This window comes from Amborella trichopoda, chromosome 11, assembly GCF_054954075.1.
Source record: "Amborella trichopoda isolate Santa Cruz 75 chromosome 11, AtrichopodaSantaCruz75HAP2 v2.0, whole genome shotgun sequence".
Classification (NCBI taxonomy): Eukaryota; Viridiplantae; Streptophyta; class Magnoliopsida; order Amborellales; family Amborellaceae; genus Amborella; species Amborella trichopoda.
The window spans coordinates 21,255,437-21,327,525 of NC_142346.1; positions in this window are offsets into that span (position 1 = coordinate 21,255,437).

Consider the following 72,089-nt stretch of genomic DNA (forward strand, 5'->3'; position numbering starts at 1 on the left):
CATCATTTTGTTCTTCATTTCCAAATATTTCCTCAATTTATTTTTCAAACGAAAAATACCTCAGTTTATTGTTAATTACCAAAACGTAGCTCAATTTATTTTTTACCAAAAAATACCGTCACATTATATTTCCTCTCGTCATTTTATTTTTTATTACCAAAATGGACCTGGATTTATTCTTTTTTACAAAAAATACATAAAATTAATTTTCTTTGCCCCATTTTATTTTTTCTTACCAAAAACTATATCAAATTATTTTTCTTTACCTCATTCTTTTTTTTCGGTCGCCAAAAAGTACCTTAGTTTATTTTAATTACTAAAGAGTACCTCAATTTATTTTTTTACCGAAAAACACCTCAGTTTATTTTAATTACCGAAGAGTACCTCAAATTACTTTTTTAACCAAAGAAATACCTCATAGTATTTTTCTTTACCATATTTAGTTATTATTTTTACCGAAAAGTAGCTCAATTTAGTTTTAAAATTAAAAATATCTCGGTTTATTTTATTTCCAAAATTTACCTCAATTTATTATTTGACCAAGAAAATATCTCAAATTAATTTTCCTTACCCCATTTTATTTTTTATTACCAAAAGGCATTTGAATTTTGTTTTTAACAAAAAATACATCAAAATAATTTTTTTTTTACCTAGTTTTATTTTTTATTACCAAAAATACCTCAACTGATTTGTTTACCAAACAAAAAACCTCAGTTTATTTTAATTACCAAAAAGTTACTAAATTTAGTTTTTTACCAAAAAAATACCTCATTATATTTTTATTTTCTTGATGTTTATTTTTATCTCCCAAAATTACTTCATTTTTTTTTATACCAAATGAAACCTCAAATTATTTTTCTTTATTTCATTATATTCTTTATTACCAAATAATTCCTTAATTTATTTGTAAACGAAAAATACCTCAGTTTATTCTGATTTTCCAAACGTACCTCAATTTATTTATTTTAGTAAATAACACCTCAAAAAAAATAACCTCAACTTATTTTTTTACCAAATAATAGCACAAATTATTTTTCTTTACCTCATTTCATGTTTTATGTTAAAAAGGTACCTCAATCTATTATTCAAACGAAAAATACCTCAGTTTATTTTTTGTTACAAAAAATTATCTCAATTTAGTTTTTATCAAAAAATACTGCAAATTATTTTTTCTTACCTCATTTTATTTTTTACTACAAAAAAGTGCACACCAATTTATTTTTTTCACAAAATAGACATCAAATTATTTTTATTTTTCTCTACCTCATTTTATTTTCTTTTACAAAAAAAAGTACCCCAGTTTGTTTTTATATAAAAAATGCCTAAGTTTTTTTTTTATTCCAAAGGGTACCTCAATTTATTTTTTTTATAAAAATTCCTAGAATTATTTTTCTTTACTTTATTTTGTTTTTTTTACGACAAAGCATCTCTATTTATTCTTTTAACAAAAATTACCTTAAATTAGTTTCCTTTAACTAGATTTATTTTTTATTAGCAAAAAGTTCCTCGATTTATTTTTTTCATAAAAAATACCTCCATATATTTTTTTTTACCTAATATTATTTTTAATTTCCCAAAAGTACCTCAAATTATTATTTTTACCTCATTTTATTCTTTATTTTCAAATAATTCCTCAATTATTTGACTAGGCGGGGAGAGAAGAATTTAACTAGGCGGGGAGATCAGCACAATGACTAAGCTGGTAAGTGATTGGTCTAAGATGGCAATAAAACGAGCTCGGTAACTCAAACTGGCTCAACTAGACGTCAATACCGATAGTGACTAGCTAGACGCAATGGTTAGTCTGTCGTGGTAATAAAGCGGGCACAGTAATTCTGTTACAACAACATTACGGCTAGACGACAAGGCTACCATAAGAGGCTAATCTCAGCCCCTCTTAGTCAAATGAAATGATAACAGAAAGGTATGAAAATAATAAAGAGAGAATAAAAAGTAAGAGGAGAAGGGAAAGAAAGAAGGAGAAGAGTGTGAGAGAAGAGAGAAGGAAGAAGAGAGGAGGGAGAAGGACACAGTCGGTGTCAGGCATCACCAGCTGTGTTGGAAGAAGAAGAGAAAGAAGACATAGTCGGCACTAGGCATCGTCGGCTGTGTTAGAAGAAGAAGAGAGAGAGGACACAGTCGACGCTAAGTATCGTCGACTGTGTTAGAGAGAGAGGGGGGCAAGAAGGACACAGTCGGCACTAAGCATCGCCGACTGTGTTTTTTTTAAGAAGAGAGGAGAGAGAAAGACACAATTGGCGCTAGGCATTACCGGTTGTGTTTTAAGAAGAGCGGAGAGAGAAAGACATAGTCGGCGCTAGGCACCGCTATGTTTTAAGAAGAGCGGAGAGAGAAAGATGCAGCCAGCATTAGGCATTACCGGCTGTGTTTTAAGAAAAGTAGAGAGAGAAAGATACCATCGATGTTAGGCATTGCCGGCTGTGTTTTAAAAAGAGTGGAGAGAGAAAGAAATAGTCGGTGCTACGCATTGCCATCTATGTTTTAAGAAAAAGAATAGAAAGGAGATAGGGATAAGAAGAAGAGAGAGAAAGAGAGATAGAGACGAGAAGAAGAGAAAGAGAAAGAGAGATAGAGATAAGAAGTAGAGAGAGAATAAGAGATAGAGACGAGAAGAAGAGAGAAAGAGAGATAGAGATGAGAAGAAGAGAGAAAGAGAGATAGAGATGAGAAGAAGAGAGAGAAAGAGAGATAGAGATGATAAGAAGAGAGAGAAATAAAGAGATAGAGATGAGAAGAGAGAGATATAGATATCAAGATGAGAAGAAGAGAAGAAGAGAAAGGAAGAGAGATAAAGATGAGAAGAAGAGAGAGAAAGAGAGATATAGATTAGAAGAAGAGAGAGAAATAGAGAGATAGAGATGAGAAGAAGAGAGAAATAAAGAGAAAGAGGGGAGGAGAGAGAAAGTTACCTTATCAAAAGGTACCGACCCTTTTCTTTTCTCTCCTCTCTCTCTCTCTCTCTCTCTCTCTAAGACGCACCCACGAGCTTAAGCAAAAATGAAGTTTTTATTGAATCTTTAAGAATGAACCCAAGGGGATTTTACAATTTGGCTTTACATGCTTATATAGAATTGGGCCCAAACATGGGTGGACACTCAAAAACTACCTAGAATTGAAGATAATTACAATTTAATTGGATTAAAAGAAATTCAAAAAATGGTTGCAAATTGACTATTATGCCCCTGCCTAACAATGTGTGGAATTCTAGAACAGTCCCTGCTGCTGCCCAAGAACTTGCGTGATCTTCCATGACTAATATGGGGTTCTTTTGATGTCTGTTTGATCGAAAGATGATTGTTTTCTTGTGGGGCTCGGCATGGAGATCGATTTGATACCAACTTCGAGTCATGAATCATGTTTTTAAGCCATGGTCATGAAACTTGAAATTTGCTTGAATCATGAAAACTTTGATCAATTGTGTCCTCGTTTCTTAATGTTTTTCTTCAGTTTCTTTGTTGAATCACACTTAGCATTCCATCACAATCACATTGCAACAAACGTAGCTCGATTTTGTATTCGGATGAAGTTTTTGTCATCTTGAGTTTTTTGCTGAAATCTTGAAATCTAGAGGTCGAAATTTATAGCAGTGTCAACGCTTCTGTATGTGAAATCCAACCATTCATCGTACATGGGGGTTCAGACCAGAGATAGCCACGGACCTTATGCACATAATGCAATTGGTTTCGTGCCGATCGGGCATGCGAGCGCCATGATTTGGCCGCTCGAGTGAGGCATGCTGTTGCTGAATTTTCTGTAATTTTCTTCACAAATCAACAACTTCTCTCTAGTTTTTCTCCCTACTCGGGAATCATCACTACGCGTACCACATATCAAAACGATCATCTTGATGAGACGAACATGCTTACAAAATTTGAGAGCGATCCAACTTGGAATGAGTGAGATAAAAGCCCCAAAAGTCACTACCCATGACTATAAAAACAACCACCTTTAATGGTGTTTTGGTGCAGGGTGGCCACAGGGGAATAGTGTGCGGCCTACCCCTTTTGGTATTTTATCGCTAACTTTGTCTTAGAGTGCCTGATTAAGTTGAAACTTGACCATAGGGGTTTTTGAACATGCCGAATTCAATGGCGGGTCTGACAGCTATTTGACGCACCAAAAATATAGTTCTAGTTATGGGGTCCACTTCAAGGTGCTAGAGGCCGATTTGGCCAAAATTGTTTCTTCGTGTTCATTACCTTAAATATGTCTGACGGCAATGAAACTTGGCAGGTGGCCTTTTGAAGTGCTGATGAAGATCTTGACCAATTCTGGGGCCATTCTGAGACTATCAAAATTTCCACTATTTTGTAGGCTTTATTAACATCCTTTCGCTTTCTACCACATTGGGGACCAATGTGCTGAAAAATGCATTCAAAGAGCTTGCCACGCCGAGTGTTGCTCTTAAAGAGAAGCAAGAAGGACAACATTCAGAAAATTTCCTTCGGCTTTATTACTTTTTTCTTCCTAGCCACAGGATCACGTGAACGTCGAGGAGATTCACGCAATGGTGTTACTAGGATGCTCAGACATAGGGATCCATTGTTCGTGATCCCGTCCGTGGAGACTTTAGGGGGAGAAGAGAGTTTTTTTTTAGGGATCTTATAGAAGTTCTCACCCTCATGTGGACTGACTGCGATTCTAAAGCTGAGGATTTTGTACGGACCTCATCAGTCAGAATCAAGCCCGTATGCCAATTGAGTGCCATGTCGAAGGGCATTGTTCCCATTTGACCTGGGTTTCTTTGTCTTAGATAGACAACAAAGGAGCCTTTAGTCAGCACTTGTCTGTGTAATGCACCAGTTGTTCCTTAGCGGGTAGGGTACCTCATTTTATGGAGAAAACCAGCTTTGGGTATAACTACCCCTACCCACTACTTTGCATCTACGACAATCATTTGATTACCGCTCCAAAGTCATGGTTGACTTAACCTTCTTGGGGCATCTTTGGTTCGTCGAAGTGACTTTCTTGTTTGTTTGTTGTGCTGAAGAGCCTTTTGTTGGCACTCGTCTGCGTCGTGCACCATTTGTTCCTTGGCAGGTAGGGTACCTCAGTTTATCAAGATAACCAACTTTGGGTATAACTACCCCTACCCACTGCTTTACAGCTACGACAATCATCTGATTTTCGCTCCAAAGTCATGATCGACTTAGCCTTCTCAAGGCGTCTCCGGCATCTGGGAGTGTGTTTCATAGCCTCTTGGGAATGATGCTCTTTTTCATGAGACTTGTCTTGCCATCTTGGCGAGTAATCTGTCCTTCGAATCCTTTTTGCAACTGGACTTAGGCTGTCGAAATCTTTTCCTTAGAGCTCATATTTTTGGACCCTGGTATTGTAACATTAGGGATTCTTTTTTTTTTTTTTAGTGAGGGCTGAAGCCGCTTGTAGAGGCGAGCGCTGCATCAACCTGTTTATTGGTCCAAGCGTCCTTTGTGGATTTTCACTTGAACTTAGGGAGCGGCACCGTAGAGATGGTTTTCACCAACTTCTTTTTATTTGGGGCTCTTTTACCCATGACCTTACAATGATGTTCACCCTTATTCTTCCATTTTTACTCACGATGCCCTTTTAGGTTTTCACCGTGTCCAGGTTTTATTCACGGAACTCTTTTGCTCATGGTTTCGTGACCATGCCCATCTATCTTTTTTACTCATGGTGTTCCCTTATTAAGGTATACACCATGCCCATTATTTCTTTTTTTTTGGTGAAGGCATGTTTAAGGTCATGCCTTTGGGACCTGTGAGAAGCCTTTTAATGTCATGCGGTCAGGACGTGCACTACAGTTTAAGGTCATACAGCTGGACCATAATGAAGATGGATGGCAGTTGGTAGAGGCCATGGAGTGAGTATGACAGTAGTTTTAGCTCACTTTTAGGGAGATGGCACAAAGCTACCTATGAAGATGGATAAGGTGTGAAAGGTGGGTGAAAAATGGTGACCCATTAGCTTACGACGAGTATAGGTGGCAGGATGGTTTGTCGTTTTGTGAGCGTGGTTGAGACTCACTAGAGAATGATGAAGGATGATGAAATGAATGGACTTACTGGGGTTGAGACTCACGAATAGGTTGGTTAGGGATGACATGCTTGAGAATGCATGTAAAAAGATGTTTATTGTCCTACCTCCGGGACCTGTGCAAAGTAGTTTATCGTCATGTGGCCAGGACGTGTACTATGATTTAGGGTCATATAGCTGGACCGTGACTATGAAGTTTAAAGTCATACAGCCAGGACCATGCGGTTTAAGGTCGTGCAACTAAATCTCTGCTACAGTTTACGGTCGTATGGTTTCGACCGTGGTGTTAAGCCTTTTAACGTTATGAGGCTAGGACGTGTACTATAGTTTTAGGATCATACAGCTAGACCATAGCTATGCAGTTTTAAAGTCATGCAGCTAGAGGTCGTGCAACAAGACTTCAGCAACAGTTTAAGGTCTAATAGTTTGAACCACGGTTATGCAGTTTAGAGTCATGCAACTAGGACCATGTAGTTTAAGGACGTGCAACCAGACCTCCGCTACAGTTTAAGGTCATATAGTTTGGACCATGCAGTTTACGGTCGTGACCATCACTACAGTTTAAGGTCATATAGTTTGGACCGTACAGTTTAGGGTCGTGCATCTAAACCATATCTACAGTTTAAGGTCATATAGTTTGGACCGTGCAATTTAGGGTCATGCATCTAGACCATCGCTATAGTTTAAGGTCATATAGTTTGGACCGTGCAGTTTAGGGTCGCGCATCTAGACCATTGCTACAGTTTAAGGTCATATAGTTTGGACCGTGCAGTTTAGGGTCGTGTATCTAGACCATTGTGTGGGTCGCCATGTAGGTGGAGCTCCATGGGGATAAAATGGTTAAGGTCATTCACAAGAAAAGGGCTCAGATGGAGATGGTGGCCCAATGAGGAATGGCAAACAGAAGCAAACTTCACTAAGGATTAGGAGACAAATGTGGGTCTTTTATATCCTTGAGGATAGAATAAATAAGTGTGAGGCACCACTAGGGGTTGCAGCAGCAAAAATGACCCTAACTCCACTGGGGATAACAGGCTATAGTACGAGTATGTCTCTCTTACTAGGAATGAGAAGTCATGACCTGATTTTGATCGACCTAGGTTCAATAGGTCAGAGTCAAGGTACAACCTCACTAGGGATAGTGATAGGACACACACGGTTTCGGCTTCGGCTACTTAAAATACAGCAACCATTATTTCTTGTGAGTGGTCAGTCGGCGATGAGTCTTCGAAAATGCAACAGGAGCTGAGGACGGCTAACACTGCTTCTTAACTACTCAGCCGACGCAAGATTGCTAAAAACACAGCTGGCGCTATATTGTTAAAAACATAGCCAGCTCTGAGGACGACACATGCTTTGAACACAGCTGGCACTGAGTTGTCGAACATACAACTGGCGTGTTGGTTGTTGAAACACAGCCGGTGCTAGGTCACTTCGACCGCATAGCCGGCACTGAGTATGGATTGATATTTGAGACATGACTCGAGCCCGACCCCGTCCTGGTCTATGTTGCATGGCATTTGATGAGGCGGCAAATGAAACTTTACCCAGGCCTCGTTTCAAAGCCCGACCCGGTCCAACCTGTTTGTTGGAATTTTACAGGAGACGATGAGAGTTGCCTCAGGCCTTGGGTCAAAGCCCAACCCGGCTCATTGTCATTTGGCTTCCCTTGAACGTGGCGGGGATTCCCATTTTGTGAGGGGCGTTTGAGGGTAGTGTTGACTATATAAGGGGGTAAAACCCCATTTTTCCCACTTTTCACCGAAGGTCAAAACTTAAACAAAATTTTAAACAGTGAGTAGTAAGTGGAAGCTCTGGCAAGCAGGGGATTTCGACAAGAGATCAAGTGTTCCAACAAGCCCTACAGGGAAGGTTTCGACAAGCCTGACAGAATGTTTTGTTGGGGATTGGTGAAGTTGCGGGAAGGGAGTGATAAAAGAGAGTTCTTCGGTGAGTTTTCTAGGAAACAAGAGAGCTCATCCCACCATGATTTTGTGGGTTGGAGATGCGGGAAGTGCAGCGGTGGGAATTTTCGCGTGCTTTGGGAGTCTTTTTGGGGGCTTAGGTGGTTTCTCGATGTCTTTAGTGGCCTTGCAGAGGTTTCCTGGCAGGGATTTGGTGACTTTTCAACTGTGAAGGAGGAATTCCGGTGAGAGTCACTGAAGGTGGACCATCACGGGGAAGGCTAACGGTTGCGTTTGGAAATTTGCAATCATTGGGGAGGCGAAGGGATTTATGCCTCGAAAATGAGGAGTCTCGGGAGGCAAAGAGATGCAAAAAACAAGTAGTCATCGGGAGGTGAACAGTAGCGGCGAAGCACATGGCCGGCGTTGACTCTCCAAGTGGTTTTGCTTCTTCTTCATAATGAGGGTGCTTCTTTGGTGGGTTTGCTTCTTCTAGGAGATCAATTCTTTCGTGGGTTTGCTTCTTCTGGGAGAGCAATTCTTCGGTGGGTTTGCTTCTTGTTCATGAGGAGAGGAATTCTTTTGGCCTGTAACCGTTCTCTAATCCTCATATGCAAGAGCGAAACTACATATTTTGGTTTGTAACCATCCTCTTATCCTCAGATGCAAGAGACTTGTAACCTCCCTAATAACGGGCTTTTTGGCTTCTAAATTGTAACTTGTTTTTACAAAAATAAGGAGTTAGACCTTGTTTAGGCATTGAGTCTCTTTTCTTGAATATGCATTACGAGTAGTATTTCTTTAGGTATCGCTTATTGATAGGGGGCATTGCCTCCTCTCCATCAGGATGTGCTAATATGTAAGCTCTGTTTAGCGAGACCTTTTCTACTATAAAAGGACCCTTCAAATTGGGTTCAAACTTCCCTTTACGGCACTCATGCATAATAATCGGCCTTTTAATGGCTAGAACTAGATCCCCACGGGCAAATGAGCGGACCTTGACTGACTTATCAAACACCCTCTCCATTCTCCCTTGGTTGAGTTAAAGGTTCTGCTGAGCCTCTAGCCTCTTTTCGTTGAGCGCATCCAATTCTTGATATCGAAGTTTGACTCTCTCATCTTTGGTTACTTCTTGATGTATAGCGATACATAATGAAGGAATCTGAATTTCGAGGGGTAAAACTGCTTCACCCCCATAGAATAAAGAGTAAGGAGTGGAATCAGTAGCATTTCGTGTAGCAGTACGATAAGCCCATAGTGCTTCGGGAAGCTTCTCATGTCAATTATTCTTTGTCTTTGATAATGACTTTCTTAATACATTTCATAGGGTCTTATTGAAGGCCTCAGCTAATCCATTCGCCCGAGGGTGGCACATAATCGAAATACCTCCATTCGAAACCAAACTGGTTGACCAAGCGATCAATACGATGACTTCAAAATTGAGGGCCATTGTCCGAGATAATTCGGTTAGGGACCCCAAACTGGTATATGATGTGATGTCGAACGAAGTCAGCCACTGTTGTCCCATGAACTTGTTTAAATGGGACCACTTCAGCCCACTTAGAGAAGTAATATGTTGCAGCTAGATTGAAGACATGACTCATTGCCAAAGGAGGATTTATATGCCCTACAATGTCTGTACCCTATTGTGAGAAGGGCCATGATGCCACTGTAGGGTGTAAGGGTTCTGGAGGCTGGTGAACAAGGCTTGAATGTATTTGGCACACCTGGAACTTTTTAGCATGGTTTAGGGAATCAACAATCATGGAAGGCCAATAATACCCCAATCTGCGTATTCGTTCATAAAGCTTAGGACCGGACTGGTGTAGTCCACAAATGCTTGAGTGTTGATTGTACTTCTTCCAACACCTTATTTGCTTCTTGTATGTCCACACATCTAAGAAGAATACCGTCAAATGACCATCTGAAAAGAGCATCCCCTTCAAGGAGGGTATACTTGGTAGACATTCGACATATGTTGTTGTGTTCGGCATGATCTTCCGGGAGCCTGCCATTTTTTAGGAAAATACTGATGGGCTCTCTCCAATCTTCTACTTGCTCAATTTCCGCGCATATTGGGTCAAAGAATTATGGTTCCTTGGTTTTGACCCTTAGCTACTTGTCTCTGTGTCATTTCTTGTTCAGTATTAATTACTTCTTTAGCTGATAAAAGTGCGTCGAACCGATAAGGAGGGCACTCAGGGAAGATATTTCTTTCATCATGCTCGTCGACCTCAGTTCTTAGTTCAATGTGTCTCCATTCTGCCACCCAAACAAGCATGGGTCCTGATGAGGACAATTGAATTGTAGCCCTGAGTATCGCAAAGCGCTTCTGCCTGCGAGTTTAGCCTCCTGGGGATGTGACTTAGGGATACATCCTCAAATTGGGCCATGTACAATTTTGCAATATCGTGATAAGGCTTGAGAGTGTATTTTTTGACGTCGTAGATCCCTTTGAGCTGTCGTATAACCAATTCAAAGTCGTCATAGATCTCGAGTTGCTCCAAGTCTAAGTTGAAGGCTATCTCCAATCCAATTATAAGGACCTGATATTCTGCCTCATTACGAGAACATGCCTCGGCAAGAGAAAAAGAAAGCGGCAATATTCCTCCCTTTGAGAATACCACTCCATCTCCTCCTTGGTAAAATTGAAAGGCTTCGTCAAAGTACATTTCCCACTCATGAGAAAGCTTTGCACAAAATACTTCTTCATCAGGAAAGTCGCTTGATAACAGAGATTCCTTCGGCACGGGGTGTGCTGCGAGAAAATCAGCCAGGTGCTGTGAGAAAATCAGCCAGGGCTTGGCCCTTGATGGCCTTTTGTGGGACATATGTGATGTCAAATTCCATCAATAATAATGCCCACTTAGCAAGACATCCTGATAGGCATGGGCGTGTCATGAGAAATTTCACAAGATCTACTTTTTATATAAGTTTCACTTCATGACCAAGTAAGTAATGATGGAGTTTGTGTACTGTGAAGATCAGGGCTAGGCACATCTTCTCTATAGGGGCGTAATTCCTCTCTGCCCCTTGCATCCTGCGACTGAGGTAGTATAACACAGTCTCTTTTCCCTCTTCATTGTTTTATGCCAAAAATGGCCGGAGTGACTCGTCCAGAGCAGTCACGTATAGGAAGAGAGGCTAGTACTGATGTATAGAGTACTGGAGGGTTGAGTAAATACTGTTTAATGTCATCAATAGCTGCTTGACATGCTTCATCCCAGATGAATGGAGTATCTTTCTTTCGCAGATGCGTAAAAGGTTTACAGCGACGTGAGATATTTGAGATGAACATGTGGATGTACGCCAACTGCCCTTGAAGAGAGCATAACTCTTGCAACGTGGCTGGCCGCGGCATTTTCTTGGATCGCCTTGATCTTGACCGGCTCCACTTCATGCCCTCGGGTCTAACAATGAACCCTAAGAACTTTCCCGAATGCATGCCAAAAGCGCACTTCAGCGAGTTCATTTTAAGTTGATGGAGACGTAGTCGCTCAAAAACCTTTTCAAGGTCTTTCATGTGAGCATCCTTCTCTTGGGATTTTGCCACCAAGTTATCTACATAACACTCCACTTCTTTATGCATCATGACCTTGGAGATGGTGCCATTGCTCTATGGTATTTGGCACCAGCATTCTTTAATCCAAAATGTATCATCGTGTAATAGAAGACCCCTTTTGGAGTTACAAATGCAGTGGCCTCCTCATCTTCAGTTGTCATCCGTATCTGATTATACCCGGAGTATCCATCCATGAAGAAAAAGATTTGACAGTGAGCCGTAGAGTCGATAAGCATCTCGGTAAATGGCAACGAGAAGTCATCCTTAGGACAGGTGGTATTGAGGTCGCGGAAGTCAATGCAGACCCTAATATAGTCGTTCTACTTCTTGACTGGAATGACATTTGCTAGCCATTTTGGGTACTTGACTTCACAAATGAAACCTGCTTGTCTGGGTTTGGTTACTTCGGCATATATCTGCATTTCGAGGTCAGGCCTATACCTCCTTGAATTCTTCTTGATAGGTTTGACAGTCAATTCAATGCCGAGACGGTGAACGGTGAATTGAGGGTCGAAACCAGACATCTCATGGTCAAGCAAAGACATCTCGATTTTCTCACAAGAAAGTAGTGAAATCTTCTTTCTCTTCTAGAGATAGGTTTTCTGAAATAAAAGTGGGTCTGGGGTCGACTTCGTCTCCAAGATTTATTTCCACAAGCTTGTCTATTGTGGCGTGACCACCTTCTTCCCACTCTGCTGAGGCCTCCTGCAACTCTTCATTGTTGTTTTCAGAGGTCTTTTGATCGACCTCAAGTGCAGAGACCCATGATCTTGACATCTTTGCCTCTGATAGAGATCCAGGGTGCATCATAATTTCTACACCTTCCCCAGATTGAGGAACAGAATGATCTTCCATAGATAAAGATTGTTTCTCAAGCTGAAGGAGTTCGACTTGGAGATTACAAGGAATTTGAGATTCAACGATTGTGGCGCAAGAAGTGTCCCCATACGAATCACACGGTATTTGAACAGGTGTTTGCCCCGCGCTGGCTGATACTTTGTAGACTTATACCATGTGGTAAGTTTCTCGAGAGTATAAGCTTTGCCCTGTTGATTCTCTCAGTCTTTGCTCAAAGTCAGGCTCATGGGGCCACTAGTGTTTCTTTGGCTTTGACTTTTTGTGCTTCTTTGAAGACGGTGGCTCTGCCTTGGCTTTGGCTGCCAAGGCATCAACAACTATTAGGAATCCTGCTACTTGTGCCAGGGTCTTTCTCAATCGTTTCTGTTGCGTCATGCTTATGTTGATCCCTTTGAATTCTCTGTAGAGAGCCTCAAAGTCCAGACATTTCAAGGTTGTACCTCCATGAGACATAGAAGAAGAAAGATGAGAAGTAGAAGAAGAAGAAGAAGGAGAAGGGTCAGAAAGTGGGGGACTTTTAAGGTTGTTCCCCTCATCAGACCGATATAGGCGGCTTTATACGTCATCACCAGGGTTGGACGTGTGCAGGGAATCTTTTAGGTCTTTCCCTTGCTTAGACCGTTAAGGAGTACTTTTAATGTCGTCACGCTCATTGGACGTGCTTTGAGTGGAAGATGGCACAAGGATGTCCTCTTGATGAGAAGGAAGGAGGATCGTGCTAGGGATAAAATCCAATAAGGTTGGCAGTGGGGGAAGGGGCCAGAGAATTCCTGCTCAACTGGTGGTTGAACCGTCTTGTTTCTCCAACGAGCAGCCCTAGGTGCCCATCTCCTTCTGGTTTTCTGAGGTGATGTTTGATTCGTCTCGCTAGGCTTGTGAACAACCTTAGCTTGGTGAACTGCTTCTCGCCTCAAGGACTTGAGTCTGCTTCTCCCATGGTGGACTATCCATGGATTGGAAGTCAAGGGTTCAGCAGAGTCTGAATCATTGTTAGGAAGGTCTTGTGTTGGGAGGCCCTTCTCTTGCACTGATGGAGCAGTAGCTTGGGGATCACTAACTGGAATGTCGTAAAACTCCCGACATTCTCGCATTTTCTTTGTGAATATGTCATGGAAATTGGTGCATCCCATAGGTAATGACCTCTTATCTGGTGATACAGGCACCAACGGTCCTCAGTCCCTTGAATAAGGCATCGAGGTTGCCTTGCAAGCTTCGGAGTGATTATGCCTTCGTGAAGCATTATAACGAAGAAGGCGTGAAGAATACCAGGGGCTTCGTCTTCTTCCTGGATAGTTACTGCATGGGAGGCTTCTGCTGCCCCGAAGGCCTTCTTTAAATCTTCAAGCTTTATTTGACCGTTCTAGATCAGGGCCTTGATAATATATTTTAGCGTGCAGCAGTCATATGTGGGATGATTGATCCTTCTATGATAAGAGCAATAATTCACTTGAGTGTCAACGCCAGCTTGCTCAGGGAACTTGGCTTTTGGACGCTGAATCATATTCTGTTCCAAAATTAACAGAAATAGTGCAAGGACCCATTCCTTCTCAAAGGGGTAGACCTTGTTCTTATGCCTGGTGAAATAATTATCTCAATTGAGATTCACCGGCAGGGTACTCAATCTTCCATCAGGTCAATTCCCCGAGCTCTCTTGTGGGCTCCAGAGACATGACCAAAAGGACGGGGCTGGTTCAAGATGGTACTCTTAGGGAAGGTCTTTGAATACTAAGGCTGAAGATGCTTGCTCGAAGAAGTAAGAGCAGGGTTGACTCATGAGGAGGCCTAAGTCGAGGGCAAGGGGATGTCTGTGCTGGCGACGCGTGTGCGCCCCTTGAAGAAGGATCACAGGGGACCTGAGGGTGACCCTGTGCTCGAGCGAGTGATCTGGCCTTAAGAGGCCGCGAGCAGGTGTCTGTAAGAGAATAGGTGGAGACCTGCCCCTTACAAGGTGTGCTTTGTGTGTGCTGAGTATGAGGACGAGGAGGTCGTCTCCTGTGTACTCGGGTTGACGTAATTATGGCATTGCCTGGAGTTGTGGGATGCGCATATGAGTAGCGTGTGCAGGACTTGGCCTTGGGAGGTCTGATTTTGGACACAGACTCGAGGTAACATAAGAGTTGCCCCAAGGTGTGGCTCGGGTGGGTGACCCACGAGCCTTATGGTGTGTGTGAGAGGTGGAGGCCATAGGGCCTCTGCCTCTATGTGTCGAGCCTCTAGGAATAGGGACTCGTTGTGGTGTAGGAATGTGGGGGGCAGCCTTGCGGCGACCCACAGAAGCAATGGTTAATTGCTTGCCTTATTAAAATAAGGTAAAGAAAAATAATCTGAGGATTTTTGTAATAATAAATAAATTAAGGTAACTTTTGGTAATTAAAAAAAAACTCAGGTATTTTTTATCTAGAAATAAAATGGGTTACCTTTCTGGCAATAAAAACAAGATGAGGTAAAGGAAACTAATTTGAGGCATTTTTTGGTTAAAATATAAATTGGGGTATTTTTTTTTAACAGAAAATAAAATGAGGTCAAGTAAAATAAAAAAAACTTTGATGTATTTGTGGTGAAAAAAATAAACTGGTGTGCTCTTTTTTGTAATAATAAAAAAAATGAGGTAAGAAAAAATAATTTGCGGTATTTTTTGATAAAAATAAATTAAGATACTTTTTGGTGAGGTATTTTTCACCGGAATAATAGCAATCTTGAGGTACTTATTTGCAATAAAATATAAAATGAGGTAATGATAAATAATTTGTGCTATTATTTGGTGAAAAATAAGTTGAGGTTATTTATAGAAATAAAAAATAAAAATGAAGTAAAGAAAATTTTTTTGAGGTGTTTTATGCTAAAATAAATAAATTGAGGTACGTTTGACAAATCAATAGAAAATCTATTGAGGTGTTTTTGGTAATAAAAAATTAAATTAAGTTAAAAAAATATTTTGATATATTTTTTGTTGAAAACAAATTGAGGAGCCTAATTGTAATAAAAAATAAAATGGGGTAAAGAAAAATAATTTGATGTTCAAATAATAAAATGAGGTAAATTTTGGAAATTAAAATAAGCTGAGATATTTTACTTTTAAAAAACAAATTGAGCTACTTTTCGGTAAAAATAATAATTAAATATGGTAAAGAAACGTAGTTTGAGGTATTTGGTTAAAAAAAGAATTCGAGGTACTCTTCGGTAATTAAAATAAACTCAGGTGCTTTTAGGAAAAAATACATAAATTGAGGTACTCTATTGTAATTATAATAAACTTTTGTATTTTTTGGTTACCGAAAAAAAAAAAAGAGGTAAAGAAAAATAATTTGAGTTACTTTTTGGTAAGAAAAAAACTGAGATATTTTACTTTTTAAAAATAAATTGAGCAACTTTTTGGTAAAAATATTAATTAAATATGGTAAAGAAAAGTAATTTGAGGCATTTGCTTAAAAAAAGAATTCGAGGTACTCTTAGGTATTTAAAATAAACTAAGGTGCTTTTACGTAAAAATAAATAAATTGAGGTACTCTATTGTAATTATAATAAACTGTGGTACTTTTTTGGTTACCGAAAGAAAAAAACAAGATGAGGTAAAGGAAAATAATTTGAGGCATTTTTTGGTTAAAAAATAAATTGGGGTATTTTTTTTGTAACAGAAAATAAAATGAGGTCAAGAAAAATAAAAATCATTTGTTATATTTGTTGTGAAAAAAAGAAATTGGTGCCCACTTTTTTGTAATAAAAAAAAAATTGAGGTAAGAAAAAGTAATTTGCTATATTTTTTGATAAAAAATAAATGGAGATACTTTTTGGTAACAAAAAATAAACTGACGTATTTTTCGCTTGAATAAAGCAATATTGAGGTACCTTTTTGCAATAAAACATAAAATGAGGTAATGAAAAAACATTTATGCTATTATTTGGTAAAAAATAAGTTGAGGCTATTTATTGAAATAAAAATTTAAAATGAGGTAAAGAAATAAAAATTGAGGTGTTTTCTGTTAAAATAAATAAATTGAGGTATGATTGGCAAATCAGTTGAAAATCAGTGGAGGAATTTTTGGTAATAAAAACTAAAATTAGGTTAAAGAAAAATATCTTCATGTATTTTTTGTTAAAAACAAATTGAGGTGCCCAATGCTAAAAAAAAAAAAAATGGTGTAAGGAAAAATAATTTGATGGTCAAATAATAAATTGAGGTAAATTTTGGAAATTAAAATAAACTTTAAAAATAAATTGAGCTACTTTTCGGTAAAAATAATAATTAAATATGTTAAAGAAAAGTAATTTGGGGTATTTGGTTAAAAAACGAATTCGAGGTACTCTTCAGTCATTAAAATAAAGTGAGGTGCTTTTAGGTTAAAAAAGTAAATTGAGGTACTCTATTGTATTTATAATCAATTGTGGCACATTTTGGTTACCGAAAAAAAAAATGAGGTAAAGAAAAATAATTTGAGTTATTTTTTGCTAAAAAAAATAAAATGACCTAAAAAAAAATGGTTTGATATTTTTTTAGTAAAAAAAAAATAAATCGAGGTGTGTTTTGGCAATAAAAAATAAAATGACCTAAGAAAAAATAATGTGAGGTTTTTTTGGTTAAAAATAAATTGCTACTTCTTGGTAATTAAAAATAAACTGTGGTATTTTTCATTAAAAAAAAATTTGTTGTGGCCTCTTTGTAATAAAAAATGAAATGAGGTATAGAAGAACAATTTGTGGTATTTTTTCGTAAAAAAATAAGTTGAGGTTATTTTTTGAAATAAAAAAACAATTAGATAAAGAAAAATAATTAGAGGTATTTTTCGCTAAAGAAATAAGGTGATGTACTTTTTGAATATAAGAATAAACTGAGGTATTATTCGTTTGAAAACTAAATTGAGAAATTATTTGGAAATAATGAATAAAATGAGGAAAAAAATATATTTGATGTACTTTTGGGAAATAAAAAATAATATCAGGTAAAGAAAAATATAATGAGGTATTTTTCATAAAAAAAAAAGCCGAGGAACGTTCTGTTAATAAAAAATAAAACTAGTTAAAAGAAACTAATTTGAGGTAATTTTTTGTTAAAAGAATAAATAGAGGTACTTTTTCGTAACAAAAATTAAAAAAAAGGTAAAGAAAAATAATTTGAGGATTTTTTATAAAAATAAATAAATGAGGTATCCTTTGGTAATTAAAAAAAAACTGAAGTATTTTTTATATAGAAATAAAATGGGTTACCTTTCCTGTAATAAAAAACAAGATGAGGTAAAGGAAAATAATTTGAGGCATTTTTTGGTTAAAAAATAAATTGGGGTATTTTTTTTGTAACAGAAAATAAAATGAGGTCAAGAAAAATAAAAATAATTTGATGTATTTGTTGGGAAAAAAATAAATCAGTGTGCTTTTTTTTGTAATAATAAAAAAAAATGAGGAAAGAAAAAATAATTTGAGGTATTTTTTGATGAAAAAAAAATTTAGATACTTTTTGGTAACAAAAAATAAACTGAGTTATTTTTTGCATGAATAATAGTGATATTGAAGTACATTTTTTCAATAAAACATAAAATGAGGTAATGAAAAATAATTTGTGCTAGTATTTGGTAAAAAATGAGTTGAGGTTATTTGTTGAAATAAAAAATAAAAATGAGGTAAAAAAAAAAACTCCGAGTTTGGCAAATCAGAATAAACTGAGGTATTTTTTGTTTACAAATAAATTGAGGAATTATTTGGTAAGAAAAAATAAAATGACTTAAGGAAAAATAATGTCAGGTATTTTTTGGTAAAAAACTAATTGAGCTACTATATGGTAATTAACAATAAACTGAGGTATTTTTTGTTTGAAAAATAAATTGCGGTCCTTTTTTCTATTAAAAAATAAAGTGGGGTATAGAAAAATAATTTGTGGTATTTTTCCATAAAACAATAAGTTGAGTTTATTTTCGAAAATAAAAAAACAATTAGGTAAAGAAACATACTTCAAGGTATTTTTCGCTAAAGAAAAAATTGAGGCACTCTATGCAAATTAAAATAAATTGAGGTATTTTTCGTTTGAAAATAAATTGAGTAATTATTTCAAAATAAAGAACAAAACGAGGCAAAAAAAAAATTTTGTGGCACTTTTGGAAAATAAAAAATAATTTAAGGTAAAGAAAAATATAATGAGGTATTTTTGATGAAAAAAATAAATCGAGAATCCTTTTACAAATAAAAAATAAAACTAGTTGGAAACTAATTAGAGATAATTTTTTGTTAAAAGAAAACATAGAGTACTTTGTGGTAATAAAAAACAAAAGAAGGTAAAGAAATATAATTTCAGGGTTTTTTGTAAAACAAATAAATTGAGATACCATTTGGTAATTAAAAAAAAAACTCAGGTATTTTTTATAAAAAAGTAAAATGGTTTGCCTTTCAAGTAATAAAAAATAAGATGAGGAAAAGAAAAATAATTTGAGGCATTTTTTGGTTAGAAAATAAATTGGGGTATTTTTTTTGTAACAGAAAATAAAATGAGGTAAAGAACAATGAAAATAATTTGATGTATTTGTTGTAAAAAAATAAATAGGTGTGCTCCTTTTTGTAAAATAAAATAAAATGAACCAAGAAAAAATAATTTGCTGTTTTTTTTGATAAAAATAAATTGAGACACTTTTGTTTGAATAATATATTGAGGTACGTTTTTGTAATAAAACATAAAATGAGGTACAAAAAAACAATTTGGGCTATTATTTGGTATAAAATAAGTTGAGGTTATTTATTAAAATAAAAAATAAAAATGAGGTAAAGAAAAAACATTTGAGGTGTTTTCTGCTAAAATAAATAAATTGAGGTACATTTGGAAAATTAGAATAAACTGAGCTATTTTTCGTTTACAAATAAATTGTTGAATTATTTGGTAATAAAAATAAAGTGAGATAAAAAAAAAATTTGAGATATTTTTTAGTAAAAAATAAAAAAAATGATTTAATTTTTGGAAATAAAAAATAGTATCAGGTAAAGAAAAATATAATGAGGTATTTTTGTGGCAAAAAAAAAAAATTCAGTAACTTTTTGGGAATTAAAATAAACAAGGGTTTGTTGTTATGTAAACAAATTGGTTGAGGTATTTTTGGTATTAAAAATTAATACTAGGTTAAAAAAAAATATTTTGCTGCATTTTTTGTTAAAACCAAATTGATGTTCCTAATGGTAATAAAAAATAAAATGGGTAAGGAAAAATATTTTGATGGTCAAATAATAAACTGAAGAAAATTTTTGAAATTAAAATAAACTGAGATATCATTCTTTTTAAAAATAAATTGAGCTAATTTTCGGTAAAAATAGTAATTAAATGTGGTAAAAAAAGTAATTTGTTAAAAAAAATAATTTGAAGTACTCTTCGGTCATTAAAATAAACTGAGGAGCTTTTTGGTAAAAATAGAAGAAGAATGAGGTACTCTTTGGTAATTAAAATAAACCGAGGTACTTTTTGGTTACCGAAAAAAAAAATGAGGTAAGTATAAATAATTTGAGTTATTTTTTGGTAAAAAAAAATAGAATAAGGTAAAAAAAAAATAATTTGATATATTTTTGGTAAAAAAATAAATCGAAGTGCGTTTTGGTAATAATAAAAAAAATGACGTAAGAAAAAATAATGTGAGGTTTTCTTTGGTAAAAAATAAATTGCTACTTGAAAACAAACTGAAGTATTTTTCGTTTGAAAAATAAATTAAGGTGGCCACTTTGTAATAAAAAAAAAATGAGGTATAAAACAATACTTTTTGGTATTTTTCCTTAAAAAAATAAGTTGAGGTTATTTTTTGAAATAAAAAAACATTTAGGTAAAGAAAAATAATTTGAGGTATTTTTCGGTAAAGAAATAAATTGAGGTACTTTTTGAACTGAGGTATTATGCGTTTGAAAAATAAATTGAGGAATTATTTGGAAATAAAGAATAAAATAAAGAAAAAAAAATATTTGAGGTACTTTTGGGAAATAAAAATAATATTAGGTAAAGAAAAATATAATGAGGTATTTTTGATAAAAAAAATAAATCGAGGAACTTTTGCTAATAAAAAATAAAACTAGTTAAAGGAAACTAATTTGATGTAATTTTTATGTTAAAAAAATAAATAGAGGTACTTTTTGGTAATAAAAAATTAAGTAAGGTAAAGAAAAATAATTTGAGGAATTTTTGTAAAAATTAATAAATTGAGCTACCCTTTGGTAATTAAAAAAAAATCAGGTATGTTTTATATAGAAATAAAATGGGTTACCTTTCCGATAATAAAAAACAAGATGAGGTAAAGGAGAATATAATGAGATTTTTTGTTTTGTAAGCAAATAGGTTGAGGTGTTTTTGGTAATAAAAAATAAAATTACGTTAAATTTTTTTTTTTATGTATTTTTTGTTAAAAACAATCTGAGGTGCCTTTTGGTAACAAAAAATAAAATGGGGTAAGGAAAAATAATTTGAGGTATTTTCTTGGTCAAATAATAAATTGAGGTAAATTTTGGAAATTAAAATAAACTGAGATATTTTTTGTTTTAAAAATAAATTTAGCTACTTTTCGGTAAAAATAATAACTAAATATGGTAAAGAATAGTAATTTGAGGTATTTCTTTGGTTGAAAAATAATTTGAGGTACTCTTCCGTAATTGAAATAATTTGAGGTGTTTTTTGGTGAAATAAATAAATTGACATACTCTTTGGTAAAAGAAATAAACTCAGGTACTTTTTGGTGGCCGAAAAAAAAAAATGAGGTAGGAAAAATAGTTTGACATTTTTTTTTATTAGAAAAAGTAAAATGAGGCAAAGAAAAATAATTTGATGTCTTTTTTCTAAAATTAAATAAATCGAGGTGCGTTTTGGTAATAAAAAATAAAATGATGTAAGGAAAAATAATGTTAGTTATTTTTTATAAAAAATAAATTGAGCTACTTTTTGGTAATTAATAATAAACTTAGGTATTTTTCATTTGAAAAATAAATTGAGGTACGTTTTTTAAATAAATAATAAAATGAGGAAAAGAAAAATAATTTGTGGTATTTTTTCATAAAAAAATAAGTTGAGGTTATTTTTGGAAATAAAAAAATAATTAGGTAAAGAAAAATAATTTGAGGTATTTTTAGTGAAAAAATAAGTTGAGGTACTTGTTTGAACGCATTTTTCAGCACCTTGGTCCCCGATGCGGAATAAAGAGGAAGCAGGTCAATAAAGCCTGCAAAACAGTGGAAATTTCGACAGTTTCATAATAGCCCCAGAATCGGTCAAGGTCTTCATCAACACTCCAAAATGCCACCTGCCAAGTTTCATCGCGGTCAGACATGTCTGAGGTAGTGAACACAAAGAAACAATTTCGGTAAAATCAGCATCTAGCACCTTGAAATAGACCTCATAACTAGAACTATAATTTTGGTATGTCAAATAGCTATGGGACTACCACCATTGAATCCGGCACGGTCGAAAACCCTTATGGGTCAAGTTTCGGTTTAATCGGGCACTCCAGGACAAAGTTATGGGTAAAATACCAAAAGGGTAGGCCGAACACTATTCCCGTGTGGCCACCCTGCACCAACACACCATTAAAGGTGGTTATTTTTACAGTCACGAGTAATGACTTTTGGGGCTTATATCTCAGTCTTTTTAAGTCAGATCGCTCTCAAATTTTGTGAGCATGTTCGTCTCATCAATACGAGCGTTTCAATATGTGGTACGCCCCATGATGATGCCCAAACAGTGAGAAAACTAAAGAGAAGTTGCTGATCCTTGAAGAAAATTGCAGACAATTCAGCAGCAGCACGCCTCACTCTAGCGACCAAATCATGATTCTGGTCTCTAGATTTCAAGATTATAGCAAAAAACTCAAGACGAAGAAATCTTCATTCGGACACGAAATCGAGCTGTGTTTATTACAACGTGATCATGACGGCATGCTCAGTGTGATTCAGTGAACAAACTGAAGAAAAACATTAAGAAATGAGCACATAATTGATCCAAAGTTTTCAAGATTCAAGCAAATTTCAAGTTTTATGATCATGGCTTAGAAACATGATTCATGGCTTGAAGTTGGTATCAAATTGATCTCCATGTTGAGCCCCACAAGAAAACAATCATCTTTCGATCAAACGGGCATCAGAACAACCCCGGATCTGTCATGGAAGATCACGCAAGGTCTCGGGCAGCAGTGGGGACTGTTATGAAATTTCACACATTGTTAGGCGGAGGCAAAACAGTCTTTTTGCACCCATTTTTAGAATTTCTTTTAATTCAATTAAATTGTAATTATCTTCAATTTTAGGTAAGTTTTCGGCGTCCACCTATGTTTGAGCCCAATTCTATATAAGCCAAATTGTAAAATCCCCTTGTATTCATTCTTAAGGATTCAATAAAGACTTCATTTTTGCTTAAGCTCGTGGGCGCATTTTGGAGAGAGAAGAAAAAGACTAATACCCTTCGATAAGATAACTTTCTCTCTCCTCCCCTCTTTCCCTCTCTTCTTTTCATCTCTATCTCTTTATTTCTCTCTCTTCTTCTCATCTTTATCTCTCTTTCTCTCTCTTTTTCTCATCTCTATCTCTCCTTCTCTCTCTTCTTCCCATCTTTATCTCTCTTTATTTCTCTACTTCTAGTCCCAATCTCTCTTTCTCTCTATTCTTCTCATCTCTATATCTCTATTTCTCTCTCTTCTTCTCATCTCTATATCTCTTTGTCTCTCTTCTTCATGTCTCTATCTCTCCTTCTCTCTCTTCTTCTCATATCTATCTCTCGTTCTCTCTTCTTCTCATCTCGATCTCTCTTTCTTTCTCTTCTTCTCGTCTCTATCTCTCTTTCTCTCTCTTCTTCCCATCCCTATCTCCTTTCTGTTCTTCTTAAAACACAGCCGGCAATGCCTAACGCCACTGTGTCTTTCTCTCTCTGCTCTTCTTAAAACACAGCCGATAATGCCTAACGCCGACTATGTCTTTCTCTCTCCGTTCTTCTTAAAACACAACCGGCAATGCCTAGAGCTGATTGTATTTTTCTCTCTCCTCTCTTCTTAGAAAAAATATAGTCGGCGATGCCTAGTGCCGACTGCATCCTTCTTACCCCCTCTCTCTCTAACACAGTTGGCGTTACCTAGCACTGAATATGTCCTCTCTCTCCTTGCCACCTCTCTCTCTAACACAACCGGTAATACCTTGCACCGACTGTGTCCTCTCTCTCTTCTTCTAACACAACCGGTGATGCTTAGTGCCGACTATATCTTTCTTCTCTTCTTCTTCCAACGCAGCTGGTGATGCTTGGCACCGATTGTGTTCTTCTTCCTCCTCTCTCCTTCCTTCTCTCATACTCTTCTCCTTCTTTCTTTCCCTTCCTTTCTTTCTTTCCCTTCTCCTCTTATTCTCTTACTTCTTAGTCTCTCTTTATGATTTCCATTCCTTGTTTTATCCTTTCATTTGACTAAGAGGGGTTGAGATTAGCCTCTTATGGTAGCCCTATCATCTAGCCGTAATGTTATTGTGCCAGAATTACCATGCCCGCTTTATTGCCACAACAGACTAACCATCTCATCTAGTTAGTCAGTATCGGTATTGACGTCTAATACTAACTCTGTTGAGCCGGTCTGAGTTATCGAGCCCATTTTACTGCCACGTCAGTCCAATTACCTACCATATAGTTATTGTGTTGATCTCCCTGCCTACTCAAATTCTTCTCTCCCCCATCTTCCTTCTCTGATTCTTATGAATGTGCACGCTTGTGTACGTTCACCAAAGAGGTAAGGTGAGGTCTGTTGACCCACCTGTCGTATAACATTTGCCATATATATGTGATTGCAGAAAACAGGAGAATACAAGCCAAGGGAGGTGATTTCGAACCAGTTTTATGACTGGGGGGCTTTCTTCGTGATCTAAGAGGGCGTCCACGCAAGCCAGCCCGAGTAAGTCTCGAATCAACCTTAAATTCCTCTCTCATCGATTGGTAATACCTGCCCTTGTTCTCGAACAAGGTTCCCGAGAGAGCGATCTCAAAACATCCCGAGTCTCCCCTGAAACCCGAGACGCTTGCCACTTGATCATCTAGATCTGGAGGCTGTGATAGAGGCATCTAACCAGCTTGGCGACTCCACTGAGGACTTACTACCCTTAGTCGGATCATACTTGTTTAGCTAGTTTCTCCTTTTTATTTTCTGTATTCACACATCACTTATGGCTTGTGGGTTATGTAACCCAATCATCCTGATCGGGGATTTTCTCATCCCCGCATTCGCGAGTGTCCCTAGGGAATGAGTTCCTCCAACTTCGTTCCGAACCATCCTTTTGAGCAAATACCCCTTGTCTAGATCCCAGGTCTTAACCTGGATCGGTGTGAGGAGGGACTTGAAGGTCCCTCACTCCCCATCAACTTTTTTTTTATGGAAAAATACCGCAAATTATTTTACTATACCTCATTTTATTTTTTAAACCACCATTTATTTTTCAAACCAAAAAGACCTCAGTTTATTTTTAATTACCAAAAAGTAGCAATTTATTTTTTACCAAAAAAAGCCTCAGTATTTTTTCTTACGTCATTTTATTTTTTATTACCAGTATGCACGTCAATTTTTTTTTACTAAAAAAATATCAACTTATTTTTCTTTACCTCATTTTATTTTTTCTTACAAAAAAGTAACTCAAATTAAATCACAAATCCCCCACTCCCCTCAGGAATAGTTAAAATAGGTGTTGAAGTTAATCAAACTTTTAGTTCTTGAAAACTCTCCTCACATTCACTTGTCCACTCAAATTTGACATTTTTCTGTGTCAATCGAGTCAATGGGGTTGCGATTCGAGAAAATCCTTCTACAAATTTTCTGTAATATCTTGTCATTCCCAAAAGGCTTCGAACTTCAGTCACATTACTTGGTTGTTTCCAATTAACAACGGCTTCAACCTTTGAAGGATCAACTGATCGACCTTCCTTTGGTATGACATGTCCTAAAAATGTCACTTGTTCAAGCCAAAATTCGCATTTACTAAGTTTGGCATATAATTTATTTTCTCTTAATATTTGCAATACCATTCTTACATGTTGCTCATGTTCCTTCTGATTCTTGGAATAAATTAAAATATCATCGATGAATACCACAATAAATTCATCCAACAAGGACTGAAAGACTCGATTCATCAAATCCATAAATGCAACCGGTGCATTGGTTAATCCAAAAGGCATGACTAAAAATTCATAATGGTCATACCTTATTCCGAAAGCTGTATTGGGAACATCTTCACTTTTAATCTTAAGCTGATGGTATCCAAATCTAAGATCAATTTTTTAAAACACTTGTGATCCTTATAGTTGATCAAATAAATCATCAATTCTACATAATGGATACTTATTTTTCACTGTCACTTGGTTCAACTGTCTATAATCGATGCACAATCTCATGGTCCCATCGTTCTTTTTAACAAACAATACCGGAGCACCCCAAGGTGACACACTAGGCATGATAAAACATTTATCTAATAACCTTTCCAATTGTTGTTTAAGGTCCTTAAGTTCTGCAAGTGCCATTCTGTAAGGTGCCTTAGAAATTGGGGCTACCTCCTGGCAATAATTCAATAGAGAATTCAATTTCCCTGTCAGGCGGTAATCCTAGCAATTCTTTAGGGAAACCGTCGAGAAATTATCGGATAACCAGAGTGGTATCCAAATTTATCTCTTCCTTCATATCTTCTTTGATATAGGAAAGAAAGCCTTGACACCCTTTTCGAAGGAGGCGATTAGCTCGAATACAGTAGATTAAATATGATGGGGAGTCTTCTTTGATACCATTGAAGTAAAATACTGGTTGATTCGGAATACAAATGGTAACCATTTTCTTGTAACAATCAATACTTGCATGGTATGTAGAAAGCCAATCCATGCCGAAAATTACATCAAAATCTTGAATTTTTAGGAGTATTAAATCAACCAACAGTTCCTTTTCTTCTATCTTTATTATACAGGATTTGTACACTATATTGGTGTCAATTGAATTTCCCATTGATGTGGCTACCTCTAGAATGTATTCTAATTGTTCTGGTTCTACCTTTAAGTGGCATGCAAAGTGTGGTGACACAAATGAATGAGTGATTCAGGATCAATCAAAATATGAGCTACTTTTTAGAAGATACTAAGAGTACCTTGGATCACTGATTTTGAGGCGTGAGCGTCTTGCTGGGTGATCGCAAATACTCTTCCCTTCATCTGAGGCTTTTGAGCTATCTCTCCCTGCTTTGAAAGCTATTGCATCTGTAAGCTAGGACATTTTCTAATCTGGTGCCCCAATTTTCCACATTTAAAATAGGCTCTAGTATTCCAATAACAAGGGCTCGATCCATGCTTTTTCCCACATTTTTACATGATTCTATTGGGCTTTGAAGTGGCAAGGGCCTTGGCTTCTTATTTTCCCTTTCAAGCTGTTGTCGATTAGATGGTGTGGGTCTAACCTGACTTTTCTGATTTTTTATCTTTTGGTAATCTTCGCAATGTTTTTCGACAATTTGAGCTCGACCCACTATTTCTGCATAAGTTCTCAATTTTAAGACTGCTATTCTTCTTCTAATAGCTGGTCTGAGACCCCTTTCAAATTTTTTCACCTTTCTTGCCTCATTGTTAATCATATGTGGTGCAAACCTGGCCAATTTAGTAAACTTGCCCTCGTACTGTGCTATTGTCCTGTTTCCTTGGATTAATTCCAAAAATTTCATTTCTTTTCGATCTCGAATAAAATCTGGGAAATACCTTTCATTAAATGCCTCTAGAAATACTTCCTAAGTCAAGGTTTTATTTTCTTTGACCAATACTCCTTTTGCCATTTTCTTTGACCAATACTCATTTTGCCATTCGCCACCAATGTTGTGCTTCACCTTCTAACATAAAAACTGCCAAGGCCACCTTCCTATCATCAGGACATTCCATTACCTCGAATATTTTCTCCAATTGCATAAGCCATCCCTCGGCTTCCAGTGGGTTTACAGCACCCTTAAAAGAAGGAGGGTTCAATTTCTTAAATTGTTCGATATTACTCCCACCATTTCCCGTAACTGACTACCTGGGTGGATTGTTGTTGTCCATCTGATGTTGCATTAGAGCAACCATATTTTCTAAGGCTTTGTGAATTCCTTCCATAAGTTATTCTGGATCTTGACTTCATCCCGGTCTGTACACGCAATAAATGTGATTTTAAGTACATTCTTTTTAAATTTCCTAAGATTCTTAAACCTATCGCTCTGATACCATAGTTGTCACGCCCCAAGAATTTACAATACTGATATTCCTGAGATGTGACAGTCAAAACATATATACATATCTTGACAGGACAAATTTACAATGGCAAATTCTTACAAAGTAACAAAAGAAAGTTTAAGCACAACTACAATCTTCCAAAGTTGATCCTTACGAGCACTCAATATGAAACTATAGTTATCCTGAAAAAATGTTTACCATAGTTTGATGAGTTTGGCTACTCAGTAAGTGATCATCATAATCTTAAAAATATTCATGGTGGAAAGATATCAATATTTTCAAAAAGGATATCTATTAACAGAAATGCATCAACAGTTTCACTTGAAAAAATGCATAATTAAGTATAATCCGAATATTTAAAATGCATATAACATTTTAACGGCAGTGCATAATTCAAAGGATTTCACAAATTACCCTACTGGCGTCCCACGTAGGTTACCTATATACCCCATCAACGTCCTGATGGGTCCACTTAATCCCTGCATAACTAGTATTATTTTTTATTACCAAAACGTTCCTCGATTTATTTTTTTCATCAAAAAAACCTCATTATATTTTTCTTTACCTGATATTATTTTTTATTTCCCGAAAGTACCTCAAATGTTTTTTTTGCCTCATTTTATTATTTATTTCCAAATAATTCCTCAATTTAATTTTCAAACGAATAATACCATAGTTTATTCTAATTTACAAAAGTACCTCAGTTTATTTCTTTAGCAAAAAATACCTCTAAATAGTTTTCTTTACCTGATTGTTTTATTATTTCAAAACATAAACTAAACTTATTTTTTGACGGAAAAATACCGCAATTTATTTTTCTATACCTCATTTTATTTTTTATTACAAAGAGGCCACCACAATTTATTTTTCAAACGAAAAATACCTCTGTTTATTTTTAATTACCAAAAAGTAGTAATTTAGTTTTTACAAAAAATAACCTCACATTACCAAAATGCACCTTGATTAATTTATTTTACTAAAAAAATATCAAATTACTTTTTTTTACCTCATTTTATTTTTTCTTGCCAATAAATAACTCAAATTATTTTTCCTTTCCTCATTTTTGTTTTCGGTAACCAAAAAGTACCACCGTTTATTATAATTACAATAGAGTACCTCAATTTATTTATTTTTACCTAAAAGCACCTCGTTTATTTTAATTACCAAAGAGTACCTCAAATTCGTTTTTTAACCAAATATCTCAAATTACTTTTCCTTACCACATTTAATTATTGTTTTTATAAAAAAGTAGCTCAATTTATTTTTAAAAAGTAAAATATCTCAGTTTCTTTTAATTTCCAAAATTTACCTCAATTTATTATTTGACCATCAAATTATTTTTCCTTACCCCATTTTATTTTTTATTACAATTAGGCACCTCAATTTGTTTTTAACAAAAAATATATAAAAATATTTTTTTTTAACTTAATTTTATGTTTTATTACCAAAAATACCTCAACCGATTTTCAATTGATTTGTCAAACGTACCTCAATTTATTTATTTTAGCATAAAACACCTCAAATTTTTTTTCCTTACTTCATTTTTATTTTTTATTTCAATAAATAACCTCAACTTATTGTTTACCAAATAATAGCACAAATTATTTTTCATTACCTCATTTTATGTTTTATTGCAAAAAAGTACCTTAATATTGCTATTATTCCAGCAAAAAATACCTCACCAAAAAGTATCTCAATTTATTTTTATCAAAAAAATACCGCAAATTATTTTTTCTCACCTCATTTTTTTTTTATTACAAAAAAGAGCACACCAGTGTATTTTGTTCACAGCAAATACATCAAATGTTTTTTATTTTACTTGTCCTCATTTTATTTTCAGTTAAAAAAAAATACCCCAATTTATAATTTAACCAAAAAATGCCTCAAATTAGTTTCCTTTACCTCATCTTGTTTTTTATTGCCGGAAAGGTAACCCATTTTATTTCTATATAAAAAATACCTGAGTTTTTTTTTAATTACCGAAAGTTACCTCAATTTATTTATTTTTACAAAAATTCTCAAATTATTTTTCTTTACCTTATTTTAGTTTATATTACAAAAAAGCACCTCTATTTATTCTTTTAACTAGTTTTATTTTTTATTACCAAAATATTCCTCGATTTATTTTTTTCATCAAAAAAATGTCTTTACCTTATATCATTTTTTATTTCCCTAAAGTACCTCAAATATTTTTGTTTGCCTCGTTTTATTATTTATTTACAAGTAATTCCTCAATTTAATTTTAAAACGAATAATGCCACAGTTTATTCTAATTTGCAAAAGTACCTCAGTTTATTTCTTTAGCAAAAAATACCTCTAAATATTTTTCTTTACCTGATTGTTTTTTTATTTAAAAAAATAGCCGCAACTTTTCTTTTTACGGAAAAATACAGCAAATTATTTTACTATACCTGATTTTGTTTTTTTATACAAAGAGACCACCACCATTTATTTTTCAAGCGAAAAAGACCTCAATTTATTTTTAATTACCAAAAAGTAGCAGTTTATTTTTTACCAAAAAAACCTCAGTATTTTTTCTTACGTCATTTTATTTTTTATAACCAATACGCACATCAATTTTTTTTTACTAAAAAAAAATCAACTTATTTTTCTTTACCTCATTTTATTTTTTCTTACCAAAAAATAACTCAAATTATTTTTCCTTACCTCATTTTTACTTTTCGGTAACAAAAAAGTACAACAATTTATTATAATTACAATAGAGTACCTCATTTTATGTATTTTTACTTGAAAGCACTTGAGTTTATTTTAATTACCGAAGAGTACATCGAATTTTTTTCTTAACCAAATACCTCAAATCACTTTTCTTTACCATGTTTAATTATTATTTTTACCGAAAAGTAGCTCAATTTATTTTTAAAAAGTAAAATATCTAAGTTTATTTAAATTTCCAAAATTTTCCTCAATTTGTTATTTGACCATCAAATTATTTTTCCTTAGCCCATTTGATTTTTTGTTACAACTAGGCGCCTCAATTTGTTTTTAACAAAACATATGTCAAAATATTTTTTTAACGTAATTTTATTTTTTATTACCAAAAACACCTCAATTGATTTTCAATTGATTTGCCAAACGTACCTCAATTTATTTTATTCTAATTTGCACAAATTACCTCAATTTATTTCTTTCGCGAAAAATACCTCGAATTATTTTTCTTTACCTAACTGTTTTTTTATTTCAAAAAATAACCTGCACTTATTTTTTCACTTAAAAATAACACAAATTATTTTATACACCTCACTTTATTTTTTATGACAAAGAGGAACCTCAATTTCTTTTTCAAACGAAAAATATCTCAGTTTGGTGTTAATTACCAAAAAGTAGCAATTTATTTTTTACCAGAAAAACCTCACATTATTTTTTCTTATGTCATTTTATTGGTTATTACCAAAATGCAGCTCGATTTATTTGTTTTACTAAAAATACATCGAATTAATTTTCTTTACCTCATTTAGTTTTTCTTACCAAACAATAACTAAAACTATTTTTCTTTACCTCATTTTTTTTTCGATCACCGAAAAGTACCTCTGTTTATTTTAAATACTAAAGAGTACCATAATTTATTTATTTTTACCAAAAGCGCCTCAGTTTATTTTAATTACTTAAGAGTACCTAAAATTATTTTTTTAACCAAAGAAATACCTCAAATTACTTTTATTTACCATATTTAATTACTATTTTTATTGAAAAGTAGCTCAATTTATTTTTAAAAGGAAAAATATCTTAGTTTATTTTAATTTCCAAAATTTACCTCAATTTATTATTTGACCATAAAATTATTTTTCCTTACCCCATTTTATTTTTTAATACCATTAGGCACCTCAATTTGTTTTTAACAAAAAATAGACCAAAATATTTTTTTTTAACCTAGTTTTATTTTTTATTACCAAAAATACCTCCACTAATTTTTTTACAAAACAAAACATCTCAGTTTATTTCAATTACCAAAAAGTTTTGGAATTTATTTTTTTACCAAAAAATACCTCATTATATTTTTTGTTTACCTGATGTTATTTTTTATTTCCCAAAACTACCTCAACCTTTTGTGTTTTTACCAAAAAATACCTCAAATTATTTTTATCTAGTTTCATTTTTTATTACCAAATAATTCTTCAATTTATTCATAAACAAAAAATACCTCAGTTTATTCTAATTTGCCAAACGTACCTCAATTTATTTATTTTAGCTGAAAACACCTCAATTTTTTTTCTTTATCTCATTTTTATTTTTTATTTCAATAAATAACCTCAACTTATTTTTTACCAAATAATAGCACAAATTTATTTTCTTTACCTCATTTTATGTTTTATTGCAAAAAAGTACCTCAATCAATTATTCAAACGAAAAATATCTTAGTTTATTTTTTGTTACCAAAAAGTACCTCAATTTATTTTTTATAAAAAAATATCTTTAAACTACGTAAAAGAGCACACCAATTTATTTTTGTCACCATAAATATATCAAATTATTTTCATTGTTCTTTACCTCATTTAATTTTCTGTTGCAAAAAAAATACCCCAATTTATTTTTTAACCAAAAAATGCCTACATTTATTATCTTTTACCTCATCTTGTTTTTTATTACCAGAATGGTAACCCATTTTATTTTTATTTAAAAAATACCTATTTTTTTTTTAATTCCCAAGAGAAACCTCAAGTTATTTATTTGTTAAAAAATCCTCTAAATATTTTTATTTATCTTATTTTATTTTTTATTACCAAAAAGTACGTCTATTTATTCTTTTAACAAAAAAATACCTAAAATTAGCTTCCTTTAACTAGTTTTATTTTTTATTAGCAAAACGTTCCTCGATTTGTTTTTTTCATCAAAAGTGCCTCATTATTTTTTATAACACAAAAGTACCTCAATTTATTTTTCAAAAGAAAAATACCTCAGTTTATTTTTAATTACCTAGAAACAACTCAATTTATTTTTGACCAAAAAGTACCTCAAATTAGTTTTCCTTATGCATTTTATTTTTTAATACCAAAACACACCTCGATTTTTTTTTTTTTTACAATAACTTTATTGCCAAAACGCACCTCAATTTAATTTTTTTTACAAAAAATACGTCAAATGATTTTTCTTTACCTCATTTTATTTTTATTTTCACCGAAAAATATCTCAAACTATTTTTCTTTGCCTCATTTTTTTTTCAGTCACCAAAAAGTTCCTCAATTTATTTTAATTACCAAAGAGTACCTCAATTTATTTATTTTTACCAAAAAACACCTCAGGTTATTTTAATTACAACAGAGTACCTTTAATTATTTTTCAACCAAATAAATACCTCAAATTACTTTTCTTTACCATATTTAATTTTTTTTTACCCAAAAGTAGCTCAATTTAATTTTCAAGTTAAAATATCTTAGTTTTATTTTAATTTTCAAAATGTACCTCAATTTATTATTTGACAAAGAATATACCTCAATTTTTTTTTTTAACAAAAAATATTCTAAAATATTATTTTTCACCTAACTTTATTTTTTATTACAAAAAATTCTTCAACCGATTTGTTTACAAAACAAAAAACCTTAGTTTATTTTAAATACCATAAAATTACTGAATTTAATTTTTGACTAAAACACTACCTCATTATATTTTTCTATATCTGATGTCTTTTTTTATTTCCCAAAATTTCCTCAATTTTACTGTTTTCACAAAAACAAATACCTCAAGTTATTTTTCTTTATCTCATTTTATTCTTTATTACCAAATAATTTTCAATTTATTTGTAAATGAAAATACCAGAGTTTATTATTATTTATTTTGGAGAAAAAAAACCTCAAATTATTTTCCTTTACCTCATTTTATTTTTTACCAAATAATAGCACAAATTATTTTTCTCTACTACATTTTATGTTTTATTGCAAAAAAGTACTTCAATTTATTATTCAAAAGAAAAATACCTCAGTGTTTTTTTTTGTTACCAAAAAGTATCTCAATTTATTTTTTATCAAACATATCACAAATTATTTTTTCTTACCTCATTTTATTTTTTATTACGAAAAAGAGCACACGAAATTATTTATTTTTTTCACAACAAATACATCAAATTATTTTTGTTTTTCTTCATCTAATTTTATTTTTTGTTACAAACATTATGCCTTAATTTATTTTTTAACCAAAAAATACCTCAAATTATGTCCCTTTACCTCATTTTATTTGTTATTACCTAAAAGTAGCCCATTTTATTTTTATATAAAAAATACCTAAGTTTTATTATCATTGGGTACCTCAATTTATTTATTTTTACCAAAAATCCTCAAGGTATTTTTCTGTAATGTATTTTATTTCTTATTACCAAAAGGTACCTCTATTTATTCTTTTAACAAAAAATTAGCTCAAATTAGCTTCCTTTAACTAGTTTTATTTTTTCAATAAAAAATAGCTCATTATATTTTTCTTTACCTAATATTAATTTTTATCACCCAAAAGTATCTAAAATTATTATTTTTTGCCTCATTTTATTTTTCATTTCCAAATAATTCCTCGATTTATTTTTCAAATGAGAAATACTTCAGTTTATTCTAATTTACAAAAAGTAGCTCAATTTATTTCTTTAGTGAAAAGTACCTCGAGTTATATTTCTTTATCTAGTTGTTTTTTTTATTTCCAAAGAGAACCACAACTTATTTTTTACGAAAAAATACCACAAATTATTTTTCTATACCTCATTTTATGTTTAACAAAAAAGTACCTCAATTTTTTTTTCAAACGAAAAATACCTCAGTTTATTGTTAATTACCAAAAGGTAGCTCAATTTATTTTTGACCAAAAAGTACCTCAAATTATTTTTCCTCACGTCATTTTATTTTTTATTACCAAACCGCACCTCGATTTTTTTTTTTTACAAAACGTTTATTACCAAAACGCACCTCAATTTATTTATTTTTACAAAAAATACTTCAAATAATATTTTTTTACCTCATTTTTTCTTTGTTTTTTTACCAAAAAATATCTCAAACTATTTTTCTTGCCTCATGTGTTTTTGGTCACCAAAACGTACCTCAATTTATTTTAATTACCAAAGAGTACCTCAATTTATTTATTTTTACCAAAAAACAACTAAGTTGTTTTATTGCAAGAAAGTATCTCAATCTACTATTCAAAAGAAAAATACCTCAGTTTATTTTTTGTTACCAAAAAGTATCTTTATTTATTTTTTATCAAAAAATATCACAAATTATTTTTTCTTACCTCATTTTAGTTTTTATTACAAAAAAGAGCACACTAATTTATTTATTTTTTTCAAAACAAATACATCAAATTATTTTTATTTTTCTTCACCTCATTGTACTTTTTTTTACAAAAAAAATACCCTAATTTATTTTTTAACCAAAAAATACCTCAAATTACTTTCCTTTACCTCATTTTATTTTTTATTACATTAAAGTAGCTCATTTTATTTCTATATAGAAAAATACCTTTTTTTTTTTTTAATTACCAAAGGGTACCTCAACTTATTTTTTTTATAAAAAAAATCGTTAAATGAGTTTTCTTAACGTTATTTTATTTCTTATTACCAAAAAGTACCTTTATATATTCTGTTAACAAAAAATTACCTCAAGATAGTTTCCTTTAACTAGTTTGATTTTTTGTTAGCAAAACCTTCCTCGATTTATTTTTTTCATAAAAAATACCTCACTATATTTTTCTTTACCTGATATTATTTTTTATCTCCCAAAAGTATCTCAAATTATTTTTTTTCCCTCATTTTATTTTTTATTTCCAAATAATTCATCGATTTATTTTTCAAACAAAAAATACCTCAATCCAATCTAATTTGCAAAAAGTACCTCAATTTATTTCTTTAGTGAAAAGTACCTCGAGTTATTTTTCTTTACCTAATTGTTTTTTTATTTTCAAAAAGAACCTCAACTTATTTTTTATGGAGAAATACCACAAATTATTTTTCTATACCTCATTTTATTTTTTATAACAAAAAAGTACCTCAATTTATTTTTCAAACGAAAAATACCTCATTTTGTTGTTAATTACCAAAAAGTAGCTCAATTTATTTTTGCCCAAAAAGTGCCTCAAATTATTTTTCCTTACGTCTTTTTTTTTTTATTACCAAAACGCACCTCAATTTATTTATATTTACAAAAAATACATCAAATTATTTTTCTTTACCACAATTTATTTTTTTTTACCAAAAAATATCTCAAACTATTTTTCTTTGCCACATTTTTTTTTTCGGTCACCAAAAAGTACCTCAATTTATTTCAATTACCAAAGAGTACCTCAATTTATTTATTTTTATCAAAAAACACCTACGTTTATTTTAATTACCGCAGAGTACCTTTAATTATTTTTTTAACAAAAGAAATACCTCAAATTACTTTTCTTTACCATATTTAATTTTTTTTTTACCGAAAAGTAGCTCAATTTATTTTTAAAACGAAAATATCTCAGTTTATTTTAATTTCTAAAATGTACCTCAATTTATTATTTGACCAAAAATATACCTCAAATTATTTTTCCTTACCCCATTTTATTTTTTATTACCGAAAGGCACCTCACTTTTTTTTTAACAAAGAATACATCAAAATATTATTTTTCACAAAATTTTATTTTTTATTACCAAAAATACCTCAACCGATTTGTTTACAAAACAAAAAACCTCAGCTTATTTTAATTACCATAAAATTACTAAGTTTAATTTTTGACCAAAAAAATACGTCATTATATTTTTCTTTACATGATGTTATTTTTTATTTCCCAAAATTTCCTCAATTTTAATTGTTTTAGCAAAAAATACCTTGAATTATTTTTCTTTATCTCATTTTATTCTTTATTACCAAATAAATTTTCAATTTATTTGTAAATGAAAAATACCTCAGTTTATTCTGATTTGCCAAATGTGCCTCGGTTTATTTATTTTAGTAAAAAATACCTCAATCTATTTTTCTTTACCTCATTTTATTTTTTTACCAAATAATAGCTCAAATTATTTTTCTTTACTACATTTTATATTATATTGCAAAAAGGTACCTCAATCTATTATTCAAAAGAAAAATACCTCAGTTTAATTTTTGTTACAAAAAAGTATCCCAATTTATTTATTTTTGTCACAACAAATACATGAAATTATTTTTCTTTTTCTTTACCTCATTTTATTTTCTGTTACAAAAAAAATACCCTAATTTAGTTTTTAAACAAAAAATACCTCAAATTATTTTCTTTTACCTCGTTTTATTTTTTATTGCCTAAAAGTCGCCCGTTTTATTTTTATATAAAAAATACCTGAGTTTTTTTTTTTAATTACCAAAGGGTACCTCAACTTATTTTTTTTAACAAAAAATTATCAAATTATTTTTCTTTACGTTATTTTATTTCTTATTACCAAAAATTACCTCTATTTATACTCTTAACAAAAAATTACCTGAAATTAGTTTCCTTTAACTAGTTTTACTTTTTGTTAGGAAAAAGTTCCTCGATTTATTTTTTTCATAAAAAATACCTCAATATATTTTTTTTACTTGATATTATTTTTTATTTCCCAAAAGTACCTCAAATTATTTTTGTTGCCTCATTTTATTCTTTATTTCCAAATAATTCCTCGATTTATTTTTCAAACGAAAAATACCTCAGTTTATTCTAATTTACAAAAAATACCTCAATTTATTTGTTTAGCAAAAAATACCTAGAATTATTTTTCTTTACCTAATCGTTTTTTTATTTTAAAAAATAACTGCAATAGAGGAACTGTCACTCATGAGAGAGAGAGGGGCAGCCTCCGGGTTCCCGCAGGAGTGTTACCGGCAAATGAGTTACCAGTAGCAAGGTGCGTGCTATGTGTGGTGGCCTGTGTGCCACCAATGCAAGGTACGTTGGCAGAAGGTCCACCATTGCAAGGAGGTAGGGAGTGAGGGTTGGTCCATCATCGCCTTTATCCAGATGATGACCTCAAAACGCGACACAGGGTCGATGCTTAGGAGAAAGGTCGGGCACGAGGTTTGAGGAACCTGTTCCCGATGAAGACTCATGAATGCGGGGATTATGAAACCCCTGACTCGGATGAAGGGGTTGAGCAACCCTAAAGATGGGTGTGTGTGTATTGAGCATGAATAAAGAGAAAGGAAAGTCAAACAAGAACGATCCAACAATGGGGAAGCGTATCCCCAGTGGAGTCGCTAAGCTGGTTAGGTGCCTCGATCTCACCTCCCTGGATCTAGGTGATCAGGTGACATGTGTCTCGGGTTCGGAAGACCCAGGACTTGAGATCGCTCTCTCGGAAACCTCGTTCACATAACAAAGGCAGAATGTCCAACTAGTGAGTAGTGAGCTGGAACTTACCTCACCTGGGTCTGTGACACGCTCGGACTGGCTCGCGTGGGTGCTCTTAGATCATGTTGGAAAGCCCCCCTGGCCGGGTTGGAATCGCCTCCCTTGACTTGTTTCTCCTTTCTTGCAAACACGCACAATCACATAAAACGTCCCAACAAGTGGGTCTGGGGACCCCGACTTGTCGAAGATAAAATATAATAAAATGGAGTGAAATGAAAAGTAAAGTGGAATGAGATGAAATGAAAAATGAAATAGATGAATTGAAAGTAAAATAAAATTAGAAATGGAATTAGGATTAAAATGGAATGAAGTGAAATAAATAAAATGAAGTAAAATAAAATAAAAAAGGAATGGAAGAAAATAAAATAAGATGAGATAATTAGAATAAAATAAATAAACAAAAATAGAGTAAGGGGTAATAGGATAAAATAAGTGGAATAAAATAAATGGAATAAAGAGAAATGAAATAAAATGAATGAGGTGAGAAAAAATAAAATAAAATGAATAAGGTAAATAAGATTAAGATAAATTAAAATAAAATAAGTGGAGAAATATAATAAATAACCTAAAGGTGAAATGAATGGGATGGGTAAGATTAAGTGAAAATAATAAAAATGAATCAATTGGTAAAAAAAACAAAAAAGAAAAGCTTGTTGTTGGGTTATTAGGTTTGCATGGAAGAAGGTGAAGTATAAAAAAAACGGTGATTTGGTTAAGAGGGAGAGGGAGTAGGGTAGAGAGAAAAAAAAAAGGAAGAGCTCATTACCGTTTAAATGAAGAGGGTTGGACGAAAACACAACGAAAAGAATAGAAAGAAACGAAACGAAAACAACCGAAAAGAAGAAACGAGATTTTCCCTAATGGGTTTTAGAGAGAGAGAATATAAAGTTGCAGAGAAGCAGGTACAAGAGAACGGAGGACGAGCGGAAGGTGGAAAGCGGGTGGTTGGTTACAGGTGATGGTAGAAGGGGATGGACAGCCGAGAGGAGGCTACGGAGATGGCAGAGATGGGGGGCTGGACGGCTGGAAGCAGGGTGAGGTGAGTGGGAAAAGTGGAGGAGGAAGAGTGTGGACAGCAGCAAGAAGTGACAGAAATTGATGGCGGAGAACAGGTGGAGAGAGAGACCAGCAGCAGAGGTTGCCGCCTGGTTGCAGGGAGTTAGAGAGAGGCGAGGGCAGCAATGTGGTGACAGAGAAGATGGGTGACAGTGACAGGGGCTGAGAGGGAGCAGCGGCTGCAGCAGGGTCGGGTCTTGATCGTAGGTAAGAAGGACGAGGGTAGTCATAGCTGGTGGTGATTGGAGTGGAGAGGTGGTGGCGGCCTGTTGGAGTGGAGAGATGGTGGCGGCCTGTTGGAGTGGAGAGGAGGCGGTGAATTGGGCAGAGAAGGTGGCTGCCTGATTGTGGGTGCGACAGTAAGTGAAGAGGGGTGGTGCTGCAGCCAACTAACAGAGAGTAATGAGAGAGGAGCAGTACGCAGTGAAGAAGAGGAGGGCGACTGAGTGAGATGAGAGGCCGTGAGATGTGCGCACGGCAGTGGTGGTGCTCACAATAGGGCTTCTAGAGAGAGAAAGAGAGACGACAAGATAGGAGGGGAAGATGGCGGCTGCCGGCAATGGACCTCAGTCGCGTACACAGCGTTGGGGTGTACGTTCGCAAGGAGTGCCACCAAATTGCCCCCCTTACGAAGTTCGATGCACATGCACAACGCACACGCTCAACTCAACGCATGTGATTCGAGCGAAAACAGTGGCAGTTTTTTGCACGCAATTGTGACCCCACGTTTCCCCAAACAAGAGCGTAAGAAGTGCCACCAAATTGGCCTCCACATGCGCTCAACTCAACACGTGCTATTCGCACAAAAACCATGTCGGTTTTTTTAATGTAATTTTGACGGCCTATGCACAATTGTGCATCGTATTATTTGCCACACGTTCCCCCAAACACGTGCACAAGAAGTGCCACCAAATTTCCCTCTATACAAAGTTTGGTGCACATGTGCACTGCGCATGCTCAACTCAAAGTGTGCGATTCACACGAAAATCGTACGGGTTTTTTGCGCGTAAGTGTGGCAACTTGTGCACAATTGTACACCCTGCTATTTGCCCCACGTTTCCAAAAACATGTGCGCAAGAAGTGCCACCAAATTGCCCTCCATATGAAGTTTGGTGCACATGCGTAAATCTCGCGCTCAACTCAACGCGTGCGATTCGCACGAAAACCGTGCCGTTTTTTCGCATATAATTATGACAGCCTGTGCACAATTGTGCTCCCTACTATTTTCCGTACGTCCTGCGTAAGAAGTGCCACCAAATTGCCCTCCGTACGAAGTTCGGTGTACATGCGCAACGCGCGCTCTCAACTCAACGCGTACGATTCATGGGTAAACCATGCAGGTTTTTTTCATGTAATTGAGCTGGCCTGTGCACAATTGTGCACCCTATTATTTCCCCCACGTTCCCCCAATTACGTGCGCAAGAAGTGCCACCAAAAACCCCACCGTACGAAGTTTGGTGCACATGCGCAACGCACACGCTCATCTCAACGCATGCGATTCATGCGAAAATAGTGCCCATTTTTTGCATGCAATTGTGATGCCCTTTGCACAATCGTGCACCCAACTATTCGCCCCACGTTACCCCAAATATGTGCACAAGAAGTGCTACCAAATTGGCCCTCCTTGTTATGTTTAGTGCACATGAGCACCGCGCGCGCTCAACTCAACGCATGCGATTCGTGAGAAATTAGTGCCGGTATTTTGTACGCAATTATGATGGCCTGTGCACAATTGTCACCCTACTATTTGCCCTACGTTCCCCCTAACACGTGCGCGAGAAGTGCCACCAAATTGCCCTCTGTACGAAGTTTGGTGCACTTGCGCAACACACGCGCTCAACTAAACGCATGCGATTCGGGCGAAAATCGTGTCGGTTTCTTGTGCGCAAGTGTGGCGATTTGTGCACAATTGTGCACCCTACTATTTGCCCCACGTTCCTCCAAATACGTGTGCAAGAAGTGCCACCAAATTGGCCTACATACGAAGTTTGGTGTACATGCGCACCGCGCGTGCTCAACTCAACGCGTGCAAATCGAGCGAAAACTATACCGGTTTTTTGCACACAAGTTTGGCAACGTGTGCACAATTGTGCGCCCTCCTATTTGCCCCATGTTCCCTCAAACACATGAGCAAGAAGTGCCACTAAATTGCCCTCTGAATGAAGTTAGAGGCATATGCACACCTCGCGCGCTCAACTTAAATCGTGCGATTCGTGCGAAAACTGTACTGGTTTTTTGCACGTAATTGTAACGGGTGGTGCACAATTGTGCACCCTATTATTTTGCCCACGTTCCCCCCAAATACATGCGCAAGAAGTGCCACCAAACCAGTATTCTAGTAATACTAGTAATAGTACAGTAGTACTATTACTAGTACAATACTAGTAATAGTATTATAGTAATAGTATTGCTAGTATTACTATAATATTAGTAATATTATTATAGTAGTATTATTACTAGTAGTAGTACTTAGTAGTAATAATACTACTATAATAGTATTAATAATACTACTATTATTAGTACTACTATTACTACTACTAATAGTACTATTACTATTTGTAATAGTAGTACTATTATAGTGGTACTAATAGTAATATTAGTACTAGTACTATTAGTAGTAGTACTAGTAGTAATACTACTATTAGTACTATTACTAGTAGTAGTACTATTACTACTAGTAGTAATATTACTAATAGTATTATTATTACTAGTACTAGTACTACTATTATTAATAATAGTAATAGTAGTATTAATATTAATACTAAGAGTACTTAGTAGTAATACTATTAATAGTACTAGAACTTAGTAATAGTACTACTCATAGTATCAGTACTAAAAGTAATAATATTAATACTATTAGTACTATCAGTAGTAGTACTAGTACTAAGTACTAAGTACTATTAGTACTAACTATTACTACTAACTACTAGTAACAGTATTATTAATATTAGTACTATTAGTAATAGTAATATTACTAAGTAGTATACTACTTAGAGTAGTACTACTACTAATAGTAGTGCTACTAGTAGTACTATTACTAGTACTAATGCTATTAATATTACTACTTAGTACTACTACTAGTACTAGTAGTACTAATAGTAGTAATAGTACTAGTACTAATAATATACTAGTCATACTAATACTACAAGTATTAATAGTAATAATATTAATACTATTACTAGTACTATTAATATTAGTATTATTAGTAGTAGTAATAATAATAATAGTATTAAATATTATTACTACAAATAGTACTAGTATTAACACTACTAATAATACTATTAATAGTATTAATACTAGTAGTACTACTACTTATTATAATAATACTAGTATTATTATAGTAATAGTAGTAATACTTATTATTACTAAGTACTAAGTACTATTATTACTACTATTAGTACTACTAGTAGCAGTAGTACTACTACTACTATTAGTGGACTAGTAGTAGTATTACTATTAGTACTAATAAATAGTACTACTATTAGTAGTAATAATAATACTATTAGTACTAGTATTACTACTACTAATAGTACTATTACTACTACTACTAATAGTAAGTATTAATAATAAGTACTAGTACTATTAGTAATAGTACTAAAGTACTACTACAATTAGTACTAGTAGTATTAGTAATACTACTAGTAATATTAATAATACTAGTAATAGTACTAGAACTATTAGTACTACTAGTAATACTACTAATAGTACTCACTCGTAGTAGTACTACTACTAGTAGAACTAGTAGTAGTTGTACTACTACTACTACTACTACTACTAGAATTAGTAGTAGTTGTACTACTACTATTAATAGTATTAATACTAGTACTATTAGTACTATTATTAGTATAATAGTAATACCAGTATTACTACTACTATTAGTGTAAGTAATAATAGTAGTGCTAGTAATACTACTAGCATTATTAGTAATACTAATAATACTAGTACTACTAATACTACTTTAGTACAATTACTATTAATATTAGTAGTACTAGTAGTACTAAAAGTAGTATAATAGTACTACTATTACTAATATTAGTATTTACTACTATGTAGTACTAATACTAATATTAATACTACTATTAGTGGTATTAATAATACTAGTACTAGTACTACTACTATTAGTATGCTATTACTAGTATACTATTATTAGTAGTATAACTATTAATAGTAGTATTAATGCTACTAAGTGAAACAAGTAGTAGTAATAGTAGTAGTACTATTAGTATTAGTACTAATACTTAATACTACTAGTAGTACAATAGCAATAGTAGTATTATTATTATAGTACTAAATAGTATAGTAATAGTACTACTATTAGTAGTATTACTATTACTGTTAATACTAATAATAGTACTATTAATACTACTAGTACTACAACTAGTAATATTAGTATTACTTAGTAGTAGTACTAATAGTATTAGTAGTACTACTATCAGTACTACTAGTAATAGTAGCACTAGTAAGTACTACTAGTAAGTACTACTAGTAAATACTAGTAGTAGTAGTACTAGTAGTACTTACTTGTATTACTAATACTATTACTAGTAGTATTAGTACTACTACTATTACTAGCGTTAGTACTACTACTAAGTAGTTGTTCTATTAGTACTACTAATACTAGTAGTACTAAGTATTAATACTAGTATTACTATTAATAATACTAGTACTATTAGTAGTACTAAGTACTAATAGGAAACGGGGCGAGTACTAGTACTATTAGTACTACTAGTAGTTGTACTAGTACTATTAGTACTACTACTTATACTACTAATAGTTCTTACTCGTAGTAGTACTACTAGTAGTAGTTGTAGTACTACTACTATTACTAGTATTAATACTTGTACTATTAGAACTACTAATAGTACTATTATTACTATAGTAGTAATACTAGTATTGCTACTACGATTAGTGTAAGTAATAGTAGTAGTATTAGTAATACTAGTGTTACTAGTAATACTAATTATACTAGTACTATTACTACTATTACTACTTTAGTACTATTACTACTATTACTACTTTAGTACTATTACTATTAATATTAGTAGTACTAATATTAGTATACTAACTACTATTACTACTAATAATAATACTAAGAATAATACTAGTATTAGTACTAAGTACTCCTAGTATAATAGTACTGCTATTTCTAAGTACTCCTAGTATAATAGTACTGCTATTACTAAGTACCCCTTACTACTATGTAGTACTAATACTAGTATTAATACTACTATTAGTAGTATTAATACTACTAGTACTAATACCACTACTATTAGTATACTATTAGTAGTATACTATTAGTAGTATAACTATTAGTAGTATAACTATTAGTAGTAGTACTTTTAGTAGTATTAGCACTACTAGTACTTAGTAGTACTAATACTACTACTAGTAGTACTACTACTAACAGTTGTACTTTTAGTACCAATAATATTAATAGTATTATTAGTACTAGTAGTACTATCCTACTATTACTACTATTACTAGTACTAAGTATTATTAGTAGTAATACTAGTAGTAGTACTATTAGTACTAATACTACTACTAGTAAGTATTACTAGTAGTAGTACTTATTAGTATTACTAATACTATTACTAGTAGTACTAGTACTTCTACTATTACTAGTGCTAGTACTACTACTAAGTCGTAGTTCTATTAGTACTATGAATACTAGTAGTACTAAGTATTAATACTAGTATTACTACTAAAAGTATTAGTACTATTTCTAGTACTATTAGTAATACTAAGTACTAATAGGAAGCGGGGCGAGGGTCTTTCATTAAGGGGAGGAAGAGGGGTGGGGTTTGTTTTGGGGGGGGGTGCCTTGCGCAGCTTTGGAATGGAGAGAATTTCTTCAAGTCACTCTTGGAAACTCTTATTGGATGAGAGGGAGTTAATATGATATTCGCATTGGTTCTATCAACGAAACAAAGAAGTTTTGGGTCTTTATCATTTGGAAGGCTCAGTCCCACACTCTGACCTTAATTGTGGGAACAACCTCTGCACTCCGGCGCTCCAATGAACAACAGTTCTCCACCTTACTAAATTGAGAATAGTGGTCGATCCCAGTGAAGGCAGTGTAGGCTACGAGCTTTGCCAGTGGTATCCAAGTCTTGTCAAAGCCCTCTTTTACTTTTTCTTTGCAAGAGCAAACTTGAACAAGGGCTTTGACAAGACTTAGCAAAGCCACCCTCTCAAACTTGGGCTTTGACAAGACTTAGCAACATAGAAGCAGTCGTTGTTGAGGGATTTTTGCTCTTGCAAAGCACAAGTTTGAGAGTTCTTTGCTTAACATAAAAGCAAAAAGCCCAGCAGATAGTTAGACCTTCCTACCACTGGCAAAGCTCGTTGTTACCACTAGCAAAGCAAGAGTAAAAAGCCAACAAGCGTAGGCTCGAAAGCCGAGAAGCAAGGGTGCTAATGCGCCGTTAGCGCATCCGTTTTCTTCCCTGGCTCGAAAGCAAGATGCAAGGGCGCTAATGCGCCGCGCCGCTAGCGCATCCGTTTTCTTGCTGGAGTGCGCTACCACTCAACAAACTACAGCTCGAAAGCAAGAAGCAAGGGTGCTAACGCGTCGCTAGTGCATCTGTTTTCTTGCTTGTCTTGGCGCCTATGAGCGAGCTAATGCCTGTAGTTTTCTTCGCAGTTAGCGTGCCCAGTAAGAAAATGTATGAGCTACCACGCAACGGCTTTTGCGCTAGTGCCCAGCAAGAAAATGGATGCACTACCGCGCAATGGATTTCGTACTAGCCCGCTCTCCCATTGCTTGGTGTAGTTTTCTACGCTTCAACAACGAGGGCTTTGACAGGACTTGGCAACCTAGCGGAGCGAGTGCTTGCTTTGATGTGTAGCCAAGGAGCACCGAGCGAGAAGATGCGTAGCAAGTGGAGTAGACCTCACGAGCTCTTTGGCTCGCTTCGTGCTTACACACCTCACTCTCGTTTGGGAGTTACCTTCGTAACGTTTTGCTATGTTCACACGGTGATATTATCTCTTTCTAAGAAATATACTATAGTACATATATATATGATAGTACATAAATATACTATAGTATATATATATATACTATAGTACATATATGTACTAGTACTACTAGTATGTACTACTAATATGTACTACTAGTAGTAGCATGTACTTTTACTACTAATACTACTAGTACTACTGGTATGTACTACTAATACTAGTAGTACATATGTACTAGTACTAGTACTGCAAGTACTACTAGTACTTATGTACTAGTAGTGCATACATATGAACTACTAGTACATACATAGTATTACATACATACTACTACTAGTATTAATACTAGTATTACTACTAATAGTAATACTATTACATACTAATGGTACTACTACATATGTACATAGTACTACTGAGTACTATTACTAATAATATTAACAATAGTATTACTACTAGTAGTAATAGTACTACTATAATAGTAGAAGTACATACATATGTACTAGTAGTAGTATGTACTACTACTAGTACTAGTACATATGTAGTAGTACTACATACTAGTATGTAGTACAACTAGTAGTACATACAAGTACTACTAGTACTACATATGTACTAGTACTAGTACTACGTATGTACTAGTACATACTAGCAGTACTTGTACATGTAGTATGTATTACTATTAGTAATACTAGTACATACTACTAGCACTACTATTAGTATTACTACTACTAGTATATACATACTCCTACTATTACTAGTACTACTAATATTAGTAGTACTAATGCTAGCAGTAGCAGTAGTAATAGTACTAGTACGAAGTACGACTAGTACTACTACTATTATAGCAATATTACTTTTAGTAGTAATACTAATAGTAAGAGTACTACTACTAGTAGTAATACTAGTAGTAATAGTATAATTAGTAGTAATAGTACTACTACTAGTAATTATTGTAATATTACTACTACTAATATTACTACTACTAGTACTATAATAGTAGTACTAGTACTAATAAGACTATTAGTACTAGTAGTATTAGTACTACTATAATAGTACTACTATTACTAATAGTAGTAGTACCTACATCTATTTGTATTAGTAAAAGCAGTATTAATAATAGTATTATAGTAGAACTATTACAACTACTAGTAATACTACTATTAGTAATAGTACTTATTAGTGGTACTACTACTATTAGCAATAATATTATTAATACTAGTATTAATAATAATATTAATACAGTATTACGAGTAATAATAAGTAACTACTAGTACTACTAATAATAGTAGTATTACTATTTGTACTACTAGTACTACGATTAGTAGTATTAGTAATAATAGTAGTATTATTGGTACTACTAATAGTACTATTAGTATTACTAATAATACTATTACTAATAATACAATTACTAATAGTACTATTCGTATTATTAATAGTACAATTACTATTAGTACTATTATTACTACTAGTAATACTATTACTACTAGTAATACAACTAATATTATTATTACTAGTAATACAATTAGTAGTAGTACTATTAACAGTACTATTACTAGTACTACTGCTTCAAGTATTACTTAGTACTACTAAGTAGTAGTACTAATAATACTTGCAGTACACTACTAGTACTAATAATAATACTAGTACTATTTATATTATTTGTAGTAATAATACTAGTAATGTTAATAGTAATAGTACTATTAGTACTACTAATATTAGTACTAATAGTAGTACTACTATTAGTATTACTACTTACAACTACAACTATTAGTAGTACTTAGTAATAGCACTACTACTAATAGTAATACTACTAGTAGTAGTAATATTACTAGTACTTACTAATAGTATTACTAAGTATAATTACTAATAGTAGTAGTAATAGTAGTACTACTAATAGTAATAGTACTACTACTACGTATTACTAGTATAGTACTAATACTAGTAGTAGTACTACTAGTACTACTTAGCACTACTACTATTATTAGTAGTACTAATAGTAGTATTAATACTACTAAGTATTACTATTACAATTACTAATATTAGTACTATTAATAGTACTAAGTACAACTACTATTAGTACTAGTAATAATAGTATTACTATTACTAATCGTACTACTACTAATAGTAGTACTATTAATAATACAGTAGTGTTATTACTTTACTATAATACTGCTAATACTAGTTTTATTACTACTACTATCAATAGTATAATAGTACTAGTACTTAATACTATTACTAATACTACTAATAGAAAGTACTTTTAGTAGTAGTACTATTAGTACTACTAAGTACTATTAATACTACTAATGGTAGTAGTACTACTAGTACTTAGTAGTACTATTACTAATACTACTATTAGTGTTAGTAGTAGTACTACTATTACTAGTAGTAATAATACTAGTACTAGTATTACTTAGTACTACTATTACTTATAGTAGTATTACTAGTACTAATAAGTATAATACTACTAGTACTATTATTAGTATTAATAGTAATAGTACTGCTACTAATAATACTTAGTAGTACTAGTATAATACTCGCTTCCCTTTGTACTACTAGCAGTTGTACTACTACTACTAGTACATACTAGTATGTATGAACTATTAGTACTAGTAGTAGTAGTAGTATTAGTATTAGTAGTATTACTCCTAAGAAGTACATACTACTAGTGCTAGCACTAGTACTACTAGCACTAGTAGTACTACTAGTGCTAGTACTAGTACTTGTAGTACTAGTCGTACTACTAATGCTAATACTAGTACTTGTAATACTATTCATATTACTAGTGCTAGTACTAATACTAGTACTAATACTAGTAGTAGTACTGGTATTAGTATGTACATACCACTAGTAGCACTAGTATATACAACGAGTAGTATGTACATACTAGTAGTACATACTGCTTGCATGTATTAGTAGTACTACTAGTATGTAGTGGTACATACTAATAATACTAGTACTACTTGTATTACTACAAGTATGTACTATTAGTAGTACATATATATAGTACATATTAGTACTAGTACTAGTAGTAATAGTACTAATACTAGTAGAAATAGCACTAGTAGTAATAATAGTAATAGTACTAGTAGTACATACTAGTACTAGTTGTACTAGTAGTAGTAGTACATATTAGTACATACTAGTAGTACATACTAGTACATACTAGTAGTACTAGTACATACAAGTAGTACTAGTACATACTAGTAGTACCAGCACTACTAGTAGTACAGACTAGTAGTACATAGTAGTACATACTAGTAGTATATACAAGTACATACTAGTAGTACATATTACTAGTTTATACTAGTACATAATAATAGTACATACAAGTAGTACATACTAGTACATAATAATAGTACATACAAGTAGTACATACTAGTAGTACATACTAGTACTACATATTAGTATGTACTAGTACATACTAATACATACTAATATGTAGTAGTAGTACATACTGGTATGTACTAGTACATACTAATACATACTAGTATGTACTAGTACATACTAGCACAAACTAATATATACTAATAAGTACTACTAGTATGTACTACTAGCATACAACTAGTAGTACATACTACTAGTAGTATGTACTACTAATAGTACATACAAGTAGTACATACTACTAGTACAGTAGTACGTACTACTAGTTGTTTATACTATTAATAGTACGTAGTACTAGTAGTATGTACTACTAGTAGATGTACTACTAGTAGTACTAGTACTATTAGTACTAGTAGTACATACTACTTGTAGTAATACTACTACTATTAGTGGATACTACAAGTAGTACTTGTAGTATTCTTAGTAGTCCGTACTACTAGTTGTACATACTACTAGTAGTACTAGTAGTAGTACATAATACTAATAGAATATACTACTAGTAGTACTAGTAGTACATACTATCAGTAGTACATACTAGTAGTACTAATAGTAATACTACTAATATTAGTAGTAATACTACTAGTACTAGTAGTACATATGTACTAGTACAAGTAGTACATATGTACCAGTACTAGTACTGCTAGTATTAGTTCTGCTAGTACTACTAGTAGTACTAGTAGTACATACTTGTAGTACATACTAGAAGTACTAGTAGTGCATATGTACTAGTACTAGTAATACATATGTATTAGTACATACTAGTAGTACTAGTATTACTAGTTCATACTAGTATGTATTACTACTAGTAGTACTAGTACATACTACTAGTTGTAATACTACTATTAGTATGTACATACTACTACTAGTAGTACTACTACTACTAGTACATACTAGGAGTACTACTACCAGTACATACTACATACTAGGAGTTCTTCTATTAGTAGTTGTAGTAGTACTAATAGTACATACTCGTACTACTACTAGTAGTACATACTAATATATACTTGTACTAGTATGTGTATATACTATAGTATATTTTTGTATTGTAGTTTATATATGTACTATAGTATATATGTACTATCGTGCATACTATAATACATATAAAGAGCATATATAGTACGTACTATAGTACATTCTAATAATACATATATAGTGCATATATAGTACGTATTTATAGTACATACTATGGTACGTATTATAGTACATATATATGACCCTACACTGCTATTAGTAGTACTACTATTAGTAGTATTATAACTAATAGTAATACTACTAGTATTAGTACTTTTATTGGTACGTACTAATAGTACTACTAAGTACTATTACTAATAATACTAGTAGTAGTATTACTACTAGTAGTAATAGTACTACCATAATAGTATTAGTAGTACTACTATTATTACTACTAGTATTACTAATATTATTAGTAGTACTGCTATTTGTAATACTAGTACTATTATAGTAGTACTAATAGTGGTATTAGTACTATTTGTACTAGTACTATTAGTAATACTATTACGACTACTATTAGTAGTACTATAACTACTACTATTAGAAGTAGTACTAGTATATTAATACTCTTACTAATACTGCTAGTACTACTAGTAATACAGTAGTAGTATTAATAGTAGCATTACTAGTAGTACTTATACTACTACTTGTACTAGAAGTAATAGTAGTAAGTACTAATATTAGTTGTAGTACTTCCATAGGCACCCTCTTATTTCAGATTAAAAAATGGAAGATTGGCTATGAGTTTTCGCACGGTCAGAGCTTCATATAGACACAAACGGGTTCGACTGGAAAGTCGTTTTGATCCCATCAATTCTTAGGGTCCGAAAAAGATACTGGATATGTCGGTGACCTAACACGACAAAGCACTCTCCGAGGGCATGGAATGTCTAATTTTTTGGTCAGAATCTTGACTGTAATGTCAATTCTCGATGGAAACGGAGTTTTACGAATTATCCCCAGAACTGGAAGATCATTTCGAGATCATCGAGCATATTCGAGGGTTTAATGTGACTATTGTCACTTCGACCAAAACACAGGATGAGACTTTACCACCGTGGAGCGGCTTTTTGCAAAAAGATGAGGGGGATTATCAGTAAGAGGTCGGAGAAGCGAAATATACAAGATCACAAACATAGATTGCTCGCAGCTAAATATGAATTGAAACGAAAGCTTTATAAAGCCTTTTGTAAAGATCCCGATCTTCCTAGTGATATGCGGAACAAACACCGTTAAAAGTTGTCCGAGTTGCCAAGAAATAGTTCATTTGCACGAGTAAGAAACCAATGTACTTCCACAAGTAGTAGTATTAGTACTACTAGTTGTACGACTATTAATACTACTACTAAATCATCCTATTAGTACTTAGTACTACTAATATTAGTAGTAGTATGTACATACTACTAGTAGTACTAGTAGTATGTAGTAGTAGCATGTACTAGTACTACTTGTAGTAATACATACTAGTATGTACTAGTAGTACTCGTATGTACTAGTACATATGTACTACTAGTACTAGTACATATGTAATACTAGTAGTACTAATAGGTACTACTAGTATGTACTACTAGTACTACATGCTAGTATGTTGTAATACTACTAGTAGTACTACTAGAATGTAGTACATATGTAGTATGTACTAGTACTACTACATATGTACTAATACTAGTAGTAGTACATTGTAGTATGTAGTACTACATAGTACATATGTACTAGTACATAGTACATATGTAATACTACATAGTACATATGTACTAGTACTACATATTATATACTAGTATGTAGTACATATGTACTAGTACATAATACATATGTACTAGTACATAGTACATATGTACTAGTACTACATAGTACATACTAGTATGTAGTATTAGTATTACATAGTACATACTAGTATGTAGTACTTGTACTACATAGTACATACTAGTATGTAGTACTACATAGTACATATCTACTAGTACTACATAATACATATGTACTACTAGTACGGCATACTACATACTAGTACGTAGTACTAGTACTACTAGTATGTACTACTAGTAACACTACTAGTACTAGTAGTACATATGTACTAGTACTAGTACTGCTAGTACTACTAGTACATATGTACTACTAGTGCATACATAAGTACTACTAGTACATACATCATATTGCATACATACTACTGCTAGTATGTACTACTAGTACATACTACTACATATGTGCATCTACTAGTAGTACTATGTAGTACTACATAGTACTTCTACTAGTAGTACTATGTAATAGTACAAGTAGTACATTTGTAGTACTACTACATATGTACATATACTACTACATAGTCCTACTAGTAGTACTATGTAGTACTACTAGTAGTACTAGTAGTATTAATAGTACTATATAGTACTACTAGTAGTACTATGTAGTACTACTAGTAGTACTATGTAGTACTACTAGTAATACTATGTAGTACATATGTACTACTAGTAGTACATATGTATGTAGTACATAGTACTAATAGTAGTACATATGTACTACTATTAATAGTACTTTGGTATGTATTATGTAGTACATATGTACTAGTAGTACTACTACTAGTAGTACATAGTACTAATAGTACTAGTACACATATGTACTACTATTAATAGTACTTTGGTATGTATTATGTAGTACATATGTACTAGTACACATATGTACATGTATTACTAGTAGTACATATGTACTATGTATATATACATATGTACTAGAAGTACATACATGTACTAGTAGTACATACATTTACTACATAGTACATACACATGTGTACATATGTACTACTAGTAGATGTGTACATATGTACTACATTTGTACTAGTACATATGTACTATGTACTAGGGCATGTACTACTTGTACATATGTAAACATGTGTACTAGTTGTATATACTACATATGTACTAGTAGTACATGTACTAATATGTATGACACATGTGCTTGTAGTACATACTAGTACATATGTGCATACGTACCCATGTACTAGTATACTTATGTACTAGTAGTACATACTACATATGTACAAGTATGTACTAGTACTACATATGTACACATGTAGTACTGAGCAGTTTAGGGTCATGAAGTATGGGCTGAGGCTAAACAATTTAGGGTCATGTAGTATGGAACCAGGCTGAGTTGTTTAGGGTCATGCAGTATGGACCGAGCCTGAGCAGTTTAGGGTCACGCAGTGTTGATCGAGGCGGAGCAAATTAGGGTCATGGAGTGTGAACCGAGGCTGACGTGTTTAGGGTTATGCAATATGGACGAGAGGCTACGTAGTTTTGGGTCATACTGTATGGACTGAGGCTGAGCAGTTTATGGTCATACAGTGTGGACCAAGGCTTAGTAGGTTAGGTTCATGCATAATGGACCGAAGCTGAGCAGCTTAGGGTCATACAGTATGGACCGAGGCTGGGCAGTTAAGGGTCATGTGGTATGGACCGAGGCTGATCAATTTAGGGTCATGCAGTCTGGACGGAGGCTTCATAGTTTAGGGTCATGCAGTGTGGACCAAGGGTGAGCAGTTTAGGGCCATGCAGTATGGACCGAGCTTGGGCAGTTTAGGGTCATGCAGTTTGGACCTAGGATAAGCAGTTTAGCGTCATGCAGTTTGGACCGAGGTTGAGTTGTTTACGGTCATGTCATATGGACCGAGGCTGAGCATATTAGGGTCATGCAGTATGGATCCAGACTAAGCACTTTAGGGTCTTGCAGTATGAACCGAGGCTGAGATGTTTAGGGTCACGCAGTATCGATTGAGCTTGAGCAGTTTAGGGTCATGCAGTAAGGGTCGAGGCTGAGCACTTTAGGGTCAGGCAGTATGGATCGAGGTTGAGCAGTATTAGGTCATGAGGTATGGACCGACCTTGAGCAGTTTAGGGTCATGCAGTATGGACCGACGATGTGCAATCTACAGTCTTTCTGTATGGTACAAGGCTAAGCAGTTTAGGGTCATGCAGTATGGAATGAGGCTGAGTGGTTTAGGGTCATGAAGTATGGAAAGGGGTTGAGTAGTTTAGGGTTACACAATTTAGGGTCACGCAGTCTAAACCGAGGCTGAGCAGTTTAGGGTCATGAGGTTGAGCAGTTTAGGGTCATGCAGTCTAGACTGAGGTTGAGCAGTTTAGGGTCATGAGGTTGAGAAATTTAGCGTCACGCAGTCTAGACCGAGGCTGAACAGTTTAGTGTCACGCAATGTGGATCGAGGCTGAGATGCTTAGGGTTATGCAGTATGGACTGAGATTGAGCAGTTTAGGGTCATGAAGCATGGACCGAGGCTAAGTAGTTCATGGTCATGTAGTGTGGACCGAGGCATAGCAAGTTAAGGTCATGCATTTATGAATCAAGGCTGAGCAATTTAGGGTCATGCAGTATGGATCGAGGTTGGGCAGTTTTATGGTTATGCGGTATGTACCAAGGTTGAGCAGTTTAGAGTCATGCAGTCTGAACCGAGGCTTAACAATTTAGGGTCATGCAGTATGGACCGAGGCTGAGAAGTTTGAGGTCATGCAGTATGGACCGAGCATGAGCAGTTTAGGGTCATGCAGTATGGACTGAGGCTGAGCACTTTATGGTCATGCAGTTTGGACCGAGGCTGAGCAGTTTACGGTCATGTCATATGGACCAAGGCTGAGCTGTACATACTGCATGATCCTAATCTGCTCAGCCTCAGTCCAAACTGCATGACCCTACACCGCTCAGCCTAGGTCCATAGTAAAGACCCTAAACTACTCAACCTCGTTCCATAATGCATGACCTTGAGCTGCTCAATCTCGGTTCATACTGTGTGACTGTAAATTGCTCAGCCTTGGTAAAAAATGCATGACCCTAATTTGCTAAGCCTCGGTCCAGAATGCATGGCCATTAACTACCCAGGCTCGGCCCATGATGCATGATGTTAAACTGCTCAGCCTCGGTCCATACTGCATGGCCCTAAACTGCTCAGGTTCGATGCATACTGGCTGACCCTAAATTGCTCAACCTCGATCCATAGTGCCGAACCCAAAACTGCTCAGCCTCGGTCCATACTGCAAGACCCTAAACTTCTCAGCCTCATCCATAATGCATGATGCTAAACTGCTCAGCCTCTATCCATACTGCATGGCCGTAAACTACTCAGGCTCGGTCCATTTTGCATGACCCTAAACAGCTCTGCCTCGATCCATACTGCATGACCTTAAACTGCCAAGGTTCGATCCATACTGCATTACTGTAAACTGCTCAGCCTCGATCCATACTACAAGACCTAAAACTGCTCAGCCTCGGTCCATACTGCATGACCTTAAATTGCTCATCCTCGGTCCATATTGCATGACCCTAAACAGCTCAGCCTCAGTCCATACTGTATTGACCCTAAACTGCTCAGCCTTAATCCATACTGCATGACCCAAAACTGCTCAACCTCGATCCATACTGAATGACCATAAATTTGTCAGCCTCGGTTCTTACTGCGTGACCCTAAACTGCTCGGTCTCGGTCTATATTGCATTCCCCTAAACAACTTAGGCTCAGTGCATACTGCATGACCCTAAATTGCTCAAGCTCGGTCCACACTGCATGACCCTAAACTGCTCAGCCTCGTCCATACTGCCTGACCCAAAACTACTCAACCTTGGTCCTTACTGCAAGACCCTAACTGCTCAACGTCGATCCATATTGCATGACCCTAAACAGCTCAGTATGTACTTGTACTTGTACTACTAGTATAAGTACTACTAGTACATATGTACTTGTACTACTAGTAATATATATTAGTTGTAAGTACTAATATTAGTTATAGTACGTACTAGTAGTAGTACTACTAGTATGTACTAGTAGTAGTAGTACATTGTATGTACATACTACTAGTTGTACTAGAACATACTAGTAGTACTGCTGCTAATAGTATGTTCTACTAGTACTAGTAGTACTAGTAGCAGTAATAGTAGCAGTAATAGTAGTAGTACATACTAATAGTACTAGTAGTATGTACATACTACGAGTACTACTACTAGTACTAGTAGTAGTAGTAGTAGCAGTAGTAATACATACTAGTAGCACTAGTTGTATGTACATACTACGAGTTCTACTACTAGTACTAGTAGTACTAATATGTACATACTACTAAGTATGTACATACCACCACTACTATTAGTAGTATAAACACCAAAACAATAGAACAAAGGTGAGCTCTGCTGCTAACAAGGTAAGTAGGCCCATTACCAGCTACCGGCCAACTCCAGACCAAAGAAAAGACCTAACGGAGTAATCCTTGATCTCGAAGTGGGGGACCTCACTACCGCACCTGTCTTCTTAGATAGAGACTACGTACGGGGTAGTACTCTTGAAAAGAGATAATATCACCGCGTGAACATAACAAAAAGTTACGAATGTAACTCCCGAAAGAGAGTGAGGTGCGTAAGCACGGAGCGAGCCAGAAAGCTCGTGAGGTCTACTCCACTTGCTACGCATCTTCTCGCTGAGTGCTCATTAGCTACACATCAAAGCAAGCACTTGCTCCGCTAGGTAGCCAAGTCTTGTCAAAGCCCTCATTGTTGAAGCAAAGAAAACTACAACAAGCAATGGGAGAACGCGCTAGTGCGAAAGCCGTTGCGTAGTAGTGTATTCATTTTCTTGCTACATGCTTGCGCGAAAGCCGTTGCATGGTAGCTCATACGTTTTCTTGCTGGGCACGCTAGCAGCGAAGAAAACTATGTGCGTTAATGCACACATAGGCACGAAGACAAGCAAGAAAACAGATGCGTTAGCGACGCGTTAGCACCCTTGCTACTTTCTTTCAAGCTGAAGTTTGCTGGGTGCACATATGTGTACATATGTACTAGTACATATGTGTACAAGTACTAGTAGTACTATGTAATATGTACTATTAGTAGTACTAGTACATATGTACTAGTACATATGTGTACAAATATACTAGTACACAGGTGTACTAGTACTAGTAGTTCTATGTAATATGTACTACTAGTAGTATGACTAGTACATAGTACATACTAGTACAAGTAGTACGGCTACTAGTAGTACATAAGTACTACATAGTACTACTAGTAGTACTATGTAGTACTATGTAGTAGTACATGTACATATGTAGTAGTACTACAAATGTACTACTACATATTATTATTAACTAGTACTATGTACAGAGTAGTACTAGTAGATGTACATATGTAGTAGTATGTACTAGTAGTACTAATACTACTAGTATGTACTAGTATATACGTAGTACTACTAGTAGATGTACATATGTAGTAGTATGTACTAGTAGTACAAGTACTACTAGTATGTACAAGTATGTACTAGTAGTACTATGTAGTACATGTACATATGTAGTAATACTACAAATGTACTATTACATAGTACTACTAACTAGTACTACATAATATTATGTACATAGTACTATTAGTAATAGTATGTACTACTAGTAGATGTACATATGTAGTAGTATATAATAGTAGTACTAGTACATATGTGTACTACTAGTACTATGTAATATGTACTACTAAAAGTACTACTAGTACATATGTACTACATAGTACATACCAGAACAAGTAGTACTAACAGTAGTACATATGTACTACATAGTACTACTAGTAGTAGTACTACATATGTAGTACATGTACATATGTACTACTAAATAGTATTACTAACTAGTACTACATTGTACTACTACATAGTATTACTAACTAGTACTACATTGTACTACTACATAGTATTACTAACTAGTACTACATTGTACTACTACATAGTATTACTAACTAGTACTACATTGTATTATGTACGTAGTAGTACTAGTAATAGTATGTACTACTAGTAGATGTACATATGTAGTACTTGTACTAGTAGTACATACTAGTAGTAGTATGTATGTACTACTATGTATGTAGTAGTAGTACATATGTATGCACTACTAGTACATATATACTAGTTGTACTAGTAATATTACTAGTAGTACTACTAGTATGTACTAGTATGTACTCTGTTGTACTATTAGTTCTACTAATAGGATTAATATTAGTATTATTAGTACTACTAATAGTATTACTATTAGTATAGTAGTAATACTAGTACTATTAGTACTACTAATACTAATACTATTAGTACTATTAATACTAGTACTATTAGTACTGCTAATACTAGTACTATTAGTAATATTAAGTATTAAAACGAGTACTATTAGTACTTCTAATAGTATTACTATTCTAATATTACTACTACAATTAGTGTAACGAATAGTAGTAGTACTAATAGTACTAATAACACTAGTACTACTAATACTACTATTACTATTAAAATTAGTAGTACTAGTAGTACTAATATTAGTATAATAACTACTACTACTACTAGTAATACTAATAATAGTATTAGTATTAGTACTAAGTACTTCTAGTATAATAGTACTACTATTACAAATAATAGTACTAACTACTATGTAGTACTAATACTATTATTAGTAGTATTAATACTACTAGTACTAGTACTACAACTATTAGTATACTATTACTAGTATCCTATTAGTAGTATAGCTATTAGTAGTAGTACTATTAGTAGTATTAGTACTACTAAGAGTAATAAGTAGTATTAGTAGTAGTAATATTAGTAATAGTACGATTACTAATAGTATTTGTACTAATAGTAGTACTACTAGTACTTATTAGTACTAATACTATTACTAGTAGTACTACTAGTAATAGTAGTACTATTAGTATTAATAATATTAGTAGTATTATTAATACTAGTAGTATTATTACTACTAATACTACTGCAGTACTATTCTTACTATTATTAGTACTAAGCATTATTAGTAGTAATAGTAGTAGTAATACTATTAATACTATTAATAATACATAGTAATATTAGTAATAATACTATTAGTACTACATAGTAATACTAGTAGTAATACTATTAGTACTACATAGTAGTAAGTACTATTATTAGTATTACTATTAATCATAGTAATAGTTATTATACTAATGTTAGTATGACTAGTACTACTAATATTAATAGTTAGTAGTACTAGTATTTTTAGTATTACTAGTAATACTAGTAGTATTACTAGTACTACTACTATTCTTACATTAACAGTAGTAGTAATACTAGTATTACTACTATACTAATAGTAATACTATTAGTAGTACTAATAGTACCAGTATTAATACTAGTAATAGTAGTAGTAGTACTACTATTAGTTCAATAGTAATAGTACAACTACAAGTAAGTACTATTAGTAATAGTACTAGTACTACTACTAATATTATTAATATTACTAGTAGTATTATTAGTACTACAAGTACTAGTAGTACTTTAGTACTATTACTAATAGTACTTGTACATACTATTAATACTTACTATTAGTAGTAGTAATAGTACTATTAGTAGTAGTAATACTAGTACTAATAGTACGATTATTACTACTAATTGTAGTACAATTTATTACTACTAGCAGTACTAATAGTGATACTACTACTAGTATTGATAGTAGTAGTAGTACTACTACTACTACTACTACTACTAGTACAAGTAGTACTAATAGTAGTAATAATAGTACTTAATACTTTGTAATAATAAGTATTACTACTATTACTATAATAATAATAGTATTATTATAGTAAGTAGTAGTACTACTAGTATTAGTACTATTAATAGTATTACTAGTAGTATTAATACTACTACTATTAGTAGTAATACCTTGTACTATTATTAGTATTACTACTATTAATAATACTACTATTAGTAGTACTAGTAATAATATTAATATTATTACTACTAATACTTATAGTACTAGTATTACTAGTATATTATTAGTACTAGTACTATTACTACTATTAGTATCACTAGCAGTAGTAGTTGTACTAAGTAGTAATATTAATAGCATTAGTATTAGTAATAGTACAACTACTAGTAGTAGTACTACTATTTGTAGTACTACTACTGCTAGTAGTATTACTAATGCTACTATTACTATTAGCATTACTCTAAGTAGTATACTATTAAGTAATATTTCTGTTACTAGTAGTACTAATACAAATAATACTATTACTAGTACATAGGAGTAATAGTAAGTACTAGTATTACGTAGTGCTGGTACTAAGTAATACTATACTAGTAGTACTAATAGTATTAATATTATTACTATTTGTATTAGTATTAATACTACTACTATTATTACTAATAATAGTAGTACTAGTAATAGTAGTACTATTAGTAATAGTACTACTATTAGTAATAGTACTACTACTAGTAATGGTACTAATAGTAGTATTACTACTCGTACTACTACTAATAGTGCAAGTACTAATATTACTATTAGTACTACTATAATAGTACTACTATTACAAATAATAGTAGTACTATTAGTAGTAGTAATAGTAGTACTAATAATAGTGGTACTACTAATACTATTATAGTAGTACTATTACTGCTAAGTACTACTACTAGTAATAGTACTTAGTAGTATTATTTGTTATAGACTACAGTGTTGACAGTATGGGTACTGAAACAATATGGTCCTATGGGCTCTCTCAAGTCACTATCTAGAAGATCACGAAATGTGCCAATTGAAAAATGGAGTGTCTACACTATGTTGGAAGAGGGTCCATCATAGCTATCCCATGGCAATCTCATTAAGAAGAACCCACTGTTTTGACATCTTCAGGCTACAGGAAATTAAAGAAACAAGTAGGTAAATGTCCCCACCTTGTGTGATTACAAATAGTACTAGTAGTAGTACTACTAACTAGCAATGCTACTATAGTTATACTATTACTACTACTGGTGGTATTAACTAGTACTATTAGTACTACTACTACTACTACTACTAGTACTAGTACTAGTAGTACTATTACTATTACTAGTATTACTACTATAACTACTAGTATTAATATTAATAATAATAGTAATAGTACTACTACTAGTAATATTAGTAGTAAGTTGTACTATTACTCACACTACTACTAATAGTAGTAATAATATTACTACTACTATTAGAACTAGTACTAATAGTAGTATTAGCAATAGTACTACTACTATTGGTAGTATTAATAGTACTTAATTGTACTAATACTACTACTACTACTAGTACTTTATTACTAATGGTATTATTATACTATTAATAGTATTAGTAGTACTACTAGTATTATTAGTAGTACTACTATTAATAGTAGTACTAGTAGTAATACTTCTATTACTTGTACTAATAGTAGTACTACTTTGTACTACTAGTACTAGTAATAGTAGTACTACTAGTACTAGTAGTAGTACTTACTAATACTAGTAGACTGGTATTAGTACTACTAGTACTACTAATATTAGTATTAGTAGTAGTACTACTATTAGTATTACTACTACAACTAGTACTACGATTAATACTACTAATATTATTTCTATTATTAGTAGTACTACTATTAGTATTACTATAACTAAGAGTACTACTATTAGTATTTGTATTATTATTGGTACGTACTATGAGTATTACTGAGTACTATTACTAATAATATTAATAGTAGTATTACTACTAGTAGTAATAGTACTACTAAAATAGTATTAGTAGTATTACTATTATTAGTACTAGTATTACTAATATTATTAGTACTACTGCTATTAGTAATAGTAGTACGATTATAGTAGTACTAATAGTGGTATTAGTGCTATTTGTACTCGTATTAATAGTAATACTATTACTACTACTATTAGTAGTAGTACTAGTATACTAATACTACTAGTAGTACTACAGTAGTAGTATTAATAGTAGCACTACTAGTAGTACTAATATTATTACTTGTATTAATAGTAGTATTAGTAAGTACTAATATTAGTTGTACTTCAAAAGGCACCCTCTGATTTCAGAACAAAAAATGGAGGATTGGCTATGGAGTTTCCGCACGGACAGAGATTCATACAGACACAAATGGGTTCAACAGGAAAGTCGTTTTGATCCAATCAATTCTTAGGGTCCGAAAAAGATACTGGATATGTCGGTGACCTAACACGACAAAGCACTCTCCGAGGGCAATGGAATGTCTAATTTTTTGGTCAAAATCTCGACTGTAATGTCAATTCTCGATGGAAACGGAGTTTTACGAATTATCCCCAGAACTGGAAGATCATTTGGAGCATATTCGAGGGTTTAATGTGACTATTGTCACTTCGGCCAACACGCAAGATGAGAGATCACAAACATAGATTGCTCGCGGCTAAATATGAATTGAAACGAAAGCTTTAGAAAGCCTTTTGTAAAGATCCCTATCTTCTTAGTGATATGCGGGTCAAACATCATTATAAGTTGTCTCCCCAGACAGAGACTACGTACGGGGTAGTACTATTGGAAAGAGATAATATCACCGCGTGAAGATAACAAAAAGTTACGAATGTAACTCCCGAAGCAAGCACTCGCTCCTCTAGGTAGCCAAGTTTTATCAAAGCCCTTGTTGTTGAAGCGAAGAAAACTACACCAAGCAACAAGAGCGCGCTAGTGCGAAAGCCGTTGTGCGGTAGTGCATCCGTTCTGTTGTTGCGTGTTAGCACGAAAGCCGTTGCGTGGTAGCACATACGATTTCTTGCAGGGCGCGCTAGCTGCGAAGAAAACGCGCGAAGAACAGCAAGAAAACCGAAGCGTTAACGGCGCGTTAGCGCCCTTGCTTCTTGCTTTCGAGCTGTAGTTTGCTGGGTGCACATATGTGTACATATGTATTAGTACTAGAAGTACTATGTAATATGTACTACTAGTAGTACTAGTACATATGTACTACTAGTACTAGTACATATGTACATATACATAGTACAAATGTACTACTAGTACCTATGTACATGTACATTGTACATATGTACACGTACATAGTAAATATATGTACTATGTACTATTAGTAGTACATGTACATAAGTGTACAAATGTACTAAAACATATGTACTATATAGTACATACTATGACAAGTAGTACTACTACTAGTAGTACATACGTACTACATAGGACCACTAGTAGTACTAAGTAGTAGTAGTACTACATATGTAGTACATGTACACATGTAGTAGTACTACAAATGTACTACTACATAGTACTAATAACTAGTACTACATAGTACTATGTACATAGTACTACTAGTAGTAGTATAATACTAGTATATGTATATATGTAGTAGTATGTACTAATACTACTAGTATAATTAGTATGTACTAGTACAACTAGTATGTACTAGTATGTTAGTATGTACATAGTAGTACGTACTAGTAGTACTAGTACGTACTATGTACAAGTATGTACAAGTAGTACTATGTAGTACACGTACATATGTAATAGTACTACAAATGTACTACTACATATTACTATTAACTAATACTACATTGTACTACTACTAGTAGTATGTACTACTAGTAGATGTACATATGTAGTAGTATGTACTAGTACATATGTGTACTAGTAATACTATGTAATATGTACTACTAGTAGTACTACTGGTACATATGTACTACATAGTACATACTAGTACAAGTAGTACTATTAGTAGTACATACGCACTACATAGTAATACTATGTAGTAGTACTACTACATCTATAGTACATGTACATATGTAGTAGTACTACAAATGTACTTCTACATAGTACTACTAACTAGTACTAACTAGTACTACATAGTACTATGTACATAGTACTACTAATAGTAGCATATACCACTAGTAGATGTACATATGTAGTAGTACATACTAGTAGTAGTACGTATGTACTATGTATGTACTAATAGTACTTATGTATGCACTACTAGCACATATGCACTAGTTGTCCTAGCAGTATTAGTACATATATACTACTAGTAGTATGTACTACTAGTAGGTAACACTAGTACTATTAGTATGTACTACTAGTCGAACAAGTAGTACATAGTACTCGTAGCACCAGTAGTACTACTAGTAGTACATAGTACTAGTAGTATTAGTAGTACTACGAGTAGTACATACTACTAGTAGTACTAGTAATACTACTAATAATAGTAGTATTACTAGTATGTACTACTATGTACTAGTACTACATAGTAGTACTACATATGTACTAGTACTAGTGGTACATATGTACTAGTACATACTAGAAGTACTAGAAGTACTAGAAGTACTAGTAATACTAGTACGTACTAGTATGTAATACTGCTAGTAGTATTAGTACATACTACTAATACTAGTAGTAGTATTTCTACTACTAGTATGTACATACTACTACTGGTACTAGTACAATTAAAATTAGAAGTACTAAGTACTAAAAGAATGATCTAGAAGTAGTATTAATAATAGTACTATTAGTAGTACTAATAGTAGTAGTAGTACTAATACTAGTAGTATGTATGTAATAGTAGTCGTGGTATTAGTACTAAAACTACTAGTAGTAGTACTAATAGTACAAACGTACTTGTAGTACTACTATTAGTAGTACTAGTAGTAGTACAACTACTAGCACTAGTACGTACAACTATGTACTAGTATGTACTACATACTACTACTAGTACTAGTAATAATATGTACTACGGGTACTACTACTAGCACATACGTACTAGTATTCGTAGTACTACTAGTACTAGTACTAGTACATATGTACTAGTATTATAAAACATACTACTACTAGTAGCGGTACTACTACTACTAGTATGAACATACTAGGGTTACGTAGTATGTACCTAGTACTACTAGTATGTACTACGAGTATTATTATTACTACTAGTACATACTACTACATATGTACTACTACTAGTATGTACTACTAGTACTAATAGTACATACTAGTAGTTCATACTAGTAGTACATAATAGGAGTACTATTACTACTAGTATTACTAATACTAGTATTAGCAATACATACTAGAAGTACATAATACTAGTACATATTAGTACTATTACTATTAGTACTAGTAGTACGTACTAGTACTAGTAGTACATACTAGAAGTACATACTACTAGTACATACTAGTACGTACTAATACTAGAAGTACATACTAAGAGTACTTGTAATATTAGTAGTACAAGTACTAGTATTAGTACTACTAGTAGTATATACTCATAGTACATATTGGTAGAGCTAGTACTACTACTACTTGTACTACTGTAATACTAGTACTTCTAGTAGTATGTACTACTAGTACTAGTATAGGTAATACGTACTACTAGTAGTACTATACTAGTACTACTAGTAGTACTATACTAGTACTACTAGTATGTAGTATTAGTTGTACTAGTACTAGTACTACAAGTACATACTAGTACTAGTACTACAAGTACTACTACTAGTAGTACTAATACTAGTACTACAAGTAGTACAAGTATTACTAGTTTGTACTACTAGTACTAGTACAATTACTACAAGTACTACTATTACTAGTACTACTAGTAGTAGTACTAGTATTACTCGTACTAGTATTACTAGTACTAGTATTAGAAGTACAAGTACTAATAGTACGTACACTAACAAGTAGTACAAACTAGTAGTACTAGTACTAGTATGTAGTACTAGTTGTAGTACATACTAGTAATACATACCACTAGTTCATAGTAGTACATACTAGTACTACTACTACTCGTACTAGTACTAATAGTACATACTAGTACTACTACTACTACTAGTACTAGTAGTACATACTAGTACTACATACTTGTACTACTACTACTAGTACTAATAGTACATATTAGTACTACTACTAGTACTAGTACATGGGCTAGTAGTAGTACTACTAGTAGTACATACTAGTGGTACGAGTAGTAGTACATACTAATAGTACTAGTACTAGTGCTACTAGTACTAGTAGTAATACGTACCAGTAGTACATACTACTAGTATATACTAGTACTACTACTACTAGTACTAATAGTATGTACTACTTGTGCTACTAGTACTAGTATATAGTAGATACTAATAGTACGTACTAGTAGTACTAGTAGTGTTAGATTTACATACTAGTAGTACGTACTACTAGTACATACTAGTACTACTTGTAGTAGTACTTGTACTAGTAGTACATACAAGTAGCACATACAATAGTATTACTAGTATGTGCTACCAGCACTAGTATTAGTGCATACTAGTTTGTATCAGTAGTATGTACTACGAGTAGTAATACTACTAGTACGTACTAGTATGTACTACTACTAGTAATACTAATATGTACTACTACAATTAGTATGTACTTGTACTTGTAGTACATACTAGTACCACTGTACTAGTAATACTAGTACTAGTAGTACTTGTAGTATTAGTACTTGTAGTATTAGTATATACTAGGACCACTTGTACTAGTAGTACATACTAGTGCTAGTAGTACTAGTACTAGTACTAGTATTATTAGTACTAGTAGTTCGTACTAGTACTAGTTGTAGTAATACTAGTACATACTACTAGTACTAGTATTAGTAGCACTAGAACTACTAGTATATACTACTACTACTAGTACTACTACTACTAGTATGTACTCTTAGTAATACTAGTGCTAGTACATTCTAGTACTAGTACATTCTAGTACTTCTACTACAAGTATTAGTACTAGTACATTCTAGTACTACTACTACAAGTATTAGTACTAATACATTCTAGTACTAGTACTACAAGTATTAGTACTAGTACTAGTAGTACGTACTACTACTAGTAGTACATACTAGTAGTGCATATTAGTAGTACTAGTACATATAGTAAATATATATACTATAGTATATATATATATCCTATAGTATTTTTATGTACTATCGTAGATATATGTACTATAGTATATATATGTACTATATATAATATAGTATTTATTATATATATTATAGTAAATACTATTACTACTAGTATGTACATATTTATACTAGTTGTACAACTACTAGTACATACTAGGAATACTACTATTACTAATAGGACTACTACAAGTACATATATGTACTATAGTATATAAATATATTATGTACTATCGTATATATATGTACTATAGTATATATATGTACTATATATACTATAGTATTTACCATATATACTATAGTAAGTACTATTACTACTAGAATGTACATACTTCTAATCGTAGTACTACTTCTAGTACATACTAGGAGTGCTACTACAAGTACATACTGCATACTAGAAGTACTACTATTAGTAGTAGTACTACTACTACAAGTACATACTAGTAGTACTACTACTAGTGCATACAAGTAGTACTACTTCTCGTAGTACTAGTAGTATGTACATGTTAGTACTTCTAGCAATATGTACGACTAGTACTACTACGAGTACTAGTCGTACCTACTACTAGTAGTACTAGCATGTACATATTACTGGTACTAGTATCACTAGTACTAGTAGTAGTACTAATATATACATACTAACAGTATTAGTAAAAGTACTAGTAGTACATACTAGTACTAATAGTACTAGCACTACAAGTTATGTACTAGTAGTACTAGTACTAGTAGTGCTATGTAGTAGATGTACATATGTAGTAGTACTACAAACGCACTTCTACATTGTACTATTAACTAGTACTACATGGTATTATGTACATAGTACAACTAGTAGTAGTATGGACAACTAGTAGCTGTACATATGTAGTAGTATGTAATAGTACATATGTGTAATAGTGGTACTATGTAATATGTACTATTACTAGTACTACTAGTACATTTGTACTCCATTGTACGGACTAATACAAGTAGTACTACTAGTAGTACATATGCACTACTAGTAGTACATTTTTTGTACATATGTAATATGTACTACTAGTTGTACATACTAGTACAAGTAATACTACTGTCACACCCCAAGAATTTACAATACTGTTATTCTTGAGATATGACAGTCAAAACATATATACATCTCTTGATAGGACAAATTTACAGCGGCGAATTCTTACAAAGTAACAAAAGAAAGCTTAGGCACAACTACAATATCTTCCAAGGTTGATCCTGACGAGCACTCAAAATGAAACCGCAATTATCTTGAAAAATGTTTACCATAGTTTGATGAGTTTGGCTACTTAGTAAGTGATCATCATAATCCTAAAAATAATCATCGCTGAAAGATATAAACAAACTTTCAAAATGGAGGTCAATTAAAAACAATGCGAGCATTTATAGATAACAATTTCACTTTAAAAAATGCACAATTAAATATAATCCAAATGATTGAAATGCATATAACATTTTAACGGCAGAGCATAATTCAAATATTCCACAAAATACCCTACTGGCGTCCCAAGTAGATCACCTATATACCCCATCAGCGTCCTGATGGGTCCACTTAATCCCTATTGGCGTCTCAGATAGGTCCACTTAATCCCTGCAGGTCCACTTATACCTCACCGAAATACCCTACTGGCGTCCAAAATAGATCACCTATATACCCCATCAGCGTCCTGATGGGTCCACTTAATCCCTATTGGCGTCTCAGATAGGTCCACTTAATCCCTGCAGGTCCACTTATACCTCACCGGCGTACCGGATGAATCCACTTAATCCTTACCGGCGTCCCAAATAGGTCCACTTATACCTCACCGACGAACCGGATGAGTCCACTTGCATACTTAAAGTATTTCTAAATCTCTTTAAACATTCGAAAGCAGCAATATCATGTACTCAACATATCACTGAAATATTAATATGAATTTCATTGAAACCATTAATAACAGTCACTTTCAATAACATTTCAACCAATCAAATATTTTGGGCTCAAATTTAGAAAGGTAGCAGTTCGTAAAGACATTCTAGCATAATTGCCAATCTAATATGTATAGAAAAACTCTTATAGAAATTCAAGAATACGAAATTATCACAATTTATGGGATGTTAATTTGCAAATAAACATTTCACAACAATGCTATAATTAAATGCAAAAATATCAATTTTCATATAATAAGGCAGTCATTTGCACATGAAATTTACAATGTCTAAATATTTAAAAACAGTAGAAAGAAATCTCACAATTTTACTGAAAGCAGAAATATCACATTTATTTCTAATAATTTGATAGTATCTAAAATTTTCTAACAATAGACAAGAAAAATAAATAAATTTATTTTTCTAAGAATTTACAGCATTTAAAATTTCTAACATAGATAAAATATCACAATTTTTATTAAAAAGATTATTTTTCAAGATAATGAGGTCGCGTACGCATAAAATTTATCGCGCCTAAAATTCATGATAATAAGCAGAAATAATTATTTCATTTTATTTTTAAAAAGAAAGAATTATTTTTCGAGACAATGAGGTCACTTACACACAAAACTTATAAAATAAAGATCCTGGGCGAAAATATCACTATTTATTAAAAACAGACTACATTTCAGAAAGATGATGTCACTACTTGTACTAATAGTACATACATATTAGTTGTACTAGTAGTACTACTATTAGTAGTATTAGTAGTACTACTACTAGTACTAGTATGTGCCACTATGTACTAGTATGTACTACATACGACTACTAGTACATACTAGTACTAGTAATACTATGTACTACCAGTACTACTAGTAGTACAAATGTACTAGTATTCGTAGTACTACAAGTACAAGTACTCGTACTAGCACATATGTACTAGTAGTATAGTACATACTACTAGTAGTACTACTACTACTACTAGTATGAACACACTAGGGTTATGCAGTATGTACATAGTACAATTAGTATGTACTACTAGTACTACTATTACTACTAATACATACTACTACATATGTACTACTATTAGTATGTGCTACTAGTATGTACTATAGGTATGTGCTACTAGTATGTACTTATAGTACATACTAATACTACTAGTAGTATGTACTATTAGTAAAATGTACTATTAGTAGTGCTACTAGTAGTATCTACTATTAGTAAAAATACTACTAGTAGTATGTACAACTAGTAGTAGTACTAATAGTACTAGTAGTATGTACTACTAGTACTACTAGTAGTATGTACTACTAGTATGTAGTATGCTTGTAGTACATACTAGTAGTATATACTAGTATGTATTAGTATGTACTAGTATATATTAGTATGTACCAATACATACTAGTATGTACTACTAGTATGTATTAGTATGTATCAGTATGTACTAGTACATACTAGTATGCATTAGTATGTATTAGTATGTACTAGTACATACTACTATGTACAACTAGTATGTAGTAATAGTATGTACTAGAAGTATGTACTAGTATGTACTACTAGTATATAGAACTAGTATGAACTAGTTTGTACTACTAGTATGTACAAATATGTAGTACTAGCATGTACTAGTATGTACTATTAGTATGTACTAATATGTACTACTAGAATGTAATAATAGCATGCAGTACTAGTATGTACTAGTAGTTTATACTACTAGTAGTACTATTTGTATGAATTAGTATGTGCTACTAGTATGTAATACTAGCATGTAGTACTAGTATGTACTAGTAATATACACTACTAGTAGTACGACTAGTATGTACTAATATGTACTACTAGTATGTACTGGTACGTTCTAGTAGTACTACTTGTATGTACTAGTAGTACTAGTATGTACTACTCGTATGTACGAGTATGTAATACTAGTACGTACTAATACTACTAGTATGTACTAGTAGTACTAGTCCTACTAGTATGTACTAGTATGTACTGCTAGTATGTGCAACTAGTACTACTAGTACTAGTATGTACTACTAGTACTTCTACTACTACTACTAGCAATAATATTTTACACTAATACTAGTATAAGTACGTACCACTAGTACTAGTGTGTACTACTAATACTAGTATTACTAGTAGTACTAGTACAACTTGAACGTTAAACTAGTATGTACTACTTCTACTGTTAGTGCTAGTACTAGTACTAGTACTACTAGTATGAATGTACTAATAGTAGTAGTACTGGTATGTACTCGTGGTATGTACTACTAGTACATACTAGTATTAGTAGCACATACGAGTAGTACTAGTAGTATGTACTATTTGTATGTAGTGCTAATACTGCTAGTATGTACATATTAGTACTACTACTAGTACTAATGATATTAGTACTAGTAGTATGTACATACTGGTACTACTAGTAGTATGTATGACTAGCACTACTAGTAGTAGTATTACTACTACTAGTCGTACTTACTACTAGTATGTACATACTAATTGTACTACTAGTAATAGTACTACTAGTATGTACTAGTAGTAGTATTACTACTACTAACAGTTGTACTACTACTACTAATGGTAGTACTCCTAGTATGTTGTATGTACTTATAGTAGTAGTACTACTAGTAGTAGTACTCCTAGTATATACTAGTAGTAGTACTACTAGAAGAAGTATGTACATACTAGTAGTAATATCATTTACTATAATACGTACTATTAATACTAGTAGTAGTAGTAGTACTAGTATGTACTACTTGTACGTACTGCACGTATATACTACTAGTACTACAAGTACGTACTAGTACTAGTACTACTAGGAGTACATACTCGGAGTACATACTAGTAAATCTAGTACTAGTACTAGTACTACTAATATGTACTATTAGTACTTGTACAAACAATTAGTACTAGTACTAGTAGGTGTAGTACTAGTATGTATTACTAGTACCGCTAGTACTAGTACTATTAGGAGTAGTACTAGTATGTACTATTACTACCGCTAGTACTAGTACTAGTAGGAGTAATACTAGTATGTACTACTAGTACCGCTAGTAATAGTACTAGTAGTACATACTAATAGTACTAGTACTAGTACTCGTAGTACTAGTATTAGTACTAGTACTCGTAGTACAAAGTATTAGTACTAGTACTAGTACTACTAGTATGTACTAGTAGTGTGTACTACTAGTACGTACTAGTAGTATTAATACTAGTACTATTAGTACTTCTAATAT